The sequence below is a fragment of the Thamnophis elegans genome, chromosome 5 (genome assembly GCF_009769535.1).
Source record: "Thamnophis elegans isolate rThaEle1 chromosome 5, rThaEle1.pri, whole genome shotgun sequence".
Classification (NCBI taxonomy): domain Eukaryota; kingdom Metazoa; phylum Chordata; class Lepidosauria; order Squamata; family Colubridae; genus Thamnophis; species Thamnophis elegans.
The window spans coordinates 48,081,214-48,153,302 of NC_045545.1; the positions used below are offsets into that span (position 1 = coordinate 48,081,214).

The 72,089-nt window shown below is 38.7% G+C and overlaps 1 protein-coding gene across 3 annotated transcripts; it reads right to left on the reverse strand.

Moving 5' to 3' along the window:
* Nucleotides 1–6,752: 6,752 nt before the first annotated feature.
* BAK1 (BCL2 antagonist/killer 1) lies at nucleotides 6,753–38,949 on the reverse strand. Of its 3 annotated transcripts, none has more exons than XM_032218342.1 (6): nucleotides 38,748–38,949; nucleotides 27,771–27,884; nucleotides 16,264–16,399; nucleotides 16,040–16,183; nucleotides 13,314–13,494; nucleotides 6,753–12,074 (listed from the first exon to the last, which is right to left on the reverse strand). In XM_032218342.1, exons 2-6 carry the CDS (start codon nucleotides 27,850–27,852, stop codon nucleotides 11,970–11,972), a joined length of 648 nt encoding a protein of 215 aa, XP_032074233.1. In that variant the 5' UTR covers nucleotides 27,853–27,884; nucleotides 38,748–38,949; the 3' UTR covers nucleotides 6,753–11,969. The 3 variants fall into 3 exon arrangements, with proteins under 3 accessions (XP_032074233.1, XP_032074232.1, XP_032074234.1); XM_032218341.1 differs by lacking the exon at nucleotides 38,748–38,949 and adding an exon at nucleotides 38,313–38,725; XM_032218343.1 differs by lacking the exon at nucleotides 38,748–38,949 and adding an exon at nucleotides 31,293–31,580.
* Between the last annotated feature and the right edge of the window lie 33,140 nt (nucleotides 38,950–72,089).

A 72,089-nucleotide genomic window follows, 5' to 3' on the forward strand; every position in this document is an offset into this window, starting at 1 on the left:
GTGATGTTTTATGATGCTCAAACAGCACTGAATAAAATTATTTGGTGGAAGTCATTTGTTTTAAGGAGCAGATGCTCAACTCATGAGATTATCCAGAATTTTCTGGAAGTGCTATTAACTAACTGCTTTTAGCTGTCTCTTCAAATAGGAAAACATATGAATTAAGTGAAGAACTGGAATTGTGATACTATGCGCCTGATGCGAGAGGCTTTCAGCAAACATTTTCTTCAAAAATTTATTTACTTATTAGGTTTGTATGCTGCCTTTGTAACTCACAAATCCCACTGGCTGGCAGCAATAACAAAAGAAAATACAAATGCAAAGAAATAAAATGTCCAGAGTAAAAAAATATAAAATCGAGCAATGAATTAGACACAGATGGCAACATCTCATTAATCTCCCATGCTCTGCAGAAGAGCTCAGTTTTAGTTACCTAATCTAGTTCTGGATAAGGTTACTCTGAAATATAGGGGGATTACCAAAAAGCAGCCCCTTACACTTCACAAAAATGGGGCCCCACGAACAATTTTTTTGAGGAGGAACCTCAGAAGAATCAACTCATCTTGGAGAAGGATATCCTGCATGTGCCAAAACATCCAGCCATAAATGGCTTTAGGGATTGTGCAGGTAAATTATTTGGATTGTTCAGATTGTGCAGGTAAATTATTTGGATTGCTTGGATTGTGCAGGTAAATTATTGGCTGTCAGTGCAGTGCTCACAATACAGATATGCTTCCAGCAATAAGCGTTCATTGAGAGAGCTGCTGCATTCTGCACACCTTCTGGATGATCTTCAAAGGCAGCCCCAGAGAGAGCATCTAAACTTCAGGGATAAAAGGTAGCTTATGGATGGATGTGTGGAGAGATGGAAGTGGAATGGTTCGCAAGGGCAGAAATGTATGGAGAGGCAATAGCAAATGGGTACTGGTACTGACTCAGTTGAATTTGCTTTGTATTTGTATTTGTATTGTCTTGTATGCCGCCCAGTCCCGAAGGATTCTGGGCAGCTCACAATAGACAAGGGAAGGGGGAAAACTAGACAAAGACAACACTTTAAAAACAAAACCGCAACATTCACAATTTCCTCGGGGCTTTAGGTTTTCTCTTTATTTCCTGCCTTTATTTTCTTTTGTTCATGATTTTTTTAATCACTTTTCTACATTTTTTATAATGTTGCTTTCCCCAAAAGAGCATAGATAGGGTGATGGAGATATATGTACCATATTTTTTGGAGTATAAGAGGCACCCTTTTCCTCCAAAAAGAGGGAGAAAATCTGTGTGCCTCTTATACATTGAATACAGCATTTTTGGCCTCCCAAAATCCCAACCTCTTTACAAACATGGACGTGCAGAGGGTTTGGGAGGCCTGCAAAGTGCAAAAAACCTTTTTAAAAAAATTACCTTTTCAAAATCTTGGTGTGTCTTATACTCCGAAAAATACGGTACATACATAAGATATATTAGTGGGTAAAGAGCCGAGGTGGCGCAGTGGTTAAATGCAGCACTGCAGGCTACTTCAGCTGACTGCAGTTCTGCAGTTCGGCTGTTCAAATCTCACCGGCTCAGGGTTGATTCAGCCTTCCATCCTTCCGAGGTGGGTAAAATGAGGACCCGGATTGTTGTTGGGGGCAATATGCTGACTCTGTAAACCGCTTAGAGAGGGGTGAAAGCCCTATGAAGCGGTATATAAGTCTAACTGCTATTGCTAACTGCTATAGTCTAGCCAGTCAGTAACAAGATGTTTTCATGGTGCAGACTGAGGCATTCTTTGCCTTCCCAGCTACCATCTAACTGCTAAAAGGAAGATTTAAAAAAAAAATTCTCTTTGGCCCTTCTGCTAATGGATTCTACTAGAAAGTGGCTTCACCAATCAGCACTGCCATATTATCAGTATTTTCCTTGGAGTTTTTATATATATATAAAATATATATATGTTGTATTTGTGCTGATAAAACCCTTACTGGGATTAGAACTTGTGGTATGGCTAGCTGATGAGGGTATGGCTAGCTGATGAGAGCTAAATAGCAGTAGACTTATATACCGCTTCATAGGGCTTTCAGCCCTCTCTAAGCGGTTTACAGAGAGTCAGCATATTGCCCCCAACAATCCGGGTCCTCATTTTACCCACCTCGGAAGGATGGAAGGCTGAGTCAACCCTGAGCCGGTGAGATTTGAACCGCTGAACTGCTGATCTAGCAGTAGCCTGCAGTGCTGCATTTAACCACTGCGCCACCTCGGCTCTTATTTCAAATAGCTTGAAATAGTTCTATACTAGTCTCCCTTTATTTATTTATCAGCACAAATACAACATATATATATATATTTGGGCATACCAGGGGTTGTGAGATATATATATATATATATGTATGTGTGTGTATGTATATATATATATATCTATATCTATTAGATTTTTTACAACCCCTGGTAAGCCCCAATTATGGGAGGAAGCTAACTGCTTCCATCATCTGTCACTCGGCTCGTCACAAGAGTCCATCACGACAGAAACCCAATATTTTTACTGTTGCCTTTGTTATATTTGTGTTTTTTTTATTTGTGCTGATAAATAAATAAAGGGAGACTAGTATAGATCTATTTCAAGCTATTTAGCTCTCATCAGCTAGCCATACCCAGGTTCAAATCCCAGTAAGCTGATGAGAGCTAAATAGCTTGAAATAGATCTATACTAGTCTCCCTTTATTTATTTATCAGCACAAATATATATATATATATATATATATATATATATATATATATATATATATATATATATATATATATATATATATATATATATATATATATATATATATCATTTTGAATTCATCCTGGCAGTTCAGAGTTCGTATGGATGCTGGAGTGGAAGATCTGTTGCACTTATGCCAGCTGAGGACTTGAAGGAAATGAAACAGATTGCAGGCAATAAGACACAGGTCATCTTCTTCTTGCCACCTCTTCTTGTATTTAATTTAGGAATCCCTATTTAAAAAGTGATCAATTCCACTATAAGCCGTGCCTTTCCGATTGTTGATTCTCTTCTCTATGGCCATTCTTCCTTTTGCTAGCTCTCACCCAGTTTCCTTTCTATTACCCAGGACAGATAACTGTGTTGCTTATGAAGCCGAAAACCAGGAGCAAAGATGGTTCTGGACTGAAATATCCCTACTCCAATGTTGGCTTCATTGACAAGACCGTGTGCGCAAACTTTTCATTTATTGTATCATCCCCTTGACAATGTGGAGAGGCAATGTTCACATTAGGAGGCTCAGCAGGGTAGACAGCTGCACTTTTTATGAGGGCCGTTTGTCTTTCATTACAATTTAACCTTTCTCCAAACAAAGGGGGAAAGGGCCTGTGGTAGCAGGTGCGGCTGAAAGCATTCTTTCTGAGTCCCTTTCTATAGGCCACTGGCCAATATGCCAACAGGCAGGGCATTAAGAATAGATGATGATCTCATAATTCAAGGACTAGGTATAAACTAAGAGTGCTAGAAGAACTACATTGCTCCATTCATCCTCGAGGTTAGTAGATTGTAAGGTAGAACCAAAGGGCTTCTTGCTAAGAGTTGTATGATGGGAACCTTATTCAGCAAAAGGAGTATTTTAGGGCACGGACACCCCTTTAGTAACAATACTCTTGTTCAATATTGCTGTGTCAGTAGAAAGTGTATATATTGACTGTCCTCTTTCATTTAGTTATCTGAACTATTTTCACCTATCTTTAGTGGTTCTCCCATGATGTCAAGTCTATACATTTTTATGGGAGGCTTAAACTTGGGCACCTCTTTTGTCCCATTAACAAAGGATTGCTGCCCTCTTTCCTTATAACTGGGATATCCAACATGGTGCTTGGCAACAGACAGCCTCTATCCTATCTGATTTCCCCCAACCTATAATTTTAAAATGGAGGTTAACCAAACATCATTTTCCAACTTGAGTTTTATTTTTTAAGAAATGTTTTAAAGAAGCCTCTGAATTCCACGTGTTTCTAGAGGCATTTTACAATAAATTCTGGAAGGGGTTAGGCAGTGAGGCTTAAAACAAGCACTTTGATACAACTAATTTGCTCCACTTTTTGTTGAATTACAGTAAAATGCTTGTTTCAAGCCCCTTAGAACTATGTACACTGCTTGCCACCTTTGAAGCACTGGAGCAAAGGATCTGTTCCACCAGCATTAAGGTTTCAGTGTGGAGAAACTTGCGTTTTGACTGAAGGAGACACTTCAAATTGGATTTTTGTAGGAATTGACACTGAAGTGTCTTCTTGACATGGAGCTGTGCAGCTTTCCATGGCCAGAGCAGGTAGGCAGAGGGCAAAGCATTAAAAGTATACAAAATTATCTGGAATAAACATTCTGTGGCCAATCACTTACAATTATATGAGCTCTGAAGAAAACATGTTTTAAAATGTGTTTGTTTTCAAAATTATTCTAGAGATAATCATTCCCTTGGTCAATTCTTTGGTGAACTTACTGGCGGAAAGTGTCCATCCTACAGCACCACCACCTCAGTGAGGAAGAAACTTTTATAGAAGGGAACAAGAGACTTGTTTTTAGTTCCGTTTCTCTCTCTCTATAGGACACACAATTTTGAGTTTTGTTTATTGGAATACAATCTATGCAAAATGTTTCAAGGAAAAAGTACATTCCAAGGAGTTGGTTTTATTCCAAATTGAGAATTTTTTTTTTCTTATTGCAATATCCATAAAACGTATTTGCTTTCTGAAAATTAGTGTTTTGTCATGCTTGGTAGCATGCAAGTAGGTTCTCAAAATTCCAAATTCTATTTTCTAATTCAAAGTATTTTGAGACTTCTGTTTTAAAAGTGTGTATAAAGTTTCCTTTCCTGCCTGAAAATAGGAGGTATATTTTACGTATTTGGAAAAATGTTTCCAAATGTTTAACTCTGTGCAGAGCAGAAGCCCAAAACTCGGGGGAGGGGGGGGAATGAAGGTCCTCAGATCCAAAAGGGGGCTCTCTGTAGTAAATAGCTGCAATGTCACTGAGACTATGTGTGACTATGGATGTTCAGATTGCAAAATCCCCAAGAGTTCTTTGAACAGCTGCAGACACAGAGCTAAATAGCTTCCATAGGAATTACTATAATAAGCCAACAGTCGAAACCAGTGACTTTTAAATTTTCAAGTATTTAACACTCTTTTTTATTGTTGTTTTATATGTTCAAACAGATTGCAAACCAAGATAATAAAATATTATAACAAATACATTGATAGTTTTTCAGCAACAGAGTTGGGCAATGGGTGGAGCTGTGGGAAGTCCAGTTTCCATTGCTCTCAGTATGGCAAATAGTGATGGAAACTGGAGTCAAACATTCATTTGGAGAGCCAAATATTGCCTTCTTCATACTATGAAAAATTGGGTATAACATAATTTGGTTTTTTGGGGGGAAGGATCCTGTGCATAATAGATAAATGATACAACAGTGTTATAATAATATATACACTTGCTTGAAACCAAGCTAATTTTTGTTGGCATGTAATGAATGCTCACCATAAGATGACAACCACTATTTTTTGAAAAGTGCACAATTGTGAAATTCTTTACATATCTGATAAATAAACCTATTGGAATTCATCAGGCCAATTAATCTTCAGCAAGAGTGGACAGCAGAGGTGCTCAATTAGCCCCCTCCTTCCCACTTTGCTTCCAGACCCCTTCCAAATGTCCTTGTGAACTGTAATTTTCAATGTGGAAGCAAATAATACAAATAATTGCTATATTTAATTAGGTTTAATAACAGCTATGCAAAACATTTTTGCTTTGATCCATCCTAAGCTTGTATGTAGATGAAATATCCCACCCTGAGACTGAACACTCAGCCAGCTGCTGTGGGTGCTGACAAGAGATCTTTTTGTGAAAGGGCTGCACTTTGTACTCAAAATTGAAACAATAAAGAAAACTGCTTGAGGGATATTTTTTTTTTTTTTGAAATTGAATGAAATTGAAATGAATTGAAATACAGCTTTGTGTCCTTGCCTTGCTTTTTGAAATATGGGTCACTGGCGTGCCATTTAAAGGCCAGGAATGGCCCTCAACTCCAAAAGGGATGCCCCCCTCCAGACTGTATCAGATTGCAATCTAAGTCCTCCTTTCAGTTTTCCATTTCAAACATTATGGCTATATAAGTTAACTGACTTTTTCCTTCATTAACTTCTGGTCATTTCCAATTCCCTTTAATTTTCTATGCTCATCAGACTGTTAACATGGAAAATACAATCTTAAACTTTAGAAACAGAAAAACAGGAAGAAAAGGACATTGCATATTCAAGCTGCTACAACCAATCCTGGATATAGCATTATCAATACCTTTTATGGCATACACACTCCAGTGTGATGACTGTAAGTCATAGGTACCTTTCAGAGAGCCTGCACTTTTCAATGATTTTCTTAAAAACAAGAGCACATTCAAATATAATTTAGAGTTCTCTGCTCAAAGAATAGAGAAGCATATGAATAAACACGTTTTATTTTAATGTATGTGTATAATATATATTTTACAGACCCTGCTGTATAGCATTTATTTCTAACCAACAATGTGCTAGGCACTTCACAATTTGAGGATTTAAAAAAAAGTACATAAAAGATTCAGCTTTCTGGTAAAAACCCAATACATTTCCTCGTGGATATGGCATACAATGAAATACTTGTACATTTATGGTATATGATGAAGTACATTTTTGTACCTCCAGAAATAATAGCAGCCCCCCCTAGAGGTTCATTTCCTTTTTTTTCTATGATAGAGGTAGAATGGAACCCACCTGTGGTTCTTTTTTCCTTAAGACATGATTGATTTGATTATTTTCTTCATCCAACAACAGAAAAGTTTTTCCTCCTTGATATATTGAGGCCAGATGAAGCACCTCTACCAGCTGCCATCCTGTATTTAAATGTATTTTCAAACCTCAACCCAATGCAAGTAGAAAGGATAGTTAAGATCTTAACAACATCCTTCAAAAACTGAATTTATTCCAAAGCCTGTCTTTCTACACTTGGGTTTGACTGTACCTAGCTACAGTACGTGATTTGAAAACTTCCAGAGGTATTTTGTGAGTGGAAAGCTCTTGCTTTCTCTGGAAATTCAAATTTCTAAATAAAATAATGGAAAAAAAAGGTGATTCTGGCTGCTTAGCAGAAAGGCTAGTACCTATTAAACAGTTTCCCAGCCAGCGTGGGAATTTGGGGGATTGAAGTTGGCAAGTTTATTTGTTTAATTCCCTTTAATCCCCTTTAAACTACTTTAGAAAGTGGGTTTTAAAACAGGGTATGATGCAATAAGTAGCCTTTTAAATTAGAGATGAAGCAACGCCATTCATTATTATATTTTCTTAAAATATAACTTAAAAACAGTATTTAGTATTTAACTTAAAAAACAAAACAACATATTTCTTCATTGACTGGACAGTTCTTATTTAGTAAACCATTGTTTTTAACCTTCATGTATGTAAATTCAAAGTTGCCACAAATATCATCAGGAATGTATACAATGCTTTAGTGAGGCACATGTTTCATGGTTCAGATGGAGAATTTAAATCAAATGGTGCTATCTAGTTCTCAAAAACCAGTTAATGCCAAGTCCTTTATGTACTGAGGCAAATACATCTTAAATCAATAGGGTGACAAAGATCAGGCTCTGTGTTACAGGTTTATGGGTTACGATACTATGCTCAGATTTGCTTCACATTTTACACATAAAACTCACATTTTAAACCAAAGATGAAAAATTTGTTATCAGACATTGTTGTTCTCCCTCTCTCCCCCCCATACAATACTGTAGTAACAGGTAAGATGACTTTGATTTTTAAACTGGGTTGGGAGTCCTGTCATACTTTCAGATCTTCATGGGGAAACTCAGTATGATTAGCAATGGCAGGGAACTTTCTCTTAAAAAGGACTTTCTACCACTTCTGTGGTTTTTCCTGGCGGGTCAGGCAGAGTGGAATGTGGTGTAAGGCAGCCCTTCAGTTCAAACTGGGTAGCAGAACCAATGTTAGAGCATCTTGTGTGCCTTGCAACCTGCAGCGGGATTTTTGGCAGGGTCCTGGGATTCCATGAGTTATACCTATAATGAAATGTTTAAAAGGCCACATGCTGTCTTTTCTTGGGGGATACCTGACAAAGCGAGGTCCCAAGCATCCACACCTAGTAAAGGCCAGATAAAGCACTCTGCTAGAAAGTAAGAGGCAATTGGACCATCACAGGATACTTATTAAACTTCTTCTGGCATATTTACCTATGAGCACAGTAGAAATGAGACCCGCATTTTCTCCAACTTGCAGGGAAGGACAACAGGTCATGCAGCAAGGCAAATTACGTTCTTTTAAGCCTATCTGCAGCTAAGCATTTATTCTATGCAACTATTTGCCTGCACTAGTCAACTGAAGCGTCTGGAAAATGTCCTTGGAAGTCACGTCCAGCTTTGCTTTGTAAATCTCACTGGGCATCCTCTTTTTGTCATTTATGCATTTGAGGGCTCACTTTCTCATTCATATAAAGCATTAGCCCAAAACGTTTTGTCACCTGAGGCAGAAGAGCAAAATTTCCTGCTGCTTTTCTTTCTTGCAAAGTTAAGGATTATCATTCCAAAACTATCAAATTATTTTGACACCCAAGGGAGAAAAATCCATAACTTCCAGTCTCTCCTGTTGTAAAAACAATAATCAGTTCCAGGGCCTCCAGGACGCACCTAAGGTAGCCTCAATGCTGCCTATAAACAAAGTTAGCCTAAAGCAAGAGAGAACTGTGTGGGAATGATGATGGCCTTCACATAAAGCTGCCAAAGGCAGCAGAATAATGGCAGCAGAGAGAGGAAAACTTTGCTGCTTGGTATAATAGGAGGACCAGAAACCTAGAGCTCAACAAACTCTAGAGCCAATAATAGAGGAAAAAGCACAGCCTATTACAGTGCCTGTAAGCCTATATAAGGAGTTAAGGTTAACTGCACCTGGCTAAAAGATGCTCCTATTCTGACTATGGTCAGTTTCGGTGATAGGGGCCTTGCTTTCCCTTGGACTCAAACCTGACGGTTCTGAGGTAGATTCACCCACTAAGTGAAGGAGAACCTGTTAGGCAAACTTGAGATAAGATAAGACCTCAAAAGTAGTTACTGAGAAAAAAACCACCCAATTCATTTGCAGCACTGAGGAAGCAAAATTAACTGCAATAGATGCTTCCAGTACTTTGCATATCCCAATGTTGATCCTAATATTAAAAAAGATGATTTTTTTCAATGCCCTTCCAAGTTTCTGCTCTGGACTGCTACATATCAGTAGCTGCTTTAGCACTGGTTTTGTGGACTACAGGTAAACTACTCACTGCTCTGTCAGTGACACTAACTGTATTCTATTTGCTCTGGCTGTAATTATGACCATCATACAACTCTTACTTACCAGAAACATCTGCCTGAACCCCTAACTATAAGTCATTTTATCTTAAGTTACTATGCTGAACCATTCAAACAGGAAGGTCTTTAGAAAGGGTTCTTTTACAAAGAATTTCTGGAAATAAGGTTTATTCTAAAGATTATGTTCCAGAATTGAAAGCATTGCTAGCAAGTTCCAGCACAAAAAAAGGGGGGGACATTCTTTGAAATAAGCAGGTGTAAGATAAACATGGCAGAGTGCCATGTTTAGGAATAAGAAAGAAATTTGTTCAATTAGTGTAGGAACTTATCAGGCTCACAAGCAGGGGTTAAATGCTACTGTTTCCGGCGAACTGGTATTTCTGACAATCTGCTGTGACATGTGGTTTATATTAGCTAGAAAGCAAGATTCCCTGCTTTCTAGCTAATCTAAATAGCGTGGCACAGCGGATTCCCCCCCCCTGCTGTTTGGTTACCTTTGCAGGTGTGCTTGGTAGCAGCTCTGCCCACCTGCCTGAACGTTATCACATCCGTTTTTGACGCTCTGTACATCCACGCACTCACATTGCTACCGAACCGGTAAGCAAAGGTAAGTTGATTTCACCCCTGCTCACAACTATGAATCTACATATTGCAATCTGCAGAATTTGCAATTCAAAAATAATATAATTGTATATACGTATATCTCGATGTGCACACAAAAATGTCTATATTAGGGTAAAATATAAATAGTTTTTTAAGGAAAGCTCAAGAAGAAAAGTGCATTAAAATGAGTATATTAGATGACTCTTCTGCCACAAGAGGTTCAAACATTGGCCAAATCCTCAAACACTGATTCAGGTAAAAGGAAATAGATATATTTATCTATCCTTTGTCATGACAATTCATTTAAGACTATGATCAAGTTCAGATTGACACTATCTTTAAACTGAAAACTGCTAATGTTTTTCAGTATTAAAAATAAATTGATATATGCATTCAGAAAATCTCAGGAGTATCTTTTTTTAAAAAAATCAGAAATATAAACAATATTCATACTATATTCAAGTCATCTGCTTAAGAATTTTTGGTAACTGTATGGCAGGAAAAACTACTCAAGTTTTACTGTTGAGTTATGGCTTTATAAAGTGTGCAAAGAGAACAGAGGTGTATCCAAAATATCAGTTTTTCCTGACATAGTAGTAGTTTTATCTTAAATGTCAAAATGAGATTCAGCATTACCAAAAAACCCCAAACAAAGTAAGGCATTTGTGAGAGTATTGGATAAAAAAAAAAAACAGAATTGGCTTTGGATTTTTTTAAAAAAAAAAACAAATAAAAAAACCACAAGATGAAAAAACCAATTATTTTGAACATATAGTCAGCTTTGCATATTTGTCTGCTTTTGTTACAAAGAATTCTGTATTCCCATTGAGATATTTCATGAAACATGCAAGGAGGAAATTAGTTAAGCATGATCCAATTAATGTTAAACACTTATATATTCCACCAATTTCAGATGGAAAATTTAAAAAAATATTCAACCTCTCACTGAAATAAATACAAGATTGCAGCCTGATTGTAGGCATATTTACTTAGAAGCAAGCCTCACTAATTTAAAAGGAAATGGCCTTAAATTTGCTCAACTTGGTGGATTTTGCCAATTTTTCATTAGGGAAAGCATATTCCAACTCCTGTGACAGCAGGAAACCACATTTTGTACATCCTTTGGGTAAGACAGATTTAACGATTGTCAAAAAAGAAAAAGAAAAATGGAACCTGAAGAAATGTTCCCATTTCTTTGTCAACCAATCCCAAACACACATCCACCTTTGAGGTGAACCACAATCAAAAGAGAAATAGAGCACCATCCTTTGAAAAGAAGCAAGCCTCATTTCTTAATCTTTACAAGCAGCTGACTCTCTTCACCTCAGAAGAGTCATTACAATATTGTTTCAAAGCAAGAGGAGCTACTCTGCCCATAGTACAACCAACTTAAGACAGCAATTATCAAGTGCATGGAAAAAGTGCCTATAAAATAATGTAGCTACTATCACTTTTTTCTCTCTCCTCTGGAAAATCTAGATATATATTCATATCTAGCCTATCTAACCTTGCATGTGATTCTCAGTTAAATTCAGAGAGCTCTATAATTACTCAATTATTTCAGCCCTTGTCCAGCTCGTAGGAGCAGAACTGCTCAAAATTGTTTTGCAGAGATCAAGGATCATTCCCCTTGTGGTTTTACTCTTTCTATGGTGATGAGGTTCAGCTGATTGAGAATTCAATTAATCCTGAGAATGTTCTTCTTAAAAAGATCTTGCAGAGGAAAGTGCATCTAATTTTCTCATCTGCAATACCATGAGTACCTGCCTGGAGTTTCCCATGAAGAACTGCTGGTCAATGGCTGCTTGATGGAATGAATCCTGCCTCAGGCTTGGTTCCACTCGTCTTTTAACTAAACTACAGGTTCTTTTGCTTTGGAATCACCACGCAGAGGATAAATAAACAGATGTCCTGGTGGAATAGAAGCTGGTAACATGCATCGTGTCCTCTCTTGTTGTTTCATGGATCTTTCTTTCTTATGCAATAGACCAGCAGCATTTTCCTTTCCTGTCAGCCATTGAAGAACCGCCGTAGAACAAATTGGCCCAGCAAAATCACGGTTGCTACCATCAACATGTATTTCCAATAAACATTACTCAAGTCCAGTGCTGCCACCTAGAGAGAGAACAGTACTGTTATAGATCCAATTCTGTATTAGCCTAGCCTAGCTTCTAGCGTTGGTTTTAAACTCCCTGCGCTGCTATCAGCCTGCTCACTGGGAATTACAGCCCCCAAAAGAGGAAGCATTAAGTTGGGGCAGGCTGTTTTAAGAGCTTTTCTCGGCCTATTCCAGGATAGCTCCAGAAAGGGACACTAATAACTAAAGAAGTGAAAAGTATACACTTGATTTTTAGAAGGAAGACGACCCTCCCCTGTGCCTTTCTTCACAATTATTCATCAATGTCCATGTATTATTTTACTGTTTGCTTAGCTGTTTTGCAGCATGGTTCAGAGGCAGAATGGGTGCTTTAGAATCGGAAAATATTAGCTTCAGTATCCCCAGATAGATTTAGGAAACCATTTGGAGCATTTGTAAACTGAGTGGCATATAAATTATAGCAAAGCAATTGACCCATCAATTGCCAATCAATCACTCTTGGACAGCCTCCATTAAACAATGCAAAGCTAGAAGGGCCAATTATTTGACCCAGCTGAAAAGATAGCTTCATAGATTCCAAAGGCCTCTGACTCAAATCCCTGCCAAGAGCAGCTATGCAGTTGAAGGAACCAAATAGGATGCTAGGCTTCCACAATGCGTTTAGAAGCCCCAAATACCGTATTTTTCAGAATATAAGACACCCCCCCAAAAAAGAGACTGAAAATTTGGATGCGTCTTATACTCTGAATGTAACTTTTTTGAAGCTTTTTTTCAGCCCTAACGAGTGAAGCGATCTTCCGTGTTTTGCCTGCTTTTCTCATTGCTGCTCCCTCCTACAATCAGCTGTGCTTTAGAAGCTGTTTTTCAGCCCTAATGAATGAAGTGGTCTTTTGGGCTTCCCCTGCTTTTCTCATTGCTTCTCTCTCTGATGATCAGCTGTGCTTTAGAAACTGTTTAAATCCGCAACCATGGGATAAAAAGAGCATGCACGTTCAAAATCAGCAAACCTATGTGCTGAAGCTGACCAGACTAAGGATGCTAGCCAGATGTATACCAGGTAGGCAGAATTCCCCCCCCCCCATATTCCTCCCCAAAAACTAAGCTGCATCTTATATTCCGGTGTGTCTTATACTCTGAGAAATACGGTAGTTCTTGCCGATCAGAATAGATTCTAGTTGCCTAAATGGAAAAGTAGACTTTATACAAACTAGAAGCTTATGTAATTTATATTATTTCCTGTTTCTTTGTTCACTTACCCATCCTCCTTGCTGAGCAATCCATTGTGCAATGCGATTGTGTAGCACAAATTCAGCCATGTAATGTGCAATTCTTCTCAGGAAGCCAGTGATGCCATGTTGGTATACATGGATTGCCATCCTGTAGCCGAAGCCCAGCAAGGCTATCACACGCCCCCAATTGATGCCACTTTCAAACAAACTGGGGAAGAGAAGGGTCAGTTGCAGTTAGAGATTTTCTAGAGCAGGTTCTTTGCTGCTTAAGGAAAGGCATTACACAGATGTCTTGATCACAGCAACTAACATCTCGTTCATGCTAATGGGTCTAAAGGGAAGAAGAACTGCAGCTGGATCCTGGGAAAATACTTCTGCAGTTTCAGGAACTGCTGAGAGGTGTTATATGTGAACCAGTGCGCTTTCTAAAGCACTGTTTCTTAACCTTAGCAACTTTATGATGAGTGTACTTCAACTCCCAGGATTCCCCAGCCAGCCAAGTCCACTCATCGTAAAGTTGAGAAACACTCTGTAAAGTACCTTCCTTCCTCTGAATCTGATGGGCTTCCCAGTCCAATAATAATCATTATCATGATGATTAGATTTTGATTCCAGCTTTTTTACATATAAAACTCAAGGCAATGAACATTCATACTCCTATCCCCGTTTCCTATGACTTGCTCTTACAGTAAATCTAGGAGAAAGGCTGAGATGCCACATGTTTCAATCTCTAGGCTTTTTGAAATGGTTTTGAAAACTGGAAGTTAAACACAAAGATGGGTTCTATTTCAGACTGGAGAACTTACCACCCACAATCCCCTCGTTTGTCAATCCTGAAAAACTAGAAAATCCCAACACCAAAATTTGGCAACAAATCACTGAATGTAAGCAGTGAAAGTTCATACCAGTTTCTAAGGGGGAAAAGAAATGACAAATTAATTTTTTGGAAAAGCTTATCCCAATTTATTTTACTACTGGTTCTGTGGGTGTGGCTTGGTGGGCATGGCAGGGGAAGATTACTACAAAATCCCCCCCCCCCGATCAGCTGGGACTTGGGAGGCAGAGAATAAATGGGGGAAGGGCCAGTCAGAGGTTGTATTTACTGGTTCTCCGAACTACTCAAAATTTCTGCTAATGGTTCTCCAGAACTGGTCAGAACCTGTTGAATACCACCTCTGCTCAGCATCCCGCAAAAAATGTTGGAAAAATATGAAATATGTGTGATTACATCTTTGCTTTGCCTTTCTGTTCATGGGCTGCTGCAAATAATAGCTTCTCCCCCACCCCTTTTGATGTTTTGCCTGTTCACAGAAAAAAACAAAGTCCAGTTGCCTTTTGAAAAAGCATCTTTGGGACAACCATGACCCAGATGACTGAGAATCTCCATAAATACTTAAATCAGTAGGATCAGCTCTGACCTGGCTACCCATCTCTGGAGGGAAAGCAGCTGCCCTTTCTTTCCGCTACAACATCCATAAAGGCTTATTCTGCCACCATGAGGTTGGGAAGTATCCTTTTTTAAAAATCTGTGCTTGCATGTAGCTATAGAACTTTAATTTTTAACTGGGTGTATGGTTGCTTAGAAATAATCTTTAGCTATCTGATGGGATGATTCTGATATCCAATTTTAAAAATACACTTTATTAACATTAGAATTTCAATGCGGCTGAAAACACAGCAGGAATCGCATGGAGTATGTCCCCATACATAGCAACTGAAAAAGAGGAAAGAGTAGGTGCTGTTTTACCTCAAGGCAGCAAAATCGTGCAACTTGGCATCCCAAGGAGGGGACAGCAAGAAAAGAGGACAGGAGAGAGAGAGAGAGTTAAATATTCTTTACATGGAACAGGGAAACAATGTTTGTGAATGTAAAGATGCAAGTATAAACATTTCTCTCTATTGGTGACTTTACACTTTGTCATTTCCTTTCTTTAATAAAAATCAAAGGGAAAGGAAAGAAAGAAGCAGAAGAGGAAACTGTGGCTAAATTTTTCCTAAGCGGAGTACCATATACCACCTTGGAGTTCCATATGGTCTCTTGTTTAGGTACCACTGCCATTATAATCTCCAGGTCCATAGCAGTTTTCACTGCCTTCATGTTATTTCTGATGGCTTAAGACAGGGGTTGGGAACTTTAAACACTCAAAGAGCCATTTGGACCCTTTTCCCATAGAAAGGAAACACTGGGAACCATAAAGCCCTTCCCATGCATGACTATTTCCTGAGCGCCCACAAAACTAGCATATGTTTTTGAATTAAAGGTTCTATTTTCTTCTGAAACGTTTCTTTTCTTGGATTTATCCATGATTGGCCTACTGGAGGGTCAATAAATTGCGTGCTGGTGGGTGTCACACATATTGATACATATTTTGAGCGACAGGGAATTGCAGCAGAGGGATGAAAGAGCCACATGCGGCTACAGAGCCACGGATTGTTGACCCCTGGCTTAAGAACCTGAAGAGGAATTCTTCTGAATCAGATCAAAGGCCATTTTTTTAGTCTAGCATCCTCTTTTCCATACTAAGATAACACATCTGGCAAGCTTATAGGCAGGTCAATAGTCTACTCTTGCTGCTGTACCCCAGCAACCAGCCCTGATTGGTGCCCACTGCTGTGTGTGATTGAAGACCCTCTTTTTCCAATCTGGCAGGGATCCTTGTCATGTACGAGCAGTATAGAGGTTAACATCAACCACAACTTAAAAAAAAAACTATAAGCACCAAACTCTAGTAGATGGCCCTGGTCTCACTTACCTGGAGGCTATTCTGGTGAAGTACTCATATGCATTGTCCTTGGAAAGCTGCAAAGGCTTCAACATCTCAGAAAACTCCTTGTCATACCGTGCATTGATGTCATCAGCAATGATAGCTAAGCGTCGACCCACCTGACTGTTGATGCTGCACAGTGAACAAATGAACTGGTTAAATTGGAACATGGAGGGAGACTAAGTAAGCATTTAAGAGCCTGTGGTACTTACCTGTTTGGCTCCTGCTGAATTGCGGCAATTTCTGGATCAACTGGCACATCCCCCTCAGTTTGCTCCTGCTCCTGTTGGTATCGATGGAAAGCATAGCTCTGGAACACCTCCTCAGTCTGCTGAGCTACCAAGTCCTCTGCAGAAGAGATAATAGGATCCTTCAGCTATCTGCAGCTTCATTTTGAGCAGAGGTAGGTCACAATTATTGAAGCCCAAGGCCCTCTCCTCACGAGCGAATGTCACGAGCAAAAACATCAACTTTCAGCACGAAATGTTTTGCCCCCTTTCCTAAAACCCTGAGTATGTGTATGTTAAGCCTTTAAAGCAGGGGTGTCAAACCTGATTTCATTGAGGGCCGCATCAGGGTTGTTTGACCCGGGGGGGGGGAGAGGAGGGCATGGCTGGGAAGCGTGACCAGTTCGACATGTGGCCCTTTGCTGTTTCCAGGATGGGCCTGCGGGCCAGATCTAAACACCCCTGCTTTAAAGGAATTAACACATCTATTATTCTTCCAACCTCTCTACATCAACTTTTTCCCAAGTAGTCCATGCCACAGAGATATGGGTTTCCCTTCTTTACTTGCTTATATTATTATCACAAAACCCTCTAAAGCAGGAGACACATTTTTTTCTGCTTTATAAAGCCAGAAAACTTTCCTCATTGGATTTAATATGTTTTTCCAGTTAAAAGTTGCTCAAACTTGCTTATGGACAGAACATCACCTAATAATAATGTGCCAACATCATCACTGACCTTGATAGTCAAGTCAGAATTTGAATCTCATTTTCCTGGTTCAAGTATTTTCCAATTAATTCTCTCTAAATGTGTTCAGCAACATTGTCTTTTATACCACAGATGCTGATGGAAAAAGGCAGCTTCTGCTTAAGGATATTGACAGAGTTTGACCTACAATTCATCTTTAAGAAATTCAAATTCTAGGTCTTAACTAATCTGCAGCTTGTTTCTTTATCCCAAAAGGCACCTGAATTTTCTTTTTTTTTTTTTTGGCTTGAAAACGTTTTGCTTCTCATCCAAGAAGCTTCTTCAGTTCATGAAAGTCCAGCTGCTTTTTGAAAAGCACCTTTGGGATAACCACGATCTGGATGATTGACATTCTCCACAGACTTGTTTCATTATGTTGCTAATCTACCAAAAGGGTGTCAAACTCAATGGAGGCGTGGGGGAGTGGAGCTTTTCCATTGCCTTTCTTATCCAGTTTTGTTTTTTAATCTCAGCAAAAAGTTACAACAGGTGAGGCATGGCATTCTGAATGGCTGTCTTTACATACAAAGGAAGAACTACTTTTCCTAAACAGCAATATAATCTATATTATAAAGAGGAAAGAAACTTCTTAAAAAGAACTATGACTTATGAATTTACAGAACTTAATATCTGACACCTAGGAACAGCAGGAAAGAGCAATGGTGAAGCAGTAAACCGAATGGTTTACAATCTTCCTCATGGTAATTTGGTCACTGATATATTAAACAACAGAAGAAAACCCCAAATCATATTAAGCATGATAGTATCTTAATTTTCCACATTATACTAAGGGCTACTTCACCACATCATCCCAAAGGCCATCTAAAAAGCCAGGTCTTCACAGCTTTCCTGAATGAAACAGTGGTAGGAATATGGCTGTTCTCATCTCTGGGAGCGCCTTTTTTCAGACAAAGGGGGAGAACTGCAGAGAACTCACACCTAAGAGTCCATGATGGTTAAATGCCCAGTCTCAATTCTGCAGCAAGCCTTCTTCTTTTTTAGTTCATCAGATGGTCAAATTTCACTCAAAGAAGGCAGCCTTGAAGGAGCTGGAAGTAGGGATTAGGCTCAAATTTTCAACCCCCCTTCTTCTCCATCAATATACACTTATGGGCTGAGTTCTATATATAGGTGAAGTACAGATCAGAGGTGGTATTCTGCCAGTTCGCGTGAACTAGTAGTGGCGGCGGCGGCAGGCTCCGCCCATCTGTCCAGATATCATCACGGACACTATGCATGCATACAAGGTTCTGCGCATGTGCAGAAGCGCTGTACACGAGCGCTCCCTGTTCTTAACCGGGAGCGAAGGTAAGATTTCATGCCTGATACAGATGTCGGTAGTCTAGAATACTCATCACACATTGTCATAGTCCATGCAGGCTGGAATATAACTATCCACAAAACTAAGAAGTCACTAAACAGAGCAGCAACATGGAAGAAGACAATGTAATCTGCAGAAAAACAACTGGAAATAGGATGATCCCCCCCCCCCTTTGCTTATCCCTCTACACTTCTCTCTCCCATAAATCTTTTTTTTTAACCCATTAAAATACCCAAACAGATTTTGCTGAGAAATTTTACTCTGGCCTTGAGAAGGAATGGGGAAGAGGTTAAATGACTCAGCCCTGACAAACTGTAAGAGAAAACATGAGAAAGAGAATCAGGATAGCTTTGTGTTGTCCTTTAAAAAGATAATACAGATTCTGTTAATATTGTCTGAAATAATAAAATAGCGTTCCTAGAATCCCTGTGGTGCCTATTTCTTGATATGATTTACCTTGGACGGTTGACAGATATTAATGTTTCATATGCTGGATGAGAAGAAATGCAGAAGGGAAGGCAGCAAAGAAAGAGATCAACCCTTTGTCATTGGTTACTTCTTCTAAACGGTGCCTGCCCCTCATCCTCCCTATTTTTAGCTGCTTTGATAAAAGACCTAGGCCTATTGCCAGTTTGTGGCCTCTCTACTCAAAAGACAAAGCCACAGTAGAGAGGGGTCCATGTACTTTCCCCTCTGTTCTCCTATATTTCAACAGAGAATATGATTGTGTGTTCTTAATGGATATTATTTTAAATATTTTTGCTCCATTATCTTTCTTTTCAGCTAGTAAGGGAAGCCAAGAAATGCAAACATTTGTTCATCCCATTTCCCAACAAAAAAGCAAGACATTTCTATTGCACTAAACTATTTTAAGGTAATTTCCAAAGCAACAAAGATTCTTTCCAACTGCAGGATCATTATCATAGGCTAAAGTGGGAGCCAGCACAATGCTGGTGAAATGCTGGATTGTGGAAATTCAAGGTAAAATTAAATCTAGCCCTAAAGCTCATTGATGATTTTAGGACAATTCAGCTTCCAGGATTATTATGAAGGCATTGGGGAATGGCTATGTGTCCTGAAAATTCCGAGGACAGGCAGCATAAAACAAAAATGCAGTAATGCAAATGTATTGACACTAATGCTCTGTTTGTGTGTGTGTTGTGTGTGTGTGTGTGTGTCTTGCGAACTAACCTAAAAATATGAGTTCCAAGTGTAGTTATAAAAGAAGAGACAGATATTGTGATCTCCGGAACTTAAAATATATTACCCACTTAGCTTTCGTTAGCCTCTGCTTAACATTAGCAGAGTGTAAAAACTACCATTGACGAGATGTTTGCCTTATTCAGGAAGGAACAGGAGCTAAGCCTCCATCATTTAACATGCCTGAAGTAAAAATGACAGAGCTAATTACAGATGGGAAGCAGGTGGACACATACACACACACACATACAGTGTGCATATATATATATATACACACACACGCTTGGGGTAAGCTTCAGTTCAATTCCTTGTAATTTTAGGTACATGTCCATACTATTTTTCTTAATCACAGTAAGAACACAGGGATGGTTTGATACTGCCTTCTTCCGTGATCCCGCGCCCCCCCCCCCAATATTTTTTTAATATTATACAGCCTTGGGACAGGATCACCTGCAGAATTTGATGAATTTGTCAAAACGACAAAACAAATGTGGTGAGGGTACCACATAAAGTTGCTTTTTGCATGTACAATATTACAATGAATAAGGATCTTGTATCACAATTGCAGTGTCTTTTGTGATCTGTACTCCTGTCTAGGATTTCCTTGTGATCATCCTTCCAAGAGCTACATAAGTAAGCCTGACTGTTTATTTCTTGAATCCAAACAAAGTCTTGTGGCAAAGAGACTGGAGTGATCTTGAAAATGCCCTCTTCTACAGAGCATTATGAATCATTATGAGGTTCTATGTACTTTTATTTGGATTATGTTATAGTTATCATTTATGTTTTATATCTAACAAAATTTAAAATCACCAAAGTTTCATGTAGGTCCTATATGCTCCTGCCACTTGCTATATACTTCACCATGTACTTACTATATACTTACTATATGCTATATACTTCACCATGTTATTCCCAAAATCATTTAAGATCAGAAGCAAGTTGATGCCGTAATTTTGTACACACTGTGTGTGCCACTAATACTACTGTGGCCAGGGTGGGTTATCATCTACAATGTTTGAGCTGCACATTTGACATTCAGCTTCCAGGTGGATTTAGGATTAGTATCTTTATACTAAATGCAATTAAGACATCTAGTCAAATGTTTATGTCATGTACTGAATGGCCACTGCAGGTTAAAATAAAATATTCATTTTCAGAGGGTTGCAAAGTACAATAGCTATAACCTACAACCTTAAATGAGATTTTGTGGTTAGTGCAGTGCCGTGTTCTTTACTTTCCGGTTAAGCATGAGTTTTTTTAACCAACCAATCTGCAATATTATGAAATATTCTGTGCCCCCTCACCAAATCTTCTCCAATTAGATTCTTCTCTCCTTTCCCCTCCAACAAGACTGTGCTATTACCAACAGCCATTAGGAAATAAATCCCCAATCCTCTTTTTGTCTTTACAAAAAGATTATTTCCTTTTGCTATCTAAGATTTTTGATATTTTTAAAATAAATCTCCTTAGTAGGATTTGATTGTGAAAGACAAAATAAAATTAGTATAGTGAATAAGAAATTATACCCAAGAAAGCTGTAATGCGGTTAACAGTTTTTGTACTACTGTATTTTTCGGAGTATAAGACGCACCTTTTGTCCTCAAAAAAGAGGCTGAAAATCTGGGTGCGTCTCATACATCAAATACAGCATTTTTTTTGCTTCCCAAAGCCCCTCCCCTTCACCAAAATGGCCATGCATAACCTTATGGAGGCTTTCATAAGAGCTCCTGGGGGGGCTGGAGAGGGCAGAAATGAGCAAAAAAAACCGTTTTTGCCCCCCAGCAGCACTCTATAAGCTTCCATAAGGAATGCACTTTTTTTGACAAAAAACTGGCCCGCTTTTGCAAAAAGCGGGCCATTTTTTGCTTGTTTTTTCCCTCCGTCGCCCCCCAGGAGCACTCTGCAAGCCTCCCCAAAGCTATTCATTCGTGAAAAATGGGCCGTTTTTGGGAAGTTTGCAGCGTGCAAACCTTTTCCTTTTCCTTTTGGAAAGCTCTTTAACTGATTGATGAGAATTACATTGATCAAGTGCTGTGCCAGCAGAAACAAAGTCTTAGGTGCTGCAGATTGTCAGCAATTTCCTTCTCCAGCACATGGATAAATACACTTGGAAACATCTACCTACCTATCTACTATCTCTTTCTCCCTCCCTCCCTACTGTATTTCCCCCCCCCCGTCCCTCTGTTTCCTACCTATCTACTTATTCTCCCTCCCTCCCTCCCTCCCTATCTATTGTATTTCTCTTTCTGTGTCTTTCTATTTCTCTCTCTACTTACACACACTTTCTCTCTCTCTCTCTCTACCTACCTACCTACCTACCTACCTACCTACCTACCTACCTACTCTCTCTCTCCCTACCTACCTACTTTATTTCTCTCTCTTTCTCTCCCTCTCTATCCCTCTATCTACCTACCTACTTTTTTTTAATTTGCTTCTTTAAAACCTTGGTGCGTCTTATACTCTGGTACATTTTATATTCCGAAAAATACTGTATGTCACTGAACCCTTTGACCCCCTGCTGGCTTTCCATGCTATTGACCTTTCCAAACTATTTTCAGCCCTCTTCCAACTAATCACATATTTATACAGTATCTATATTATAGCATAAAGATTGGAAGTATATAGGAATGTTTTTCATCTTTTACTTAAAGAAGCCACTTAAATTATTTTCAAGAGCTGCCCTTTCATTTGAAGGCTAATTAAAATGAGGTACAATGATATGCAGTGGTGGGATTCAAATAATTTAACAACCGGTTCTCTGCCCTAATGATTTCTTCCAACAACCAGTTCACCAAACTGCTGAGAAAGTTAACAATCGGTTCTCTTGAAGTGCTGCGAACTGGCTGAATCCCATCACTTAATGATATATGGCTGAAAAATCATAAGAAATCAGTGTCTTGCACCAAATCAGCACAGGTTGGGAAAGGAAAACAGCCCCACAAAGAAAAAGCAAGTAATTGACTCATAGTCTCATTGAAGCATTGCAAAATCACCCACGAGTTACAAGCGAACAATTAAAAGAAATCTTTTCTCTCTGCAACCTAGTTTACTATGAACAGTCTCTATTTCTACCATTTCTTAGCGAAGTACTGTAAATGAATCCTGAAAAATAAGCAAATAGGAAAATAAGCAAAAGAGCATTTTGGAAAATTATACCAGCTTCCTTTTTTAGTCTACTTAAAAAAAAAACTTTCAGGACATTTAAAATGTAAAGTGAACTGTCTCTAAAAAACAGCTATAAAATTGCATTTGTGTCAAGTATTATTAGACATGTTAACAGAACTTTTGTTACCAAAAAATCAGGCCGCCTATTATTGTCCACATTATTTTCTACTACCTTAAGACCCTTCACCCCCAACCCAAGAGAAACCTGACAGCATAGATTTTGTTCTTTTCCTTAATCTGCCTGAAAATCTAAACATTTCATTCTCCTCTTCTTTCATGACATCATTCTACCAGCATCATGTCACCAGCAGTCCTAAATAACACAAAAGTAAAAAACACAAAAAATATGCTCCCCGCCTCCTACTCATCTTTAAAGGATACTATTGCAGGACAGAGAAACATGTAACTTTCAGAAAAAGAGAAAAACACAGCTCCATGCAATTTTGAACCACACTATGTTTATGGCATTATATAATATCTTTTTCGACATGCTTTTAAATAGACTTTCAAGTTTGGATGTTAATAGCCATTCTTCTTGCCTCATAGGACCATTTAAAATTGTTCTATTGTAATTCACTAACAAATTCAAATAAAGCTGGTTGTTTTCTCCTTGCTAGTCCTCCTAGCATTAATCTCCTTGAACTATAAATTGTTGTCTCATAGGCAAATAGTGATGAATAATAAGTGGAGTGATAAATAAGTATCTCATGTGCAGGAGGTCAAAATTAGCTCATACAGCAGGACTTAATGGAAGAGATGGTTATTGTAGCACAAACAGGAAAGAAATGTGCTTGCTGAAATATAATAAAATGATTCCTAATTTGTACAAAAACTCCAGAATTAATTCTCTAGTTTTGTAAAACATCGCACAATGTTAGGGATGTAATCCTAGTCTTGGGATATATATATATATATAGAAATAATGTATCTGTCACTTTAAATGCTCAAGTGAGATGTGATTGGATGCTGTTGCTTTAATCAGCCATAAGAGGGATTAGGAACTACTACTGTTTGTTCCTGGTTGTTCCTGTATGTTCTCCTTGCTTGTTATTGGAGTTGAATACTGTATATTGGATGGTGGCTACTCTGTATGTTAGTTACCTGTCTATGTGGTGAATCGTTAGTTGAGCATCTGTAAACCAACATGTTGTATCATAGACTGTGTATATAATTCAAGACTACTTATCACTTGTTTTGAAGAATGTTTATCCTACTTTATTTTTGTTAATGCAAGTAAAGTTATCCTTGTTTTAACTTCGGTGGCTGTGATTGAGTGTGACTATTCAGCGGCACATTCCTTGCTACCTTCTGCTACTCAACTTTAGTCTCCAAAAAGATATACTTAACACACATTGCTAAGAAAATTTGTGTATATTTACATTTTATAATTAGTCATTTGTCGTCCCCCGTCCCCCCCCCCCCCCGGTAAAACTTAAAAGGATAAAAATAATAATTGAAGTAGAGCAAATTTTGTAACATTATCTAAAAATCCAGGTCATGCAGTATATTTTGCTCCATATCATATAATTAAGTCTGCTTTGGAACAAGCCTATGTAAGTTAAATATGCTCGATATTCATTCATTTCAATTTCTGCCCAACTCAACCAAGTGACTCTGGCTGGAGTCCAGAATATTTAAGGATGCAAAATCACAATGGTTTACACAAAGATTAAAGTATAAACAAATATATTGGTATTAAGTGCAGTGGAATGTGTAAATAATAGGGGCAACCAAAGTTAAATATTCAAAATTTTCAAAGTAAAAAAGAGCCTATTTGTATACACATTCTTAATTTTGATCTCAAAGCTCCAATATCTCAATAATTATTTTAATTTTGCATCAATTCTGTGTATTTACTTTTTAAAAATTCAATAAATAAGACATTGTGATCCCAAAGTCATTGAAAACACCACTGTCATTCGTTGATTAGGAATTATTCATAATTATACATTGGGCAGGTGTGTTCTTCTGTACAGTGAGTTCTGCAGGGATATTTGCAGCCAGATATTTACCTCTTTTTCATGTATATTTCAGAAGCACCCTGATAATTTTTATTTGCAATGTTTGTTGGATATCTTGGATAAATCTCTCTAAAAACTGGAGCTTGTTTTTCCTTGAAGACGTTTTGCTTTTGAAAGAACTTTTGAAAAAACACCTTTGGGACAACCGTGACCTGCATGACTGAGAATCTCCATAGACATTTGGGAGCAAAGCTAACACATAATGGAGAAAAATTATGGAAATCTAAGGAAAAACAACAAGTTGTTGCCTTTTGAAAAAACACCTTTGGGACTTCACTCACAAATCATTACTGGTAGTCATTAATGTTATGAGTTAAATTTGCTTGTTTTGCCAAACATTTTTTTAATGGTCAATGACTAAAATAAAATTTTTGGTCTGTCATTTATTGTGCAGATTCAGAGGATGCAAATGAAGCTGTGGCAATAAAAACACACTCAATGCCAGTGTTTCTCAACCTTGGTGACTTTAAGTCCTGTGGACTTCAACTCCCAGAGTTCCCCAGCCAGCTGGGAGTTGACGTCCACAGGACTTAAAGTCGCCAAGATTGAGAAACTCTGCTCTATGCATTAATGCAGACCAAATGATACTGCAGAACTCATATCTCAAGGCTGTGCAGTGGCATAAGAGCCAAGTACCCTAGTAACCAAAATTTTATCTCAGATAATCTATATAGCAGGTATCCATTTAAGATTATTATTCCCATATGGTTGAGGCTAATAGCAAGCACTCTACCTACAGTTTCTTAGAATTTCCGAGTTTTAAGAGTTTTGTATTGAGAACATAGCAATTTTTTTTCCTATTAAATCTGCACATGGAAAAGCTGAACCAAATAGTCTATAAACTGCCACAAAATGTAAGGAGCTGCCAATAGGTGGGATGAATACAAATGCCAGTCCTAATTGATTTGGTGTATTAATGAATATATAATAGCAGACTAAATTTTCTTCTAAAAGAGAAATCTGTAAAATTGTAATCCAAAGTAATCTTGGACTTGATTCTGAACAATATACTGTCCCATGTATTATTTGTATGTTAGTGACAAAGCCAGTGGTGGTATTCAGCCGGTTCGGATTAGTTCGGGCAAACTGGTAGTGGCAACCTGCCAGTGCTACACTGTCTTATTTAGCCACGTTTTCTAAGCTGCGCACATGCGTGCAAGATGCACGTGTGAGCAAAGTGCATGCGTGGAAGGCCATGTGCATGTGTTGAAGGTGTGCGAGTGAGCGAAGTGAGCTCACATTTTCAGTGTACGGTGAACCAGTAGTAAAATTATGTGAAACCCACCTCTGGGCAAAGCTATGTTTAAATTTCATATTTGTATAGCCTTAGGTAACTGCATTCCTGGGATAGGAAATAAAAACCTGCAACAAGTTTATCTCTAATGAGATGTTAACACACTCCAAACAAAATATTTGACAATTATTTTGGGAAACAGCTTGAATTGTCTGCAGTCTAATCCAGCAGAACCCCTGGCCACAATCTAAAAGTTTTCATACCTTAGTAATTTACAAATAAGAACAAAAGTCCCCTATGCTTAGAAAATAAATTTACCTGCTGTCACATATTTTAAGATGGAGCTTACATATTGATCAATTTTTTCTAATGACTATTGCACATATGGGTGGATGACACTGAAATATAACTGCCAAGATGAAGGAATTATTCAAAATTGTAGCTTAGCTTCCAACGATCTACTATACAATGAACACACTCCAATAATAATTTTGAAACCCTTTCCTTGGAAGCAGGCTTGTCAAATGAGTAAATTACACCAGATACTTATTCATTTCTCCTTCATATCAGAATATAAAAAAATGATTTTTTTTCCTGTGAAAGAAAAAGGTGCGAATAAATTCTTGGGCACAGTCATAAAATACTGCACATAGATTATGCCTACCATGACATCAACAACTCCACATTATCAAGAGCTGATGCAGATGCCATTTTATGGTTTCCATATATCAAAAGCTGGTAACTGAATGAAACCTCAGTGGAATTTCCCCCCCTTATAACTGCTTATCATGTCCAGCAAAAATTGTTCTAAAGTGACAACCACCAATAAAACACGAAGAATTATTTCAACCTGATGATTACTTATATAGTACTCCCCTTTATCTCCTTGAGACAAAAGCAATACTGATTATATATATATATATATATATATATAGTTAGTCACTTTGCAATGCTTGATTATATACTTTGGTGCCCTCCAAATAATAGGGATGTTTATTATTGGTGATCCGGCAGGCAGAAGACATGAATGAGACTTTTCTGACCCAAAGCTTTCAAAGAGACATGTAACAGTGATAATGAGGGATGGAGGGGATAGCAATTATCCTGATACGTGCTGTCAATCCAACTCTACCAGCAGCCAGAGATGCAACAAATTCTTGGCCTCCATTGCTGGCAACTTTACTTGTCGGAGTAGGCAAAAAGAAGCAAAAAGAGAGAGGAAAGTGCTTTCTCCATTTAAGCAAAAGGTTTGGATGTAGGCTTTTTTTTTTTTGAATTTGAGAATTAAATAATAGGAAAATCAGTCACAGCACACTTATTAATTCAAAGAAAGAAAGACAGAAAGTCCTAAACATCCCTTTTCAAAATCTGAATTCAAAAGTCCTAAACAAGCTTGCTCCAAATTAGAACCCCCCCAAATCCAGGGGCATTATCAATATTAGGTACTAATTAGGTTTTATGTTTGGGATGGGGCACATTGGGAAGCAGGAGGCGAGGATTGTAACTCTTAGTATATTATTTAGTAGAATTTACTGCAATCAGTGAAGAGTTTCTCTCCTTCCTATTATGTTAATTCACCCTCTGTTTAAATCCTGGTGTTTCTGAGCTGGCATCGGGAGATATGTTTGATGTACCCTATGCCATGATCTGATCTGATCTCTCTACATAAATTCCTACAAAAAGCATTAAAATGTGATAGAGCTATATTCTTAGCAGAAGCCATTGCTACTGTCATGCTTAAGAAGATTGCCAACTGATTATTCATCATCAGAGTCAATGGAAGAGCTGCAGCCATGTTTACCTGATGTCGTTTCTTGAGATGATCTGCGCCTTTCTCCTGTTCTTCTCCTGTCTGCTGAGTTGCTGCCATTCCATGAGGCCATGTTGGTATGTGCTTTGGTAAAACCGAATTAATCTGAAAAAGACAGACAAAATAGTCCTTATAAATGTTCCAGGATCACAAGCCCAACTTTCGCTTTCATCACTCAAATGTCTGCCTCACTTTCTCAGAAAAGCAATCCTTGCCCCCAAACATTGATCCTTAACTTCCTTAATTTAATTTTTGACACACTCATTTCAATTGTTCTCATAGATATACAGCAAAACAGCCTCTGAAAAGCAGACTGGAAATAAGAGCTGCTTAAAAAAACTTACAATGGTTTAAATTGATTTATTCATTTAGAAAATGTATATTTCCTCTTACTCGCACATGGCGATTCAAGGCAGCTTACAAGGATATAAAAACACAATATAAAAGAAATAAAAATAATAAAAGGAAAAATAATAAAATAATAATTGCTGAGACAGTGTTGGACATCTACAGACAGATAACATATACCTATATATGCAATACTCATGCCTTCAATTCTGAGATTGGCAAATTGATATCATAAATATGTCAATATCTGATGAAGTTGCACAGCAATAAGAGAAACATTTATAAATAAAATTTAAGTATAAAGTAATGATTTAGTCACATACTTGTACATTAGGATTTGTATAAAACATAAGACTTATTATTAAAATGTAATATTTCCAAGTCCTAACCAAGAACCTAAGAATTATTATAGTGTCTTTAAAAAGAGGTTATTCCATGCAGGGTGTTGTTTTTGTAAAATTAGAGTGTTCAGGTCTGATAAACTCAATAATTCTAGATATCGAGGAAGTATTTTATCTCTCTGATGGTTCCAATTATGCTTGGTGTAAAACAAAAAATTTCTTTTCCTATAAGTGCTTATTATTAAATTAAACATAGTACGATTCTTAGTTTTCTTGGCCTCTAAAGAATAGATGAGCCATGGTCCCAATTCTGATACCTGCTTTCTCCCAACTCCAGCTTAATGTATTGTTGTTAGTTGTGAAGTCGTGTCCAACCCATCGTGACCTGATGGACAACGTTCTTCCAGGCCTTCCTGTCCTCTACCATCCTCTGGAGTCCATTTAAGCTCACCCCTACTGCTTTGGTGACTCCATCCTGCCATCCTCCTCCGGGTTCCGTCTACCAGCCAATGCCATCTGGCTACCACCCAGGGGAGGGCCTTCTCTGTTGCAGCTCCGGCCCTTTGGAATAAACTCCCCGCGGAGATTCAGACCCTCACCCCTCTCCAGGCCTTCCGGAAAGCCGTTAAAACCTGGCTGTGCCGGCAGGCCTGGGGTTGATGAGTTCCCCTCCCCTCTCGACCTGTATGGCTGTATGACTCTTGTGTATTTTAATTACGTGCATTGTGTTTGTATCCCCTTTCCCCTTTTGAGTTGTTCGCCGCCCTGAGTCCCTCCCGGAGAAGGGCGGCATACAAATAAATTAAATCTTAATCTTAATCTCACCTCATTCTGTCTTCTCCTTCTTTTTTTGCCCTCAATCTTTCCCAGCATTAGACTCTTCTCCAGTGAGTCCTTCCTTCTCATTAGATGGCCAAAGTATTTGACCAGCTTAAATTAGAGATGTTTATATCTGAGATGGCATGAAACCACTCATTTTTAGCCTTTCTTTCAGCAATTCCGGACTGCTTTTTAAAAGTAATGGCCATTTTGACAGAATGAGAAGTTTGGGAGTGATTTGCTTATGTGCTCAAACCCATGTAGATCTACTCAAGGTAATATGCAGCTGAAGTAAAGGTTGATATGACTAAGCAGAGAATCTGGTGCTGCTCTGAAGGGCTGGCTGACAGGCTGGTAAACAGCTACTATTGAAAGAGGAGGGAAAGAAAATGATGATATTCTGGAAGAGTATGATATACTCACTCATTCGGTGGGTATACAAGGTAATGGTTGGCTTGGTGCCCTGCTTATTTATTTCTGATTAATGCAGCCCAACAGTTCTAATCCCCTTCACAATCCCATAAATCTGCCCTGAAAAAAATCCACTTTACAATCTAATGAGACTCAAGGCCCAATTTCTGACTCTTTCAGTTAAATACAGATGTTGTTAATTATTTTGGAGAGCCCCTTCTCTTGCTTATGTAAGGAATTATGAGGTTTAGATTTATCAGCTTCCGTGTCTTCCTAGGTCAACTTCTGTTTTCACTATTGTTTGTCATATGCAATGGTTCCAAGAAATCACCTTAGGCATAATTTTGATAAAGAAAGGGTTTCATGACAGAAGGAAGTTGTTGCTCTTTGCATGCAGCTACTGTAGGAGTTGGAAAGTCAGAAGAGGCAAAGGTCTGTTTTATAGTTAGCACTAAGGACCTATATGACTTGGACAAACTGATAAGCAATTGCTTATTTCTGGCTTTGCTTACTGATGCATCTATTTACTTGGGACTCATTCTGGTTCCTCTTTCATTTCTTCTGCAAAAGAAAACTACTAGCATTGTGATGAATTAACTCTTTTCTAGTTGGAAGGAAAGAGAAGAGGTTGACCAGGAGTGAGGTGAACAAAGGCAACCTGTGTATCCTTGGGAGATGTGAAAGAACAAGTTAGGGATAAATTGTCATGGAGAGCATCTACACATGTATCTATGTGATGCCTGGGACTCAAAATGACAATACATCAGTCAATCAGTTGTCGGAGGGCATGAATTTGCTTGTACCTTCATAGGTTTATTTTACAATTCTAACATGCATGATGAAAATATTTTTTAAACTTTTTCTATTTTAAACAGACTGTACCAAAAGAAAGCTAGAAAAAATACAACTCCAGACAAACTAAGAAACAGAAAAGAAAAAAACATTCCTTATAAGTATTTATAATAATAAATATATTGCTATTACAAAATAGATCTATCATAATAACAAATATTGCAGCATCTTCTGATTAGTAAAATATACTGCCTTTTTCAAACTAGATAGATCATGTATTTGATAAACACTGCTTAGCATTTTAAGTATCACATTTCCAATTTCTCATCATGAGTCTTCTAGCTCCCCCATTTGATATACCCACAATTCCTGATGTACAGATTCCAACATTTTGGTAAATAGTTCAACCTCATATTAACATCCTTAACGTTTAGAGAGTTTCCTATAAATTTGCTTATACATATTAACACACTATTCCAAAAAAGATATCAGTTTATCCCATGACCATATCATCTGGGTCGGTGAATCCTCACACATTTTATCCTGCACTTCTAAAATAGAAAATCTGATGTCCATCTTTTAAAATATATTCTTTGGAGAGTCCAATACACCCTAAATACATTTTAATGATCTATAACAATCCATGTTAACAATCAAATTATTGATGAAAGAATTTGATACTTGGAGGCATGGAAGATTTTAATATATCCTGTGTGGATTGCTTAATACAATGTTAAGTCCCCAGGGATCCTTTACAGTAAAAGACAGGTTGACGTTAAGGTTCTTTGTGCTGCATAATCACCTAAATAGTCTTGTGGTTGCTATAATGTCATCTGGTTGTTGAGATGGTGGGTCTAGCTTTTAGATGATATCCAGGGAGTCTTGCCTTTTCCATAGGCATGTGAATATGATAAAATATCAATGCCTCTGTAAGAGTAGGGAAAAATCTAATGATTCATTTCCTTCTAATATGCCTTATTGTTAAAGGAGGTGGTAGTCTTCAAATTCTGAGATAATGTGACCCTCTAATATGATAAATCATATATGGTTGTATGGGAACTCCCCTCCCCATGAATAAAAGGCATTATTTCATTGGGCTAGGGTTTGGCAAGAGATATACTACATACAGTTTTCTAAGGAGATTCTCAGTCATCCAGGTCAGGGTTGTCCCAAAGGTGCTTTGTTCAAACTTTCCTTGTTTTTCCTCAAGGAAAAATAGTAATAGAATTGTACAATTTTATAAAGGAAAACAATGATTCTCGCTAACACGTATGTTTCTGCAGACATTCCAAAAACAACAGATATATTACAACACTAACACATTCACAGAGATGCTGGGGCCATGTACTTAGTTTTAAGACATCTAGTGGATTGCCAATATGTGGCAATAGTTTGCCACATGATCAACCAATATCAAGTATTATTACAGTATGCAGAAATGAGAGACTGGTCCATCTCAATGGGGTCAATCCATTTCTATCCACAAATATATTAGGTTTCAATAAAATCAAATTACAAAAACCTTACCAACTTTTTTTTGAACAGAACAGATTTCAATGCCTGAATGTAAACATTTTCTAAATCAAATAAACACGACAGTATACAAATATTCCTTTCAGATTGTCATGCTGTTATTTAAGGATCTTGACACACAGAAGACTTGCACCTCTACTAAGAAATGTAAGCAGGTGGACAACTGATTAGTATCACTCATGATCCAAGCCTGAATCCCATGCCTGAAGCATATTGTAATCCCTTCTTTAAGTTGCTTGGGACTCTGGTCAACAACTACAGTTTGAGAAACTCTGTGTAAAGAAATAACTAATATCTGCAATGGGATTTTAAATTCTAAGTAAATAAGGGTTTAGTCTTAAGCCAGAACATTTTCTTCCCCTTACTTGAATAAATTTCTGAGTCCTTGAAATGTCACAATCCGTATTTTTGTTCAGAATAATTCACAGATGGATAAATGGGAAAAGACATATATTATCTTCTATGAGGGCACTCAGTAATAAATTACTGGCAGTAATGAAATAATCTGCTGAGTCTATTTTATACTTACATGACAAAATTCTTTGCCACACATAGAAAAGAATAGGAAACATCATGAGAATTAGCCCACTTACATTATGTCTAGCACCGTGTGTGTGTGTGTGTGTGTGTGTGTGTATAAAACATTTTTTCAAATGTTATTCCTATTTCATTATTTATTTGGTAGAAAGATGTCATTGCATGTTGGCAGCTAATTTTGTGCAATGATACAATTGTACAAAATCACCATGGAGACTCCAATGAGTCCTTCATACATCACTGAAATGAAAAACTAAAGCCATTAATAATGGCAACTGATAAATTACCACTGCATCAAGTTATGTCAGTGAGACCAATGTTGCCAAGGAATTTCACAGAATTCTAGATCTGTAAGTTTCCTGAAAGGTTTTATTTAAAATAATATTGGGTTGCACTGGGAAGGTAATTTGTGTAGCATGATTTACTACATTATGCCAGGGCCGAGTATGCCCATTTTTCCTCTACTGATTGTTTACTAGATAATTCATTTACAGATACATAATTCACTTGGCTGTTCCTTTTTCTCTTTATTTGCACAGAGTTGCTATTGGGGGAAAAACTGTCAATCCTGGATAATATAGCTTGTTCTCTGAAGGCAATGGTAAGTGAATGTAATATAAAATGTATTATTTTCTTCACAGCCCCTGCCCATTCAAAAATTCTGGTTGATGGAAACCCTGATGAGCCCTCTTTGTCTTATGAAGAGGTTATTTCCCACACTCTGGTTGTTATTTCCCCTCAACCACTATTGTTTCCCCCACCCCCAAGACTGAATTAATGTTAGAACTTGAGTATGCTGGAAAGGCACAAACCAAAGATATAATTTGTGCCTAGTCTACCACGCATATGGCAAACTAAATGAACACAATATTTGAAATTATTGCTAATGAACTGCTTTAAAAAATCTTAAGATTTTAAAGGAAAAAAAATAATATAATCAGTATATGCTTTGATACTGCTTGGGCATAGATATAATAACCCTGATGTGTTTATACAGAAAGTGAATATTTCAATACTTTAGATGACATAAGAACATCATCTAGTCCAGCATTCTAACTAACATAGTGGCCACTTAGTTTCCAATTGGGAAACTTGCAAGTCTGGACTAGAGTGTGGTATCTTCTTTTATTGGTTCCCAGCAAACAGCATTTAAGGCATGGTGCTGATGACTGGGGGAGGGGGGGGGACAATAGATTTTCAAAGGAGTACCATATTTTTCAGAGTATAAGGTAATTTTTGGGGAGGAAAATAAGAAACAAAAACATTCTGCCTCTGCCTACCCGCATCGATCGGTATTCATCAGGTTAGCGTCCTTCGCAAACAGCCTGGTCAGCTTCAGCACATTAACCTGATTTAGCACGAGCAGCTGATTGGTGGGTTGATCGACCTCCCAGAATACCTCCAATCAGCTGTTCCCAGAGGTGAACTTTAGTAACAGGTTCGCTGGTTGTGAGTGCACGCAGACATGCACTCACTACGGTACTCGTTGGGGCAGATACGCAAAAATGCAACTGATAGTTGCAGGGCGCTCCAGTGAGTACAGCAGGCAAAGCGTGGAACCGGTCGGACAAGGCAGCAGTTGTTCTGGGTTGCCATTTTGGCCTCTGCGCCTTGCTTTTTCACTCTCCGAAAGCTCCACTTGAGAGGCTGAGTTTGTAGCCTCCAAAAGTTCCATTTGAGAGGACATGTGGAGGCCGAAGAGTGGGGGCCAGTGGGTGGGTGGGGCTACATTCAGTGTATAAGACGCACCCAAATTTTCACCCTCTTTTAGGGGGGCAAAATTGTGCATTGTACTCCAAAAAATATGGTACTTTGAAAATCAAAGACCTACTCTATAGACGAAATACTGTAACAGAGAAGGCATATTTATAACAGAATGGGACAACTCCCCACAACCAACTCACCAAGCTGCAGAACAACTCACCGTGGGACAATTAGATAATTCAAATTAATAATTTTTAATATATATTTACATTTTTGTCATTCACATTTCATTCTGCATCCTTTATTTAATTATTCTATTCCACCATTTTTTTGATATTAGTATAGCACTTGTTCTGCTGGGACTTGGTCGCGGCAAGTTGGTGAGGCGAACTGCCCATGGTGAGTTGGCTGTAGCGAATGGTCATAGATCCTGTTTACAAGACGTCACCTGAGAACATTGATTAATTGATTAATGGATGGGACATGAAATATGTATGCTCTATCAGACTTTGAGAAATAGACAGAAATGAGGGGATAGAAGTGATCCCTCAGACCAACTCTCTACCTTCATTTAATGACAAGCAACCATCAAAATTCCTACCCACTAACAGCCAAATCCTCTATGAACCTGTCCAGTCCTCTTTTAAAACCATCCAAATTGGCTATTGTTACCACTAGACTCTTTGTCAACTTTTCTTCCCAGATAGGCTCACATACCCAGTCTATTGTTGCTCATTTTTGGACATAGAATTTACCCTTGGTAGAGAGGCAAATAAGATTCTTCTCCAATTTCTAATTAAAGTTATAATTTGCAAGAGGAAGACAAAAGCTGCTTTAAGTTTAATATCCTTTTGTGTTTTCAATCTGATCCCTTTTCTCTGTCAATGAAGGGAAGAGCTGGATGAAGAACCACAAAAATGATTTGGAAAAAGTGCTTAAGGGATCATGGGAACACCACCTCTCTCTCCTATTCAAAAGCCAGAATACATTTCTTCAAGATTTCCCCCCATTCAAATAAATGCAACTTGGAAAGGAGTATCATCTTCAGGATTGTGTGGAAGCTTGAAAAATGTTGGTCAGCTTTAATGAAGCACCTATAATACTCAGAACTGTTTCCAATAAAAAGACATCCCAAGCATATTATGGTACCTTATTCTTTTCTTCCTTCAATTCCCTGCTATAGCTCCCATATTCCATTGTAATACAACAAAAGACAAGCTGTTTTCAATCACCACTTTTTGTTTCACTGCTTTCTCTTGCAGTCATTTTCCTCCCATTCCCTTTTAATTTTCCTGGTACAGTTTTACACAGGACAGCAATCCGTCCTGCTGCTAGAGAACTAGGTTCAACAATAACCATAACTGCCAAGCACAAAGGAAATGATGCATCACCAAGTCTATGAACACAATTAGCAAATTAATACAGGAAATCCTTGACTTACAACCACAATTGAGCCCAAAATTTCTGTTGTTAAGTGAGACATTTGTTAAGTGAATTTCCTCCCATTTTATAACTTTGCTTGCTCAACAGGCCATTTCTGGCCTCCAAAGGACCACTGGGGATGCAGGGAAGGCCATTTTCACCCTCCCCAAGCTCCTAGAAAGCCTCTGGAGCCTGGGGACGGCGAAAAACAGGTCCACCATGCCATCGCACGCCAAAGGTAGGGGGAGAGCGGGGGGTTGCGCACATGCGCAGGGGGGGTGTTGCATGCATGCACAGGGAGGAAGGGAACATTATGGATTATAATGTGCCCTTCCTTATGGATGTGGGCATGCAGGGACACACCCCCTGCCTTGCCACTTTTGGCACGTGATGGCAAAAGGGTTAGCCATCACCGCTCTATCATGTTCCTCATATGCAGTTGCCAACCTTGTGAATAATCTTTGCTTATTTTTACAGCTCTTAGTAGTTATGGGCAGTGATAATCTCAGTGCAAATAATACAAGATTCCCCTTGCTTTCTTAGAGTAAACAATCCATTGGGCCTGCCCCACAAAAAAGAATTTAAGAGGCTTCCGTGTTAACTTCTTGTGCTGCATTTCTCTCACCTTTTATCACAGTAAATCATTTATCACACATCACACTTGGTTAGCCTGTAAGGCTACAGAGAACATAAGCTTGACCTAACATGGAGCCAGGTTCTTAAGAAGCCCTATTTGAACTTTATTGTCTCAAACATAATGGCTATTTTGTTAAACAAATTATTCCAGTTGTTACTGGCCCAAATGCCACCATGTGCTTGGAAAATGTGTCTCTAAACAACTTAATACATTTGTTTAACCATGATTAATTAAATAAGCAACAGCTGACTGAGTTTATATACCCCATTCTTTTTACCACATGGTTTAATTTTGGCTTAGCGTGTTTTGTGAACTCATCCAGATTCTCTCAAATCGTGAAATATACAGGAGCTAAAAAGTATTAAACAGAAAAGTCATTTTGATAATTCATTCAACTGGCATCTAAATTTGGGGGGGGTTCTATTTGTTTCTTTATTCTCTTTCACAGTAAATAGCAAAACTAGGCTAGGATTGGTTCTTACTTTGATATAAGGCCATCAAGGAATACCAAGGCACAAGAGTGGTCTTGAAAGCCCCCCTCCCCCCCAAAACCTCAGAAGGTACTAAGGGCAAACCACTTCCCTACTGCTCTTAATAAATCTACACTGATAACAAAACACCAAGAATAAATCTCAACTTGAAGATCTGGAAAAAAAAACAATGTTAATTTACACCGGTATGGAATATTTATACCACATCATTCTTGTCATTTTGCACCTATTTGTTGCTTTTGTATATTGTTGCTTATTTAGAGAGAAAACAAGTATGAAAGTAATTCCTTGCTTTTTTTTTCTCCTTTATTTTGCCTTCCTGTTCCTCATCTATCCTCAAATTAAATTGGCAATTGAAAAGGAAGAGTTGTGACTAATAGATTGAACCTAATGATGTTTTTCTGATAATTATGAAAGTGAAAGTCAAATATCTCTGGGCTATCCAAATTAGAGTAGAAGCCACCTAAAGCCAGTCCTATACTATATACTTTTTTTGTCCTGAATAACTCATTGTATTCATATTTGCATAGGAGAAACAATTAAAATGATTAATTGTTAGGTAAAGGTGGTTCCGAAAAGCCTCATTTTCTTATATTATATTTATATGCCTTATATTTATAGTATTAACACAGTCAGATTTAATAATAGTTTAATCTTTAAAGGAACAATTATATAAACATATTTCTGAAATAATCCACCTTATAATGCCATTCTTAAACTGATGCAAATATTGCTGTAAAATATCTTGGTAACTTCCAGATATATGAACTTGAATTCCCTGAATAGTGGAATGGGTCTAGTGCTGACAATTCTGAGAGTTGGAAGTTCATAGATCTGGAAGTTGCCAAAGTTGGAAAACAATATTCTAAAGCTATATCATAAGTTAGATTTTGACCAAGCACAATTAAACTATCTACTAACCAACTCCATGCAAACTCATGAATTGGCAAAACACAATGCATCTTAAGTTAAAACCAAACTGGTTAGGTTCATGCAACCCAATAAGGTCCCCTCTCATAGGCTCCCTGTTGTGACAAATCGTTGTTGTTGTTGTTGTTGTTGTTGAAATTCAGGTGAAACAAATGTTAATTCTGGCAACAGAACACTTCATACTTGTGCTAACCCGACTTGCTGTGGCCGGTTAAAACGGAAGTTTTGAGTTAGGGATACCATTCTCAACGTTATCAGAGCAAGCCTTACACTTTCCGGGGCTCGTTTTAAACTGGGTTTTTGTTACTCCCGAGAAAAGTCAGCAAGTATTCCGTGCAGCCCTACATTATAGGGCACAAGAAGAGAGGAGCAAGTCAAAACAACCACCTATGAACATTTATAACGCACCTCGGAAAAATTACCACTGTTAATAGTACCATCGTTAAGAAAGGGAGGGGGGATGAACGTAGGTCCGTTAAGGAAAACACGGACACCCCTTGTAAATTTCATGCCCCAAGTTAAAAGCTTATTAATCCGGAGTAACTGCCACCCGTACTCCCAAACTTACAATATCTATCTTTCCACGGCGAGAGCAAGGTTTTATCCCCAGCGATGCACCGCGAAGCTCGGAGGAAAGAGGTGGATTGCCGCGTTCTGTTTTTCGGCGATCTCTCGCCTGGAGGCTCGTCCTTCTCCCCGGGTCCTCCTTGCTTGACCCTCCTGCTCCTCGGAAGCACCACTTAGGCCTGCGGCGCACTTTTGCTCAGCCGAGCAGGCGGCGCTTCAGGGCGCAAGCGTGGCCAGCATCAGAGCCTCGCATCCCCCGCTCCACCCACCACCCACAAGAAGCGATCCCCCAAAGAAATAGATGCGATATTTCTTCCCGCTTTCCTCGGGCCGGGAAGAGGCAGAAGATCGCAGTTTCTGCACGGCTCGGGCATCCCACGACGTCAGGATCCGCCTTCGCGCGGATTCCCCGCCTTTCCCGGCCGCGGTAACTCACCGCGCTCCTAGGGATCGGTGGCGGCGGCCGCGCCCTTTCCACCCAGCCGGCTTTTCCAGAAGAAAGTTGGCCCAGCTCTTGCACCGCTGTCGTTCTCCGCCGCCCGCGGTCTTGTGCTGCCGGCAAGAGAAAGCCAGACAGCCTTTGCTCCGAAAGGAAGGATGAAATCCAATAATAATAATCATCATAGATGCAAACCAGGTGAAAGCAACGGAACTTTATGCAGCGCCCTCTAGAGGAGGGGTCTCCAACCTTGGCAATTTTAAGACTTGTGGACTTCAATTCCCAGAGTGCCTCAGCCGACTATGCTGGCTGAGGAACTCTGGGAGTTGAAGTCCACAAGTCTTAAAGTTGCCAAGGTTGGAGACCCCTCCTCTAGAGGTCATGTGCTCCGTAGTTCCGTATGCTGTGCAGAAAAATCTGGGGTGGAGGGGTGGGAGGGAAATCGCTTCCTTTTTCCCTGCGGGAATGGGGATCGGAAGCCTGCGTTCGTATACGCAGGTCAGACTACTGGCAAGATACGATTATGGGAAGCGGAGAAAAAGGGTTTAAAAAATCCGAAAGGAAAACTTGCTAAGTCTATACTAAGTCTATACTTAAACTTGATTGCAGAAAATAGGACTTCAGTAACAGAGTGGTCAATGCCTGCTGGAAAGCACTACCTGGTACTGTGGTTTCTTCCCCAAACCCCCAAAACTTTAACTTTAGACTGTCTACTGTCGCCCTCACCCCATTCCTAAGAGGTCTTTAAGGGAAGTGCATAAGCGCACCAGCGTGCCAACTGTCCCTGTACTAATATTCCCTGGTATTTGTGTTTATTTCATGCATTCATAATCATGTTTATACTTATATCTGTTATCTAATTCATGCTTGATGAAATAAATAAATAAATAATAAATAAATAAATAAATAAACGACAATACCATTCATCCGGTGTGTCCATTGGGGGGGGGGGGAGGCTCAGTGGTGACTCCTGGACTAGTCCTTGTACTTTGGAAGTGGTTTGCCATTGCCTCCCCTCTAAGGCTGAGAAGTTGACTGGCCCAAGGTCACAGGTTGGCTTCGTGTCTAAAGTGAGACTAGAACTCAGGATTTCCTGGTTTGTAGCCTGATGCCTTACTCAATGCTTCAAACACCATATCTCCCTATCTCTCTCAAAAGCATTTTTGCTTCTTACCACTTCCTACATTGGCTAGTTTCTCACCTTTCTCATTAACTCCATTCAGCTTTGTATTTTTGCAAGCTTCCTCTTTTTCTCCGCTCATCCACTCTTTCATATATTTCTTTTTGTGACTTGATTCTTAATTCACCATTTAAAATACACCCAGTGTTGCCAGAGTTCAGTTGAAACCTGTTATTCCCCATAATTTCCAGGCATTGGGATAGGACATCAAGAACATCACTTATTTCATCGGGTTAAAGATGTATCATGGTATATGGTATGGCATCAAGCTATATCATGGTGGCAGATGATCTTATCTAATAGTTCATGTAGATGTTAAATAGAGAGGGTACTAGAGCTTCCTGGTGAGGAATGGGTAGAGATAGATGATGATCATGGCTAAGAACAAAGAACTGGCAAGTAGATTGGTCACCCAGAACCTTTCTGAACAAGGAGAGGATGGGAGATTGCCCTCTTCCGCTCTGTATCGCTGCTTCTTGCGAGGAGGTTGCAAGACAGGACAGCAGTTTCCCATGGGTTTGAATGTCAGGTGGCAAAAGGAACCCTCATGCTTTCAACTTTTGAGGGCACCAAGTTTATTAACTCACTTTCTAATCACTTTTGAAAATTACTTATTCAGCTGCATTAAGAATATTAAGAGATCCTCAAAACAAGTTTGAAAAGGACTATCTTCATTTTGAATAAAAAAAAAATGAACTATAAGCTTAAGAACATAAAGACTTGGAAATCAATGGAAAAGATAAATAAAATTTGATTTAAGAAGGTTATAAATGAACTAAAAGATCAGACACACTTGAAATAAGGGTAAGATTGTCTCAATCTTTTCAAAAGGCAACTGGACTGTTTTTTTTTTCCTTGAAAAAGATGAAGCTTCTCAACTAAGAAGCTTCATCAGTTGATTTATGATCATTCATTTAGCAACCATACGAAGGTACAATGGTGCTAAAAAAACTCTGGACTTTGCGTGTACAAGTTACGACTATCACACCATGCCCATGATCACAATTTGGACACCTGACAACTGACTTGCATTTATGACCAGTTGCAGTGTCACACAATTATGATTTGCAACCTTTTTTTTGCTATTTTTCAGAAAAACGGGTTCACACTTACAACTGTGATGTTCACTCAGTGACTGCATATTAGCTTAATGACCATAGTATTTTGCTTAACAAGTTGAAGTCCTCACATCTTAAACCTGCTAAGGTTGAGAAGCACTGTTACCGTGCCACACGCACAATTCTGAAAACTTGAAGGGGAAGTAAAACTGTTCCACATGAATCAATATTGGAGGAGAATAGCAACAGAATGTACCAATTAACTTCTCCATGCCCATCTTTAATGCTAATAATAAAAATCTTGCAGGTGAACTGATAATGTTTAGTGTAGTGGTTAAGGTGCTGGCCTAGAAACCAGGAAACTGAATTCTAGTCCTGTCTTGGGCATGAAAGCCGGCTGGGGATTTTGGGCCAGTCACTCACTTTCAGTTGAACTCACTTCACAGGGTTGTGGCTGGAGTAAAGAGTATTATGTATATTCACTACTCTGAGTTATATATAAAGTAATAAAGGTGGGATAGAAATGTAATACATTAAATAAAATGGTATAAAATGGGATATACAGGTAGTCCTCAACTTATGACCACAATTGAGCCCAAAATTTCTGTTGTTAAGTGAGTTTTGCCCCATTTTACAGATTTTCTTGCCAGCGTTGTTAAGTGAATCACTGCAGTTATTAGTAATATGGTTGTTGAATGAATCCAGCTACCCCATTGACTTGGCTTATCAGAAGGTCGCAAAACGGGATCACGTGACCCCGGGAGGCTACAACTGTCGTAAATATGAGTCCATTGATAAACATCTGAATTTTGATCACATGACCATGGGGCTGCTACAATGGTTGCAAATGTAAGAAATGGTCATAAGTCACTTTTTTCTGTGCTGTTGTAACTTTTGACGGTCACTATATGAACTGTTGTAAGTCAAGGATTACCTCCAATACAAATGGCAGAGAAACTTTATCTGTAAGCAGTTGAAACATTTTAAAATCATGCATAATTGAATGCATTTGGTAGCTGACATGCACGCTTTTTTGACTGTATTTGACAGTTTAGAACAATTAATCAGTGGAACAGCTTGCCTCCAGAAGTTGTGAATGCCCCAACACTGGAAGTCTTTATGAAGATGTTGGATAGCCATTTGTCTGAAATGGTATAAGGTTTCCTGCCTAGGCAGGGGGTTGGGCTAGAAGACCTGCAAGGTCCCTTCCCACTCTGCTATTGTATTGTGTTGTATTATTGTTTGCATTTGACAGTTCCGCAACACCTCTCCTCCAGGAAAAAAGAAAAAGGAGAACAGCAAAGCACTGTAAATGCAAAGCACTGTAAAACATACAATAATTACAAAATGGGCATCCTATATTGGAATGGGCCTCCTTGAAAGACAATGGGACTACAGTTTGATGGAACCATATTTTTTTATTTCAGTTGATGTACCCAAATAATAATAGGAAAGTTGTTGAAGATAATTATCACTAATGATATCGGAATCTGGCTGGGTATAAGCTTCTTTAGTATTTCTATGGAGCTTTTTTTGTTCTGAAAAATGAATGAGTGTGATGCAGTTATGTTGACATATTCTTTATTTTCTATCTGATGAAAGTTGTGCCAATTCAAAGGTAGAAAAAAGCTTCAAAGAAGCAGGGGCCTGGACAGAGCATCCCTCAGGCGTTCTCTAGATCAAACACATCTTTATTACATGCCATCTGACAGCAGAAATGTTTCTGCTGGCTGCCATATAATTCTTGTGACACTATGCAGACTGCATACATATACCTTTTGTGGAACACAGAAGTCCATGACAATAGATTCTTGGGGCACGCTGGAGCTAAAACATTTAACATGGCTTAAAGTTTAATTAAAATTTCATGGGTTCCTCTGCATCAGATGCATGAGAATTTTGTAACCAAATAAAAATAACAAAGACTTGTTTGATTTAAGTTGCATTTCTGGTGATGTCATGGACTCATTCATGCATTTTTTGTGGTGAGAGGATGGAAATCATTGCTTTCTTTGACCGGGTGGGGGGTATTGGCTTCCCAGTCTTGCATGTAGCCATGGAATTCTCTGGTCATCTTCTATCTGTGTACTTATTAGGTCCATCAGTGCTTAGCTTCTGAGTCCGAACAAAGGTTCTTTCCATTGCCATTGTGTTAGTAGCAATAAGGACTGTGATAGAACCTGAAAATTCCAGAGTTCTGGACTTGCAGTTTTAATTGCTAGTGTAAATGAGCAATAATATTATAGGTAGTCCATGACTTACGACCACAAGTGAGCCCAAAATTTCTGTTGGTAGGACAGTTGAGTTTTGCCCCAATTTATGACAGTTGTTAAGTGAATCACTGCAGTTTTAAGTTAGCAAGATGTTTGTTAGGTGAATTTGCCTTCCCCTTGACTTTGCTTCTTTGAAATAGCAAAAGTGGATCACCTGACCCTGGGACACTACAACTGTCATAAATACGAGCCAGTTGCCAAGAGTCTGAATTTTGGACACACAGCCATGGGGATTCTGCACATATGTGTGGACAATGGTCATAAGTCACTTTTTTCAGTGCCATTGAACAACCATGAAATGAATGGTTGTAAGTTGAGGACTACAAATGGCAGCCTCTTTGGGTTCAAAAACTAAGGAGTGATGAACTTAATACATAACTACCCCTATCCTACTTCTGTAAGAATTGCTATATGATTTATCATAAAGAGCCTGTGGTTGATGATACAATGACCTGTTAAAGCCTAAGGGCAAAGCATCTGAATGCTTAATTTTGCTGTTGATTGTATTTGCAATGTAGGCGCTAAAACAAAGGAGCGTTTAAGCTAGAAGTCTGATTTCGTTTTAAGTACGCTGAGATAATATGTTCTATTAATTAAAGGTAAAGGTTCCCCTCTTACATATGTGCTAGGCATTCCCGACTCCAGAGGGTGGTGCTCATCTCTGTTTCAAAGCCAAAGAGCAAGCGCTGTCTGAAGACATCTCCGTGGTCATGTGGTCGGCATGACTAAACGCTGAAGGTGCACAGAACACCTTCCCACCAAAGGTGGTTCCTACTTTTCTATTTGCATTTTTACATGCTTTTGAATTGCTAGTTTGGTAGAAGCTGGGACAAGTAACGGGAGCTCACTCCGTTACACAGTGGTAGGGATTTGAACCACTGAACCTTTCTGATAGACAAGCTCAGCATCTTAGCCACTGAGCCACCGCGCCCCTGTTCTATTTATTAAGAGCTCTCAAATATTAGCCTGAAAATGTGAAGTTTTGCTAGCCCAAGGATCTATTTTGTTCACAACAATATTAGTTTTGTTGCAATTACAAAAAAAAACAAAAAAAACAACCCAGCTAATGAAAATGCTACTGAGTGGACTGGATAGGATTTGTTAAAAAAACAATTGCCGTAAATCGAAACTGACTAATTTGGAGAGAGAATAGAAGGTCAAGAGTATTTGTAGAACTGAATTATGTTTGAAATTTTTAAAAGAACTTAATCTAGATCAGTGTTTTTCAACCTTGGCGACTCGAAGATATCCGGACTTCAACTCCCAGAATTCCCTAGCCAGCATTCGCTGGCTGGGGAATTCTGGGAGTTGAAGTCCAGATACATTCATGGAGGGAGACCAGAGGTGGCTTTCTGCTGGTTTGCCCCTGATTGGGCGAAACAGTAGTGGTGGCGGCGGGAGGCTCCGCCCACCCACCTGGATGCTTCTGTGCATGCACAGAAGCATCACGAGCGCATGAGCACACAAACAAACCATAGTAGTAAAATAAATTGAAACCCACCACTGAGGGAGATATGAACTTGTAGGGCTACATGCCTAGAAAATGTGAGGTTGCACTTCCAGAATTCAGCACTCTTTTAACATGTTATTGAGATAGTGGGTTTAATATGCCTGCCTTCGGGTTCTATAATGACACAAAGACTGCTGGTATAAATTTGCTCTGTCCTGATAGATGGTCGTTTCTCTACTTTGGGAATAAAGAAAGTAAAATCTGCTGTTCTAATAATTTCCTGAAATGAGGGCACTCATAATGCAGCTATTGGTGTCTGCTTTGCCTCTCCCAACAATTGTGCACTCCCACCAGCCTGCTATGCAAGAAAAACCAGTCAGTTTCTATCCTTCACAAAATAGTAAGGCAGGGCCATGTCAACAGTTCCATACTGCTTTGTCTCCTTCTGGTTTTTTTTTTTGGCCATTGCTTGTATAGGCTGCAATCTGATGTTACAGTCTGATAGTATTGTGGGCTGCCTTCAGAGAACATTCCTTGAAAAGGGTCACACGCGCATAAAAGTACGCATCTGCACATGTGTACACACACAAAGACACACAAAGTTTCTTCTTGTAGAAGTACACTGCTTATCTCAGAAGATATTGACGTTTTGCTAGTTGAGCACATGCCTTACATCTGAAGATTCCTGGTTCAGTCTGTAGCAGAGGTGTTATTCAGCAGGTTCGCACCAGTTCTGGAGAACTGGTAGCGGAAATTTTGAGTAGTTCAGGGAATTGGTAAATACCACCTCTGATTGGCCCCACCCACATCTATTCTGTGCCTGTTGAGTCCCAGCTGATCAGGAGGGAATGGGGATTTTGCAGTAACCTTCCCCTGCCACCTCCACCAAGCCACACCCACCAAGCCATGCCACGCCCATCAAGCCACACCCACAGAACCGGTAGTAAAAAAATTGAATCCCACCATTGGTTTGTAGTACTTCTATTTAAAGGAGTGAAAAAATGTGAGACATGACATGTCTCTTTAAGATTCTGGAGAGGTTGCTGGTGTTTTAGGCTTCATTATTAGCATTTTAAAAGGTGATATTGGTACTTTTAACATGGTGGTCTAGTCTTTTTTTTTAATCTTCAAGAAAGCAGTTTTTATTTCTTAGCCAAGACAATGTCTTTTGCTATGCAAGAACTTGTCTTTTCAGCATTAAACAATAGAGTGAACTCTGGAAGTCCTTGAATACACTTGCACATTTAAGGAAGATAAAAACTCAGCTGGGAAAGAGTAATGTAACCCATAATTTTGCCACTTCCCACATTTTCTATTGTTCAAGTCTCACATGTAATCAATGTCTTTCTTTGTTTGATTCACTTGTTTTCTAATGTATCACATAAATTGAATATATGAATGCTTTATTTCTGTGCCCCGTAAAAAGAATTGACTCCCCCCTTAATAAATGCTCTTTGCTTTGCCTGAATTAATGTACTTGGGGATTCATAATTTTTGGTGGGCAAAGAAGCCCCTTTGCGAAGGTAAAAGTATCTTTTTCAAATTCAGGGATCAAAATTCTTATCAGCATAATGCCAAGCTTATGGTGCCTGAGCTTCGCAGCAACATTGATAGACATTAAAAGGCAATTCTAGGATATTTGGATGAATGATACACCCCACTGTTGGGCTGCATTAGAGGTATCCTGTTATCGCTTACATAAGATCATTATTCAAATGTTACTAATCACCAAGAGAACCAGTAGCAGAAATTTTGAATAGTTCAGATAACTGGTAAATACCACCTCTGACTGGCCCCACCCCCATCTATTCTCTATCTCCCAGGTACCAGTTGATCAGGAAGGAATTGGGATTTTGCAATAACCTTCCCCTGGAATGGGGAGAGAATGGAGATTTTATAGTATCCTTCCCCTGCCATGCCCACCAAGCCACACCCACCAAGCCACACCACACCCACCAAGCCATGTCCACAAAACCGGTAGTAAAAAATTTTCGAATCCCACCACTGAGCTGTTTATGTGGAAACCTTCCTCATTACAGAATTTCTGAGAATTAGATTATGACTTCTATCTCTCAACAGGGAAATTGAGGTTATGAGAGACAGTCCAATACACCTGGAAGCCACTAGACTACAGAAGTGTAATTGGAGGGATAGACATCTAATCCAAGAGGCTGAAATCCAGGAAGTCCCTATTCTTAGACCCACCCCCTCAGAGAACTTCAGAATTCCCAGAGGATTCTGAGCAGTTGGGTTTTCCGTTTGAAGCCCTGCTTTCAAGCCCTTGAGTGGAGCAGCCATCTTGCCCCATAAGTGGCTCACAATGGAAACTCTTACAGCCTCCTCTGTTTCTAACAGGGCCTGGGTGCTTCAGTTCTTCCGAAACCTATTTGGAGGCAGCAGGCATGTGACCCAAGAAGGGGAAAAACCTTTGGCAGGTGTGAAAGAGAAAGATGACATCAAAAGTGAGCTCTTGGACTGTGCCCTGTCTGACACTGAAGTAGTCATCCCAAGCCAGGAGCCTTCCATTCCCAAGATGACTTCGAGCGAAACCTGCCCGGTGGTAATGAGTAGCCACATGGAGGAGCTCTCCCTGATGAAGGAAGCAACTCTTGGAGATACTGCCCTTAAAGATGAGAACAAAGTCTCTGCTTTATTTAATTCAACCAAGATGGACCTAGGAGACACAAACCTGTTTGCTGAATCTATGCTAAGTAACAATGAAAGAGTTTCTGCTGCAGGAGAGGAGGACCATAATTCTAGTGATAGAGGAACACTAGGAAAGTAAGTATTGTACTACCAATGTTGTGGCTACACAGGATAATGTGAATCAATATTTCTGATTGGCCTCACATTAAGTAGACTACTAGTTTTCATGGTGTACAACCTGACACTGGCTCTTTCCCTTGTTATCAGGGACAAGTAAACGTGATTCTCTTTTTGGATTGACTGGCATAGTTCACTTAAGCCCTGTCACATTCATGGCAGAATGTGAACAGAGAATTAGATAATAATCCAACAGGGATTTCTATTAATTAACTTGTAGCTATAGAGGACAAGTTGTTCCTATTTTTATTTGACTATGATTGGCTAAGACAATAGGTTTCCTTGTTAACTTTCCTTTAGATAGAATATCATACACTGAATTGATGGCATGAAGGCCTTCAGCTAACTAAAGCCCATGGTATGAGGCTCTGTACTACCCATAAAGACATGCAGGGAAGGAAGAGCAGAGCTGGCAGCCTGCCAATGTTTCACAGTATATACACTTGTTATCATTTTGACTTGCTGCCAGGAGTGAAGGATGCAAAGCCAGAGAAAAATCCAGCAGAACTAGACTTAGCACAGGGAGACACATGTAGGCTCTAAAACAGGATATACATCTAATGAATACATGATAATAGTAACTTTGTTCATGGGAGAGCTGCTCTTACAGAGAAATATGCAGAAGTGAATGTTGGCATTTGTCGCAGTTCCTCTGGCAACATTGCACAAATGTGCTTGTCTCTGAGCTGCTGCTCTTAGATGAGCTTTTTCAGAGAAAGGCCCAGTCTGTTTCATCCTATGGTGCCTCAATTCATGGAAGACTGATGAAACCCAAGAGCAAAAACAGAATATTCCTTTCACAGAAGAAAGGCCCTTAGAACACATTCTAAACAAAGTATATTACATTTCTCTAAAGGGAGGGAGGGATAATAAAATATAGTGTGACAATGTTAATTTGGCTTCCACAAACTAAATCATTTGTGGGGCTTTTGTGTGAGAATTAGTAGTAATTAGGAATTAGTAGAATTAGTTATCCTGTGATGGTAGCTTTGAGTATTATGGTTTACATAAACAATGACACCAGGACTAATGCTTTATATTATCTTTTCTGAGTGAAGACTTTCCACACTCTATAATTATAATCACGAGGACTGAGTCACTGGGCTGATTAGCAAAAAGATTAATTGCTTAATTTATACAAACAAGGCGTATAGCTTCCGGATATGTGTGATCCTAGCAAATCCAATTCACTCTCCTTCCTCATTCCAAGTAACACTGTTGTCAATAGTGCTGGTTTTATTCACTCCAGCAATGTCTGTGCCTACGTTTATGCGGTACCACTGATATATCAAATAAATAAAGGATTTGGGCATAGGTATTAAGGTGTGACCCAGTGGCTCAGTGGCTAAGACGCTGAGCTTGTCGATCAGAAAGGTCGGCAGTTCGAATCCCTAGTGCCATGTGACAGAGTGAGCTCCCGTTACTTGTCCCAGCTTCTGCCAACCTAGCAGTTTGAAAGCATGTAAAAATGCAAGTAGAAAAATAGGGACCATTTGGTGGGAAGGTAACAGCATTCCGGGCCCCTTTGGCATTTAGTCATACTGGCCACATGACCACGGAGATGTCTTCGGACAGCACTGGCTCTTCAGCTTTGAAATGGAGATGAGCACCGCCCCCTAGAGTTGGGAACAACTAACACATACGTGCAAGGGGAACCTTTGCTTTTACCTTTATTAAGGTGGGAAGAGAAATGGGGATTTCCCCTTCCCCATGATAGGTAAAGAATCAAGTGCAAGGGAGCTTGTTCTTCAAAGGAATACTCATAAAGACCATGTTTTGGATTTAGGCATGAAATCACCCCAGTTACATATGCAGAGGATGGAGTCTCAATGGTTGCTGGATCCATGGCAGACATTAAGGATTGTAATGTTGAAGATGAAACGGAGCATCTGCTGAAAGGTGAAAAATGGAGGAGGGTTCTTCTAATCTACTTTTCAAATAGCTATTGTTAATCCTATCCCTTGCATCTCCTTTGATATATGAATACTGAGAGTTTAAAGTAGTATTTAAAGAAACCAGGAGACATGTTACATTATATTGTGCTAGAAGAGCCATTAAAATGGGTTAAAAAAAAAAGAATTATTGGGAGCACTACATGCTCCATCTGACTATATTGGCTGGTTCTCCTAGGACAGTGGTTCCCAAACTTGGCAACTTTAAGACTTGTAGACTTCAACTCCCAGAGTTCTCCAGCCAGAAGAGCTAGCTGGAGAATTCTGGGAGTTGAAGTCCACAAGTCTTAAAGTTGCCAAGTTTGGGAACCACTGTCCTAGGAAGAAGAGAATCCTATTCTTGTATAATTTGAAGAAGGCTACAGTATACTTTTCTAGAAGTAGAAGGAATCTTGTAGCACTCTTTCTCATCAACACATTTAATTAAAAAGCATACTGTATGCTCACAAAAGTTTATGCCTTTTAATAAAATGTGTTAGTCGGAAAAGGTGCTATCAACTTTCAATTTTTGACTGCTATGTACAGCTGCTCTACAATATCTATTTGACTTCCTGACTAATACTCCCACTCAGGGCCCTTTCTTTCCACTTCTTAATTGAATAGAACTGGAGCAAAAGGAAAGGGTGAGGGAGCTGCAGGTAGGTTTGGTCAATTGTTGGAGAATACAAATACACTCCCAGTTCATGTGCAAATATCCTACTGCTCTGGGCAAGTGAGCAGTTTGTTACTTTAAATTGCTTCTGATCTTTGCCTGCTTTTTTTTTTTTTTTGCACCACACAAGTAAATAGAGTCAAATACAAGATACTTTTATTGTCTGGGGTAAGTGAAGGGGCAGAACCCGGGAAAACACCGGCTGTTGAAAGCTGTTGTGATGTGGCTTTTCTTTTCTGTAGAAGATGTACAAAAAGAACCTCCAAAATCGGAGCTCTCTCCCTGGAACAGACTCATCAATATGTACAAGCAGCGCCGGAGGCTTCCTGCTTCTAAAATGGTAATTATGAGATAGTAAGAAGCTTTTAGAAAGGCCTTTTCTTTCTCCCCCCCTTTCTTCGCTTGTCTTTCTGCTGCTGCTCCAAGAGACATTTTTTTAAATATGAGCAATATAACTCCATTCAGAAAGATGAAAAAGTCATAGCGAAAGCAAAACCCTGGAGCAGTGGTGAAAATCAATTTTTTTTATTTTTGGTTCTGTGGGCATGGCTTGGTGGGCATGGCAGGGGAAGGATACCACAAAATCTCCATTCCCTCTTCATTCCTGGGGGGAGGATATTGCAAAATCTCCATTCCTACTCCACTCTGGAGCCAGCCAGAGGTGGTATTTGCCGGTTCTCCAAACTACTCAAAATTTCCGCTACCGGTTCTCCAGAACCTGTCTGAATCTGCTGAATTTCACTCCTGCACTGGAGGCTTACACACATTCCACAATTCCAAGAAAATTTGAGAACATAAGAGATGTATTCCATTAGATCAAAGAGGTAGAATTTTAGACTTTGAAAGTACCTTAGAGACCATCTGGTTTGGCTGCTGCAGTGCAGCCAGACTTCTATTGGCTGAAACAGGGAACTTGACATCCAGCTTCTGTCTGAAGACCTCCTTAAAGAAACCACATGTTTTCTTAGATTTCTCCAAGAAATATATAGGTTTAAGGAGATGCTGATAAGTCAGCTTACCCTGTCACCACCTCCTTTACTTAAAGTATTTTCCTGGAATCAGAAACACTATGTTGTTGTCTTATTATTACTACCAGTAATAGTAGCAATTCTACTACTTCCATTAATACTCCTAATGTTAGTAGTTCTCCAATTTCTACTCTAATGTGGAGTAAAAGGAAAGATTTTCAGGAAGAGCACAGCGGGGAGTATGAGTCTGTGTGTCTGTGCTCCTGAGTGTATAAATGTATGTAGATATTTTAGCATATGCATATGAATATGCTGGAATTTGACAGGGAACATCCAGGTTCAAGTCTCCAGTCAACCAGAGAGCTCACAGCATGATTTGAACTCAAGTGCGCTCTCCCTCCCTCCCTCCCCCCTCTCTCTCATTATATAGGCTAGTGGTGGTGGTGGGGGGGGAAATGAGAGAGCCCCCCCGCCCACCCACCCCACTGCCTTGAGCTCTAAGAGAAAAGGTAGGCTATAAAATGCAGAAATAATCTAAACATTTTGGAATAGGTACATTAGTCTTCTCCAGAATGTCTTTTGTTTAAGAAGGTCCATTTGGGGTGATCTGAGATTATACAGTATAAAAATCCATCCCAAAGAAGCAGTAGTCATGTAGATGTAATACTTTTATGCTTAGTAACACAGTAAAGCAGATTTCTTTGAGGTATTTATACTCTTAAAATATAGAAAGGCTAAGTAAATGATGACACTCTATATTTGCACTCTATATTCCCAGCTCCATAGTTAACTGCCATGCTTCAGCTTTCATTCATTCTACAAATTGCTCAAAAAAAAAGGATCACCTTTGAGGTGTATGAGATATTTTAAAATGACATAATGAAATCGGCCAGAAATCTAATCTTCAGGGATTTCTTTTCTGATGGAAATCTTTGTAATTGTGGTTTTTGACAACTCAATACTTTGGAGAGAGCAAATTTTGTTTTAACATGCTTTTATAATACATTCACAGTTGAAGCATGCTTTCAAACGTTGCCCTAATTGTCCCACAAAGCTGAATGAGATGAAATGGCCTCTGCCATAGTTAGGAATACCTGTTTCTATCAGCAAAAAATGTAGATCTGCATTAGAAAGGCAGACTTACTGGTGTTTAAAAATCTGTCAAGCTGCATGGTATCTCCAAGGTGGGAGAAGTATTCTCCTAAACAGCTATTTCTAAATAAATGCTGCTGTTAAAGTCATTGTTTAAATTTTAGTTTAGTCTTCAGGGTTGTTGTTGTTGTTGTTTCATTGATTCTTCACTTTCTTTACTTTTTAGAAGTTTCCCATTAAGTCTTTTTGTGGCTGATTAGATATCACCTGATTTACAAGCCTACTGTGTGCCTGCTTCTGATATCAGAACAGCCCAATTGTCTGTTCCATAAAAACTTAACAGGTTTGCCTTGGGGCAAACTTTGGAAAAATAAACTGACATCAGGTTTTATCTTATTACAGCAATCCACTACATTAGATGTTAAAGAATGTTCTTCTTAACTGGCAGACATATTTACTTACTTAATTACAATAAAAGCAATGGTAAAATTGAATAAAAAGACAGTGACTTGGGAGAATCATTATAATTTGGCTGTCATACATGGTCTTATTTTTCCCATGTTTTCCTGGACACTATCAGTGTGCAACACAGTGGAAAAAACAAAATGGCCACAATGAAAAAAGATAATGGCTGCCATGTTTTGTAGTGTAACCATTTTGTAATGTTTTGGGCTGGTACAATTTTGGAACACAATGAGAAAAACAGAATGTTGGACATTAAGAGGCTGCCCATACTATTTTTCTCACAGCTTTTGCACTGCTTTGCTTTACTGCTAAGGTGCAATTGGCTGAGACATGGAACAAAGCCTTCGCTATAATGATGGTAATTCAGGAAGCTGGATTGGTCTGATGCAAAAGAGGCAATGGGAGATACTTTCTCTCCTGCCTTTCTTCTGAATTTCTTGACCATTTCCCTCTGTGGGGCTCTGTGTTATCCCAGCCAGATTTAATCTCTGATAACTATGATGCAAAAGCAGTTTGCCAATGACTTCTTCTGGGGTGCATTTTTAACTCCCTAGTCTAGTCAAACCTACAGCTCTGGGGTTTCTTGAGAGTCTTCCACCAAATACAAAACTTGAGCTTTGGTGCTTTATACAAGGTCACTTAGGTGCCACCACTTGTGACCTGCTGCCCATAGTTTTATTAAAGGTATCTATCAGCTCCAGTTAATTTCTGTATATAGAATGTAGGCAGGGGAGAAGTTATTTGTATTAACCAATGAAGTATCTTGGACACACTATAGTATAAATGTTGAGATTTTGTTCATGATTAACTCCATTTGTCACATAGTGTGTAACTACAAAGAATATATGAGCAGCATAATATGAAGAGTGATCATTCACAGAAAGACCTGAAGTATCCCTTGAAGCTCCCAGAGCTCTGTACTGTAGCTACCCCTGGTTGTATAATATCTCCTTTCATATGTAAAGCTGGTATTGTTTAAAATGTGGGATTGCAAAGCTGCAAATGGAAGGGACTTTTAAGAACATGACATGAATCTTCCACTGTGGGTCTTTTCCTGATACTCTCGCCCACAGTTCGGCGGAGACGCTGGTTGCTGCCTGGCACTCGGCAGCATCAGAGTCTCTTGACCGGATTGCGCCACTACGGCCCCTCCGGGTTGGCGGATCCCGGAGGCCTCCTTGGTTCACTGAGGAGCTCCGGGAGATGAAGCGCCGGAGGAGAGGCCTAGAGCACTTGTGGAGGTTCGATAGGTCCGAATCGAACCGAGCACTTTTAACAGCATGCACCAAGGAATATATCAGGGCATTAAGGACAACTAAAAGAACACATATTGCCACCTTGGTTGCGTCCGCCGAGTCCCGCCCAGCCGCCCTGTTTAGGATAACCCGCTCCCTCCTAAACAGGAGGGAGGCAGGGGACCCCTTACAGGGTAAGGCTGAGGAGTATGTCCAGTTCTTGGCGGACAAAGTGGCTCGGTTTCGGTCGGACTTGGACTCCACCCCTGCAGATCCAGCCGAGACACAGGGGGATAACTTGGCAGACCATCTCTGGGTTGAGTTTCAGGATGTTGCCTCTGGGGATGTGGACAAGGCTATGCGAGCTGTGAGTGCCTCCACCTGTATACTGGACCCGTGTCCCTCCTGGCTGGTTGCCAACAGCAGTGAGGTGACACGAGGCTGGATCCATGCGGTCGTTACCGCCTCCCTTCGGGAGGGGCACTTCCCCGCCGCACTTAAAGCGGCGGTGGTGAGACCCCTCCTGAAGAAACCATCCTTGGATCCAGCCGTTCTTAATAACTACCGTCCAGTCTCCAACCTTCCCTTCGTTGGGAAGGTTGTTGAGAAGGTGGTGGCCTTCCAACTTCAGCGTACCTTGGAGGAAGCTAGTTACCTTGACCCCTTCCAGTCCGGCTTCAGGCCCGGTTACAGCACAGAAACCGCTTTGGTCGCATTGACCGATGATCTCTGGAGAGCCAGAGATGGAGGCCATGTGTCCATCCTGGTTCTCCTTGACCTCTCAGCGACTTTCGATACCATCGACCATGGTATCCTTCTGCGACGACTGCGGGAGGTGGGAGTGGGAGGCACTGTTTTGCAGTGGTTCTCCTCCTACCTCTCGGACAGGTCGCAGTCGGTGTTGGTGGGGGGGCAGAGATGGTCCCCGAGGCCCCTTACCTATGGGGTGCCGCAGGGCTCGGTCTTATCCCCCCTACTATTTAACATATACATGAAACCGCTGGGCGAGATCATTCGGAGGCACGGGATAAAATACCATCAATACGCGGACGACACACAGTTGTATCTGTCCGCCCTGTGCCAACTCAATGAAGCGGTGGACGTGATGAACCGGGGCCTTGAGGCCGTTAAGAACTGGATGAGAGCTAACAAACTGGTACTCAACCCAGACAAGACCGAGTGGCTGTTGTGCTTCCCTCCCAACAATTTGGCCAGCGTTCCATCACTCAGGCTGGGGGGTCAAAATTTACACCCCTCAGATAGGGTCCGCAACTTGGGAGTCCTCCTGGACCCACAGCTGACTTTTGACCATCATTTGTCAGCTGTGACCAGGGGGGCATTTGCCCAGGTTCGCCTGGTACGCCAGTTGCGGCCCTACCTGAATCGGGAGGCCCTCACAACAGTCACTCGAGCCCTTGTGATCTCTAGGCTGGAATACTGCAATGTGCTCTACATGGGGCTGCCCTTGAAGAGCATCCGGCGACTTCAGCTAGTCCAGAATGCGACCGCGCGAGTGATCGTGGGCGCACCACGGTTCGCCCACATAACACCGATCCTCCGTGAGCTGCGCTGGCTACCTGTTGATCTCCGGGTGCGCTTCAAGGTGCTACTTACCATTCATAAAGCCCTCCATGGTAGTGGATCTGACTATTTGAGAGACCGCCTTCTGCCGATTACCTCCCTTCATCCCATCAGATCGCATAGAGTAGGCCTCCTCCGAATTCCATCCGCCAGTCAGTGCCGACTGGCGACTACGCGGAGGAGAGCCTTCTCAGTAGCAGCTCCGACGCTTTGGATCGATCTCCCCGTGGAGATTCGTACCCTCACCACCGTCCAGACCTTCCTCACAGCCCAGCCGTCAGGCCTGGGGATAAGACCCTAATCTCGCCCCACCCGAATGCTGAATGAATGTTGTGTTTTATTGTTTTATTTTATTATACTCCACATTTTCTTTTTGTGTTTTGTCTTGCACTCCCTTCCTACAAATTGTAAGCCGCCCTGAGTCCCCTCAGGGAAAAGGGCGGCCTATAAATGTCAAAAAAAAAAAAGTGTACCCAAATAAAGCACACTTTTAAATTTACTTTGTAAGAGTATTAATAGTAGTTATTATTTTGACTAAATATTTGACTTATCCCACTTCTGCTTTTTTCTAATGAAAGTATTATTGTATTATGAATGATGGAAGTCTCTTCATCTTTCTGGGTAGATCTATCCTTTTGTCTTCTTAGGTGTAATAATTTTGCTGTAGATTTGAATGTTCTGCTGGATTTATAGCCTCTGTTGTTGATATTTGATATAAATTTACATAAAACACACCTGAAAGCTCTATTTTTGCTCTGTGAGAGAAAAGCAGTAAATGTTGAGTAGTAGTAGAAAAGCAGTAAAGGTTGTTGAAGAAGGTCTAAAAGATTGTAAGTTACTTAACCGGGACCCCACTACAACACCTACTTGTACCACCAAATAGCTCCAGCAGAACTATTCTATTGGTAAATTAGTAGACATTGTCAAAATCGCCAAGATTGTACTTTTTAAATATTTTATACTACTCTTCACTGCATCTTATAGTGGTTATATACTTCATATCTTCATTAATAGTGGAACTTGGTACAGGTAGTCCTCGACTTATGATCACAATTTAGCCCAAAATTTCTGTTGCTAAGCAAGATGATTGAGTTTGGCTTCATTTTATGACCTTTCTTGCTACAGTTGTAAGTGAATCACTACAGTTGTTAAGTTAGTAATACTGTTGTTAAGTGAATCTGGCTTCTACATTCATTTTGCTTGTCAAAAGGTTGCAAAAGGTGATCACATGATCCCGGGGCATAGCAACTGTCATAAATATGAACCAGTTGTCAAGCACATGAATTTTGATCACATGACTACGGGGATGCTCCAATGATCATAAGAATGAAAAATGGTCATAGGCCACTCTTTTCAGTGTTGTTGTAACTTTGAATGGCCACTAAACAAATGGTTATAAGTTGAGAACTACATGTACCAGCTTGGAACTGGCACAAAGATATCCTTCAGTATGCTTTCAGTATGAAGAAAAGGCATTTAAAATGCCTTGTTTCATTGAGAACAATTATGAAAAATTATCACATCAGTGTGATGTTAAGCATGTTTAGTTTTATTTGTTTATCTATTTATTGGCTTTATTTCTTCAATTTATATGACCACCCACCAGGCAAATAACTCTTATTTGCAGATTCCCTGTGTCTACCCATCCAGGTAAGTCTGCAAGAGGCTGTAAGGGAAATGATTTTCACATATTATGTGTGTACATTCAAGATGTATGCTCCCCAATGTAATCTTAGGTCTTTTTGGTAATATCATTTCTGGTAATAAAAATGTAATGCAGTCATATGATCCTGTATAAAACCAAACACTGAAATTTGTTTTTTGAAATGACAAGAGGATTCTTGGGGGTTTATGAATATTAACTGACTATAATTAAACATTTTTATTAATAGAAAAATAGAAAATAACTTCCATCATGTAAAGTCAAAAACATTACTTTGTTGATTCACTTAACACAATGGGCAATTTCAAATAATTCCTTACTTGTGTTCTGTCTGTACTGTTTTGTAGTCCAATATTCAGGTTATTCCAACGCAACCAGTAACTGAAGACGAAGCCGCATTGGATCTTATGATATATGGAATTGAAAACCCCAATGCTGCAACATCAAGTTCCCCTAAGGCTTTTTGCATCTTAGAGTAAGTATATTTTATGGGGTATCTCTCATTTAGAGACTTGAGGGGGATAGGTCCTGAAAGTCAAACCATCTGCAGTGTTACATCCCGTAACCTAAATTACAGAATGTAATAATAGAGATATGTAAACAAAAGTTGCAAATCATGCTCATTATAGATAATGAGAGTCTAATGATTCTGAAAAGAACTATGTTAAGAAAGTTGACCCTGGCAAACAATTTAGAGATTCCAGTTAGCGTGGTATAAAAATCTGACAGATCTGTGGGGGTAAATTTAGGAAAAACAAAATCACCTTTTCTTTCTCACTGTTTTCCTGTTGTACTATATGCAATATGTAAAGAGTTTAGACTAATAACTGACTAACAGATACAAATCTTTGTTTTTAATTACCGTATTATGCAAAGAAAAGATATATTTAACACCACGAACCCACATTCTTTTTTCCACCCTTAAGCCTTACCTCTATTAGAACTGTTTGGGGTAAAAAAAAACACAATTACCTTTCCTCATTCATGGTACAGAGTGGTTAGAATGTAGTATTGCAGGCTAACTCTGCTGACTGCCAGGAGTTTGATCCTGACTGGCTCAAGGTTGACTCAGCCTTACATTCTTCTGAGGATGATAACATGAGGATCCAGATTGTTGGGGATTATATGCTGATATTGTATCCTGCCCAAAGAGTGCTGTAAAGGACTATGGAGCAGTGTATACTGTAAGTCTAAGTGCTATTGCTATCATTTCTCTGTCTACTTCATTGGGCACCCAACATCTTGTAGGCTACTGATTAACCTTAGCAATTTATTTTCTTTTTAATTTACAGAGTAATATACTTCAAAGTGTATGTTCATTCCAGAGTAAGTGGTATGTCAGTTTACTACTAATTTAATAGGAAAAGGAGCTGAGGACAGAGTGGATGCTTCTAAACAAATTCAGGGCAGCTACTTCAATATCTGTTGGATAAAAGTCATTGAATAAAGTCAATATCGTCTATAAGGCAAAAGCAAAAGCAATGTTAATTCTATGAATAAGCTGCATTTTAATTACATAAATATTATGTGCAATAGAAATTGGAAGAGGCAAATTTGTTTCACAGCTTGCTATGATTCTGATAAGTATGGCCTGTTGGAAGCCATGATTGCATATGTAAGAAAATTCATTGTGAGTGAGAGAAGGGGGGCCGAGGGAGAGATGGGGGAGAAAGAGAGTGCAAGAGAGAGTGCGAGAATGGGAGAGAGAGAGGGGGGGGAGGGAGGGAGAGGGAGGGAGGGAGGGAGTAAAACAGTGACAACCTGATAGACTTATTCCCCCAAAAGAGCTTTTAAAATTTTCACTAAATGGATTGAAGATAAAAAGCATATTTGAATTTGGAGCACAGGTAGAATCTGGGGATAATCCTAGGCATGACCACTTGGTGTCAGTGTCCAATTTAAAATAATTTTACTGAAGTTTATACTTGATGATACCAACCACAAATTTTAATAAATGGAGCACAATAATCATAACACACTGTAATAATTTTTAAAGGGCAGGGGAAAGATGGAAAGACAATCAGGTTTTTTATAAGTTTGAGGTGGAAACAAATGGTCTGGAATATTATGTTTCAAACAAAACAACTTTGAAAATCCTTGCTTGAAAATTTTCTTCCTCCTCATGTTGGAAACCTCCCAGAAATTATAATTATATTATAATAATAAAATAAATATTCCTGTGAATTAAGTATAGAGGTATCTTCTCTATGTTATATGATAATTATTTAGCCAAATACAATGGATATAGTCAAGAACATATTTATCTTTAATATGCGGTATTTCCTAAAGGAAACTAACCTTGACTGTTCTTTGGAAGGACAGATATTAAAGCTGAAGCTCAAATACAGTACTTGAGTCATTAGAAAAGTCTCTGATGTTGGGAAAGGTTGAAGGCAAAAGGAGAAGGCAGGGGATGAGATGGTTAGATAGTGTCATCGACACTCCAGGGATAGAACGGAATGGATCTTAATCCTTAGAGCCCAGTCTGGAGAAGTTTGGGGGAGATCTTTCTGAAGCAGGGAGAGGAAATCGGCTCTGTAGGTTTGGGGAGCCTCCAAGGCGCCTGAAGAGCCCCGCAACTTGAATGGCTGGCGGTGGGAGACCAGCTGAGAGAGGAGCGCCTAGCATCGGTGGAGGGGGTCAAACCTAGTGTGCATACATCCTTTTTCTCCCTATTTGCTTACATTCACCTGCAGCTGCATAGTTTCTTCTTTGTGTGATAGATTAGAAATACAGCCACAGGAACACACAAACAAATAATGTGAGATGTGATGAGCTATCTTAAGTTCTCATTATTCTTCTGTTTCAGTGATTTTTATGTGGGCATTGAGGACCTATTAATAAGATACAATATGGGGAAATCTGTGTAGAACTCTGATCATTGACCTTTAGGAAGCAGTTCAATAGATTCTTCCAAAAACTGTCTGATGTTTTTTCAGCTGGTTTAAAATTGCATACGTTTATGTTAAGCCTATAGGACAGAAGTCTTGACAGCTGAAAATGATGTTTGTTCAAAACAGAGTTGAACAGAGTTGCCTTATGGTGAGATCGGTGGCAAAGAAATAATAATAATAATAATAATAATAATAATAATAATAATAATAAATAATTATTAGGCATTCTTCAGTTGGATAACATCAAGCATGGAGAAGTAAAAACTATTGTCAGGCGAGAGTACACCAACAGAGTTAGGAAAATTTTGAAATCTAAATTGAATGGTGGAAATACAATCAAGGCCATAAATACCTGGGCAATACCAGTTATAAGATACACAGCTGGTATAGTTAACTGGACACAAGCTGATTTGGACCTTTTGGACCGAAAAACCAGGAAACTAATGACAATGCACTACAGTTTACATCCACGTGGTGATACTGATAGACTATATCTGCCCCAAAAATCAGGTGGCAGAGGATTATTACAAGTGAAGCAAACAGTTGAAGAAGAAAAACATGCACTGGCTGATTATTTAAAAGAAAGTCAAGAACATCTATTAATCGAAGTAAAGAACAAAAATCTACTGAAGGCCCAACAGACGAAACAAGAATACAGAAAAGATGTGATAAAATCAAGAATGGAGAGTTGGCAGAACAAAGCACTGCATGGCCAATTTCTGGAAAAAATAAAAGATAAAGTGGACAGTGAACAAACTTGGTTATGGTTAACAACAAGTACATTAAAGAAAGAAACAGTCACTAATCCTGGCTGCGCGAGAACAAGCTATCCGCACAAATGCCATTAAGGCCAAAATTGAAAAATCTTCTGATGATGCCAAATGCAGACTTTGCAAAGAAGCTGATGAAACTGTTAATCACATACTCAGCTGCTGTAAAAAAATCGCGCAGACTGATTATAAATTGCGGCACAATTCAGTAGCACAAATGATCCATTGGAATTTGTGCAAAAATTATAATATTAAAACAGCAACAAACTGGTGGGAACATCAGCCTGAAAAAGTCACCGAAAATCAGATGGTCAAGATCTTGTGGGATTTCCGTATACAAACCAACAAAATACTGGCGCATAATACACCAGACATCACACTGGTTGAGAAAAATAAGGTCACAATCATAGACATCGCAATACCAGGTGATAGCAGGGTCGCCAAGAAGGAACATGAAAAAATCGCAAGATACCAGGACTTAAAAATCGAAATTCAACGACTATGGCACAAACCAGCAGTGATAATTCCAGTGGTAATTGGCACACTGGGTGCTATTCCAAAAGCACTGGAATTACATTTAAAACAGTTAAAAATTGACAAAATCACCATCAGTCAAATGCAAAAAGCCGCACTGCTTGGATCTGCACGCATATTACGAAAATACGTTACGACGTCCTAGGCCCCTGGGTGGGGCCCGACTAGTAACCAATGCCAAATCCTGTGAAACAACTGGCCGCTGTGATACAATTGTATAATAATAATAATAATAACAACAACAACAACAACAATATCATCATCATCATCATCATCATCATCATCATCATCATCAGGAGTACTGAAAAAAGAAACAGAAGACTTTATTTTGGCAGCTCAAGAACAAGCCTTAGCCACAAATTGCATGAAGGCAAAAATTCAGCATGTTACCACCAACAGCAAATGCCACCTCTGTAATGAGAAAGATGAGACAGTTGACCACTTGATCAGTGGGTGCAGCAAAATTTCACAAACTGACTACCAATAATGCCATGACCGAGTTGCTAAAATCATTCACTGGAAACTGTGCCAGAAGTTTGGATTTGAGTACAGCAAAAACCATTGGAAACATCAGGTTGAGAAGGTTCTAGAGAATGAAAAAGTCAAGATCTTGTGGGATTTCAGAATTCAGACTGACAGGCACTTGGCCCACAACACACCTGATATAACAACAGTTGAAAAGAAAAAAGTTTGGTTCATTGACATTGCAATACCTGGTAATGCGCGAATTGAAGATAAGCAGCAAGAAAAAAATCACCAAGTACCGGGACTTGCAAATTGAAGCTGAGCGACTGTGGAAAAAGAAATTGAGTGTTGTCCCGATTGTAATTGGAGCCCTTGGAGCAATACCTAAAGGGCTACCTCGCTATTTGGGAATTCTAAATTTATTGGTCTTGAACATTCTGACTCTACAAAAAACCACCCTACTTGGAACAGCTTATATCCTCCGACATTACCTTAACAGTTCCTAGGTACTTGGTTAGGACTCGAGCTGTTGAGCTACCAACCAGCCCCAAAGGCTGTAAATCTCACCAAAGATTAACATAATAGTAATAAGAATAATAAGAATAATGCATGAAACATGTGATATCCATTGTCATCGGGGCACTTAGTACCATGTCCAAGAATTTTATAAGATACATCAACAAATTGCAGCTTCCTGCAATTACACCAGTGAAACTGCAAAAAACTCTGCTACTCAGAACATTGTATATTTTAAGAAGGTACTTGGTTGATACCTAGAACGCTGGCAGCAACCCGTATCACCAGTCAGTGGTATTTGTGATGCATTTTTGAATGTTCAATTGACTGAGTTTCATGTTTAATGAATAAAGTATAATAATAATAATTTTGTAGAAGCTGTTTGTTGCAGCATTTAGATTTAGAGGCAAGATTGAAAGTACTGTTGAACTGATAGTAATCCCAAGAAAGACCCAATTTTTAAAAAAGCAAGCATTTGCTAAATTAGGGCAATTCTAAATTTGCTTCTAATATGACTAATGTTGCTTCTTTTTGTCTTCCCTTGATTCATTTCCAATCAAGACTGCCTAAAAATGAAATTAGGGAAATGGCTGATGACTGTGAGATAGCATGTCAAGATACAGGATCAAATGGTAGTGGTAGCCCGAAGGATTTTCAGGTGCGGTGTACATGCAAGTACAGTAGATTTTTGTTCGGGAAACTATTGGCTGCAATATTCCATACAATGGTGTGGTCATCTTTTCTCCAGAAAATATCTGAGCTTTTGAATCAAGATATAGTAACTGTCAAGACCTCATCAGTTGCACACAACATCCTGCCTAATGTGAGATGTTGAAAACTAATTTAAGTAGAAACACATCATATGTCTGCGTTGCAGACACATACTGATTCAGCAATTCTTAAATTAGAATTCTGTGGTATTCTCTAACTGAATTTCCTTCCTCTTTTCTCTATATTTTGAACCATCATTTGAAACTGATGAGAAAACAGAATAGACATTTCATCTTAATGAAAATCCACCTTTAAAGACACTAGCCCTATTCATACATCATGCTAAGCCAAAAACAAACTAGCCATGTTAAGTTTAGAACAATACAAGAAAAAATCCACTGTGGTTTAGCATAATGCAAAGAGAAATCCATTAACTTGGGTCAACAAAAGCATGTTCTAAAATATCCTGGCTTGGTGTCAAGTTTATTTCCAATCCAGACTCCATATCTTGGTTAAAAAATGTTTTTCCACCTTTGTATCTGATGAGCTCAGAATGAGATTAGGTCTTTTGGACTATTACTTATGCAATATATGATTGTTACGTTCCTAATCAATTCTCCAGTGTTTCTTGAGAGCACCAGGCTGTCATCTGGTTTAGACCAACCAAAAATTCGAAATATCTGCTGTGAACAAAGGGTGGTAGAAAACACAGAGAGCAACTGCTTCTTCCATATGCACAAAAAATGTTTGGAATGTAATAACATACAATAGGGCCTGCTACTCAGCATGTGTATGTATTTATAATTTACTGCCCTACACAAACACATCCTTGTTATTATTCCTTTTCTTTTTTACTTTATTCCATTTTCTGTTTTTCTCTTTTCAAAGTATAATTGTTCAAGAATGCATTTTATGTTCTGCTCAAGAACAATCTAACCATGAAGCTCTAGGAGGTTCTTTGTCTGAAATTAAAGGATTAGAAGGGCTGGAAGAAAAAGCTTAATTATTGCCATCTCATTGAATTCTTTCATTTGCTACCTTTAGAGTCTATTGGAGTTGTGGAGGAGGATAAATTTAAACAAACAAACAAACAAACAAACATTATTCAGATTGGAAACAAACTCTATTTCTTTATCATCATAAAAGGCAGCTGCCTTTTGAAATCCTTCAATATACAATGGCTGCTGGCAGTTAGCTAGAGCCAATGAAAGCAATGAGGCCTGTTCATGAGGAATTCTTTCCTTGTGCCATTCAGGTGGCAGTATAGCAAGCAACATTTTGTATAGCTGTCAGAAACATAGATTCTGCATCTACTTAAAGTATAACAGCTTGATTATGAGACAAGCTAATCTTTACCAGACTAGTATTCTCTCTAGATTTGGGTCTGTAGTTTTTAAAATTCCTAGCTACAATGATTAGTGGCTGGAATTGTAGACAGGTATATGTCCACTAATTTGGAAAAAAATCAAGAAAATCTTAGGTAAATGACCAGTAGCTAATGGTAGGAAACTATTTACTTGCTTTTAAACTGTAGAATTCATTTTTCTAGCTTTGGAGGATGGGGTCTGATAGCTCTCATTTAAATTATGATGCCCAAAGCAATGTGTATTGGGCATACTGTGGAATATCAAAATTTTGGCTTTTAGTCACCCAGCACTGTCTTTTCGCATGATACCAAGCCAAGATATTTTAGAACATGCTTTGTTGAACAGCATGTTTGATTGTTCCTAGAGCTTTCTGCCAGAAGTGCAAAGGCTCATTCATGTAAGAGAAGGACCATTTAAGAAGCCCCATCTCAAAAAAGTAGTTGGGCTTATCCTTGGCAAGGCCCTACAGTACCTCTTGGGCTCAACTGTTTCTCAAGAGTGGCTAGTGAGAAGGAGAACATTGTAACAAATATAAGAATTTGACCACAAAAAGTTGACTACTTCTGAACTATAATATTATTTCTGTCTTCTCTTATTATTTTTAGAGCATGTTGTGAAATAACACTGCTGGATTCAACTTGAGTCTGACAGCTTTCCCCTTCTCAACTTCACACAGGGCAGATCTACTGGAAAAAAGTATTTTCTATCCAGAAGGACATTTCAAATTTTTGTGTATTTTTCTTTTTTCTTCATGGAACAAATAGCTGCTCATTATCTACGTTCTCTTATTTTCTGTGGAATAAGTCTGTTAATATTAGCAGATGTGTTTTAGCATATGTTTCAGACAGATAAATAGTTCTATCTCCCCCTCAAACTCTATTGCTTCTCTTTCTTTCCCCTTCTAGAATACAGTTTTACAATGAATTTATATTTCTGTGTTGAGCATTTATCCTGGCACTGTGACACTTAGCTCATTCACAAGACACATGATGCATTTCCCCAATTGTCTATTTTCCTGCCAATAGTCTGAGTTCGGATTGGTGGTTTTTTTGCCTGTGTTTATAGCAGTTATTTGGGATAATCACAATTTCTAAACACTACTAAATAAAATATTGTATGATTCATCCTACAAAGAGTGGTTTTAAGGTCCAGCTGCATGGGATCGGTAGAGAAGCAAAATTACCTGGCTTGTGTATCTAGGAATGAAGGATAATGATATACCTTATTGGAACAACATCGTAAGGAGTATGGTGCTGATAATCAGGGGAAAAAAATAAAAAGAGACACTACTAAGCAATACTTTCACCTGATGTATCATGACTTGAAAAGTTTCATTTGATATGTTATTTGGGGGGAGAAAGAACAAATGGGCAGGAAATTACTATTTTTTTTAAAGCTACAGTACTTCACAAGTACAGAAATGAAATCTGACTGTGCATAGCAGCCGTTTTTAAAAAAATTGTTAAACATAGCTTTTATATAGACTTCTCTGTTCAGAAATAGGTTGAAACAAACCTGGCAGAACCTTGCAGGGTTCTACATTGACAGAACACAAATCTCATATTTTATGCACTTGCATTGCTAGAAATTGGCAAGTGCCTTAAAGTCACACATTAAATACAATGGATTCTGCACTGCATTCAGTAGAAATGCCTCCTCAACAGCCATTGTACTTTGAAAAAATATCTTCACTGAAATAACACATACAGGAAATGGGTTTCAGTGAACATTTTATCATAGCTGAGATGACATTTGTCACAAAGATTCATCACAAGGGCCAAATAGTTATAACTCTTTCTCTGAAAAACATGGCTGAAGAAGATGTACTATGGCTTCCTATTTTTTAAAGCATTGTCTCCTTGGATCAGAGGAAAATACCTACCATGTCCTTAAAGATATTATTCCTATTCCTTTTTCTCCACCCCCCCTTCCCTCTCCTTCTTTCTTTCTTTCTTTCTTTCTTTCTTTCTTTCTTTCTTTCTTTCTTTCTTTCTTTTCAGTATGAAGTGCTCCAAGGTGTTTTTCAGTATCAGTAATAGTTATTAGAAAACAAAATTGAAATAATATATCGGAATAATATTGGAAGATAGAAAATTTAAATATTCCACAAACATATATTAAAAAGAAAGAAATTTATTATTTCTATCAGTATTAATAAATTAGATCAGGCATTTGGGACTATTGACAGCAGACAGTCTTTTTCAATATTATATATTACAAATAGCTGCTGTCAAAGTTTATATGCAATTTTTTTTTATTCTTAAAATTTCAGATTCTTTGATATACTCTTTTCAATCACACAGCAGACTTAGGTCACAAAATGAATCTCTTAGCTTTTCTCTACCCGGATCTCTAGTTTTTAAATCAGAGTTTAGCTAGGCCAAAACTGTTCTACCAGCCTAAACCCCTTGTGAATATTGAAAGTTCACAAAAGGAACACCCTGTCATCCTGTGTTAAGATCAAATTTTCAGCTCATATGCTCCCTCCTAGGGATTTCTGGATACAAGTTAATTATTATTGTGCAAATTCAATTGATTATGTTTTAGGAGGATAAGTAGCTCTATTCATAATTTTAAATGTCTGAAAGGAATAGTATGGCAAGTCTTAAAATTTCAGTCATCTTTCTTGTACTAATTGTCCCACAAGAAGATATAGCCCATTTCCTTTTTAGATATTACTTGTCTGATAGGTTTATGCAAAAGTCTGTAGTTGCTGTCTTAGAAGAACCTCCTAGAAAACAAGGCTTCAGAATCCAAATCAGATCCGTGCAACAATTTATGGAGTGGTCTGAGATGTTCAGGTGGACAAATAATACTCTTGGACCTAACAATGGCATTTTGAATAGACTTAAGGTATCTAAACAACTGTCATTTAGAACATGGAACACAATTCTTCAGTGTTCAGAAAAAACAATGGGTTTAAATTCCAGCAAGTTGATTTCAGCTGAACACCAGGAAGAATTTCCTAACCATATAAATTGTACAACAATGGAACAGAGTGCCTTTGGGGATGGTGGATTTTCCTTTGCTGAAAGTTTAAACAAAAACTGAATAATCCTATGTTATAGATAGTGTAGTACTGGATTCCTACACTTGTTAGGGGATTTGGCTAAATGCTATCCAAGGTCCCTTCTAACTCATGCATTTCCTGATTCTATGATTGTAACTATAATATGATAGAGGTTAGGAAGTATTGGATTTGAACGTGTGAACATTTTCTGAAGTGATTCTTGACTTGATGGAGTATGCCAAGGTAAAAGCAACTTCTTCTTTCTGTTTTCTACTTTCTTCTTAAAAATGTTCACACATGACACATTATGAAGGGAATTGTAACCAGACAATTACAGATTCAGATTCAGGAATGATCTGTCCAAGAAATCACCAGGAGTCAAGCTCACCCAAAGACTGCTTTTTTACATGAGGAAATGGAAATTAAGTCCCATAACCTCAGTGAGGCACAGTATATACATACATAATTGTTCTGTCAGAAGTGAATTTAATCTTTACACACAAAGAACTGAAGAAACTTTTTGGATGAGAAATGACACATTTCTGAAAGGACACCCCTCCCCCATCAAAAAAAGTTCAATTGCCTTTTGGAAAAAAAGCACCTTTGGGACATCCATGACATGGGAGATTGAGAATCCCCATAGACATGTAAAATGCAAAGAAGTCTTTAGCCAGGGTCTTGTCATTGTCTACATTTTCTCAATCTTAAACCTGCTATTTGCAAAATTAATAATTTCTGTTCCTCTTAATTTTTTAATGTGAGAACTTTCCATTGCTTTATCATATTTGGTTATCATTAGAAGGTTCTTCCTCTCAAATTTCATAAGCAGTAATGTATGTTTATGTATGCACATGCACACACCCATACACAGCCAGAGAATATTCTGTCAACAAAAAATATAGCCATATTCTCTCTTGACTGAAGGTGAATCAAAGATACATTTACCAAGGCAAGCATTGGATTTAATAATTCCCACAGATGCTCTAATTGTATGTGTTTTAGTGTGGCAAAGCTTACTCTCTGGATATTAAAATGTGTGATTCCAGTTACCAAAAAGGATTTTTTTTGGCATATTACACAATGCATTTGAGGTTCCTATACTTATCACAGAATTTGTGAAGTGGCTGTCCACTTGATAATTTATCAAGCGTGAATCATTATTCATTGAGTCAGTATTACCATGTCATGTCTACACCAAGCAAAGGAATACTGCAAACTCTAATTTGTGGTCATGTAGGAGCAAGCGAAGGCATGCTTCAGCACAATGTCAGTTTTCCAGGAGTACAGCATTCTGTTCTGTAATGAATTCACATAATCCTACACCATGCTAACCAGCCAAATTTGTTCCGGCAATCATAGCATCCCTCCCTCTTCCTGAATTAATGGGCGGCAAACTGGCTTCTCACATTGATTCTGGACATCATATAATCATTACATATTTTAATGGCCATTTTTGCATGATGTGTACATTCCTTCTGTATGTGTTTCATACCCGGAAGTTTTCCTAAGCTAATTTTTTTACAGACAGAGAACTTAGTTCATTATTTACTAGACACATCTTTTGTTCCAAGAATTTAAACATACTCTAACTTTTTTGATCTTGCTTTTTAACATAATCCTTGTTGCTCTACACATTGACACTAGTAACATTTATTTTTAAACACAATACAGAATACTTTTTAAAAAAATCTGAAGAAAAAATTATCAAATTAATTGGTTCTGGTTTAATTGAAGTGGTAATCCACGTTCCCATTGGATAAAATCCTAACTGATTTACATAACCATATGCACAATAAACTGTGGTTCAAGCATAAACTTCAATTAACTTTAGTTGAATTATAGTGATAATAGAAAAGCTGCAAATTTTAGTCATTGTGAGGAAATAATATTTATGGCTCCTTGCTATTGTGAGATTAACTGAAGTGGCAGACTTTTTCCCAATAAAATGCCCAGATCACAGATCTGAAGAAAAACAACTTTGGAAGAACGTTCTGATACACTTTAGAAATCATGCCAATGAAGCCACTATAATGCATGTGTGATTACAGGCTCAAGCAATAAAATGCAAATAACAGAACAATCAGTTCAAGGTTTGTATTTCCAAACAGACATATTGTATGCCTATATTCAGACGGCAGCTGCTCTATCAGCACTCCTCCTTTTGCAAACACCATGGTTTCGAAGCACATACATTTTCAGTGTTGTCTGCCACATAAGCTCTCACTTCAGATTTTCTGTGACCTTAGATTCCTTTTCAGCAGCAACAAAAGTCCATGCACAAGCGTCCACCTTTTGCAGATTAATGAATTTGCATGGATTTTTCTTTAGTTCTAAGACGTATATGGTCAACTAAGTGTGGAATTTTAGCAACAGCTGTGATAATGAAAAACATTCCAAAGAGATGGTGTATTAATCTGAGATATTCAACATAGGTGAATTTCAAAGGCATTTTCGCACCTCAAAATTTTAAATAGTGCACAATTGCCTAGAAATCTTACTATGCTGTCCACTACATGAATAATCAAGTAGGTGTTTTCTCTCATATTCATTTGACAACAACAACAAGAATAATATCACAGATATCACAGTTGTTGAAAATCAAAGTGTACAATTTATTGCTATCACTGTGCCAGGAGATGCCAGAGTCAAAGAAAAAGAACTGGAAAAAATCATGAAATATCTCAACCTGGCCATCGAAACTACGCGATTATGGATGAAACATGTGACAGTGATACCCATTGTCACTTAGTACCATGTCCAAGAATTTTACAAAATACATCAAGAAATTGCCGCTTCCTGCAATAACACCAGCAGAACTGTAAAAGACTGTGCTACTCGAAACGACATACATTTTAAGAAAATACTTGGTTGATACCTAGGATGCTGGCAGTAACCTGCATTAATTATCAGAGCCAGTCAATGATATATGTGATACATTTTAAATATTCAGTTGACTGAGTTTCATGTGTAATGAATAAAAGTTTATAATAATAGTAATAATAATAGCAATAATAATAATAATTTGACAATAAACAGATATCTTATTCCTCAGATAACTGTCTCCCTTACATCACAACATCCTCATTGCATAATTAACTTCATTAATCAGAGCTCTGAGAAATTTGTTTGGATTAAATGTTTGCATACAAATTGCTATGAAGAAATGTTATTCCTAATTTTTATAATTTTCATATTCTTGATTATCTTTGGGAGAGACTTCTTCCCTTCTAAAATCCTTAGTTCAATTTCCTTAGTAACTCCAAATTGTCTAATAAGCATTTTATCTCTCCACTAATCCAGATCTCTATTTACTTTGTCATTTCTGATCATTTGCTCTCAATTTATATTCTAGTGGGTAGTAAGTGTTGGTGTGAGTAGTTTTGGTGGGTTTTTTTGTTGGGCTGTTTACTGTTAGCTTGTTTGACAATTCTATGATTGGGGTGTTGTTCACCTCTTGATTGTTGGTCTGATATTAATCTTTGTATTAATCTATGCTCATCTGGCTATTCATTAGTGGTGGAAAGCTATTTTGGACTTTTTATTTAGTTTTTGGCTTGTTGATTGTCTCTTTTGCACAATATGTAAATGTTGTTTATGTCTACATGTCTATTGATGGCTGATTTGTCAGAGTTCCAAGTTTCCAGGAATACTCTAGAATTTTTGGACTTGGATTGAACTAGAATGGTCACAGTTTCTCAGTTGATTAGATCTGTCCACATGTAGTGAAAAGAATATAAATTGAGAGCAAAACCCACTTCCTACAAGCACTGATGGTGTTACATAGTTTGGGTAAAAAAATGTCTTTTAGAAAACAACCAAACTCAGAGATCACCAGGACCCCTCATTTTACAAAGGGTGTCCCTGAAGATGGATTTGGAAATTATAGTGTGCATGACACACTATACAGTTGTCAACCTATTAATAGGTGAGTGCCATTATTGCAGCACGATATTGACACTGCATGAATCCCATGGCATTGGCTGCCATTTTGTTTTGGGATCCATTGACTGTTAAACTCTTTAGGACTGGGTTCCTGGTTAAACCCAAGAGCACCTTTTATTTGGAATGTATGCCTGCTGACCTTTGCTTACCTTGTTCTTCCCTTCTAACTCTCTTTTTGCTCAAATACATTTTCTTTTCTATTAAGAGAAATGGCTTTATAGGTTTAAAAATGAGTTATAGAAACTTTCTCAAAACAATACCCTTGCAATGCAACCTTGTGGATTGACAGGAGTCTTACAAGTTGTATTAAGTTTTGTATTTCTGGACTTAAGGATAAAATATTTGAAAAAACTTTCTTTTCCATTTTTATTTTCTAGAGTTGAGGAGAAAGGACTCTTCTTGGCAGAATTCCCATGGTGGACAGACTAGGGTGTGTCCACAGGTTGAGTTTGACTTATACCAGCTTGTTGGAATGATGATTGCTTCTTTCAAAAGAGCTCTAGGAAGATATCTGTTAATAGAATAAAATCTTTCTTTCCCTTTAATCTATAATTATTCTATATCCAAAGCTAACATTCCTTTTCTGAAGAACGTTTTTAAAAAATAGTTCATATATGAAAATAAATTGTACAAGTAAAAAAGAAATTAAGTACCTTAAGACAATGTCAGCTGTACAGATTTGAGTTCCACAATAATATAGAGATTTGCCGTTAAATGTTCCCTTATACATAATTGTGT

Excerpts from the sequence above, each read along its gene's own strand:
- BAK1 (XM_032218342.1), bottom strand. The coding sequence starts at position 27,852 with ATGGCCTCATGGAATGGCAGCAACTCAGCAGACAGGAGAAGAACAGGA. Across the intron at positions 16,400-27,770 it reads ATCTCAAGAAACGACATCAG|AGGACTTGGTAGCTCAGCAG; the intron begins GTAAACATGGCT and ends TCTCTTCTGCAG. Across the intron at positions 16,184-16,263 it reads ATTCAGCAGGAGCCAAACAG|CATCAACAGTCAGGTGGGTC; the intron begins GTAAGTACCACA and ends TTCACTGTGCAG.